This window comes from Phaseolus vulgaris, unplaced genomic scaffold, assembly GCF_000499845.2.
Source record: "Phaseolus vulgaris cultivar G19833 unplaced genomic scaffold, P. vulgaris v2.0 scaffold_59, whole genome shotgun sequence".
Lineage (NCBI taxonomy): Eukaryota > Viridiplantae > Streptophyta > Magnoliopsida > Fabales > Fabaceae > Phaseolus > Phaseolus vulgaris.
The window spans coordinates 31,478-103,566 of NW_027174112.1; the positions used below are offsets into that span (position 1 = coordinate 31,478).

The 72,089-nt window shown below is 31.1% G+C and overlaps 1 protein-coding gene, 2 long non-coding RNA genes and 2 pseudogenes across 3 annotated transcripts; 3 read left to right on the forward strand and 2 right to left on the reverse strand.

Moving 5' to 3' along the window:
- Positions 1–5,055: 5,055 nt before the first annotated feature.
- Positions 5,056–6,212, forward strand: LOC137817428 (uncharacterized). Its single transcript, XR_011081961.1, has 2 exons — positions 5,056–5,473; positions 5,921–6,212. It is a non-coding gene; the product is annotated as an uncharacterized lncRNA (long non-coding RNA).
- A 15,620-nt stretch (positions 6,213–21,832) lies between these two features.
- On the forward strand, positions 21,833–22,676 carry LOC137817427 (uncharacterized). The gene is made up of 2 exons (XR_011081960.1): positions 21,833–21,971; positions 22,331–22,676. It is a non-coding gene; the product is annotated as an uncharacterized lncRNA (long non-coding RNA).
- Positions 22,677–22,916: 240 nt separating this feature from the next.
- LOC137817425 (glyoxylate/succinic semialdehyde reductase 1-like) lies at positions 22,917–30,924 on the reverse strand (annotated as a pseudogene).
- Positions 30,925–47,120: 16,196 nt separating this feature from the next.
- LOC137817426 (glyoxylate/succinic semialdehyde reductase 1-like) lies at positions 47,121–51,594 on the reverse strand (annotated as a pseudogene).
- Positions 51,595–67,358: 15,764 nt separating this feature from the next.
- LOC137817419 (uncharacterized mitochondrial protein AtMg00810-like) lies at positions 67,359–67,910 on the forward strand. Its single transcript, XM_068620712.1, has 2 exons — positions 67,359–67,677; positions 67,786–67,910. Exons 1-2 carry the CDS (start codon positions 67,359–67,361, stop codon positions 67,908–67,910), a joined length of 444 nt encoding a protein of 147 aa, XP_068476813.1.
- The last annotated feature ends 4,179 nt before the right edge of the window (positions 67,911–72,089 follow it).

The window sequence follows — 72,089 nt, forward strand, 5'->3', positions numbered from 1 at the left end:
AGGAAAACTTTAATTTGCATGTTAATAAAAAATATTTTGTAATTTAATATAGAAATTAGTAAGATTATGTTATAAATTGGAAAGTAAATATGATCACATATTTCTAATTAAGAATATGAGCGGAAATTTATGACTATAATTAATAAGATATTTGGTAAAAATTGGGTAAAGAAAACTTTGAAAGTATTTGTGAAATTTTTTGTCAATGTTGTATATAATACATTTCCATGAGTTTACTTGCCTTCGCAACAACCTCGAGCTGCTAAGAACACCTTACATGAAGAAAAACCTATTAAGAAGACCATGCAATGCATGATGAGATCTCCTCAATTTAACTGGGTGAGAAGCCGACCTCGTTCGGTTAAAATAATCAATTACGAAGACCATGCACTGCATGATGAGATCTCCTCAGTTTAACTGGGTGAGAAACCGATCTTGTTTAGTTACAATATCAAAATCATTAAGAAGACCATGCACTGCATGATGAGATCTCCTCAGTTTAACTGAGTGGGAAACCGATCTTGTTCGGTTAAAATATTAATTATTAAGAAGGTCATGCATTGCATGAAGAAACCTCAACCATCTTAACTGGGTGGGGTGTCGACATAGCTCAATCCAGTTTGTAAAGGAAATGTTGATATATCAGGTGAAGAAAATGCCGACCTCGCTTGGTCCAGTTTGTGAAGGAAATGTCGATCTCACTCAACCCAGTTTGTAAGTTTTAAATAATATCTATAACAAGGTTAAACACGTGGATGGAGGCAACAAAAATAATGGGCGACGGGATGTGTTCAAGATAATAATAGGCTGTGAGGTCATGGACCAATCAAGATGAGGTTGAGGAAAACAAAATCCAATCATGTTAAAGGTAAGAAGGACGTTTTGAAGGCCTGTTTAGTCTCATTGGCTCATGCCTGAGGCTGAGGGGCTGTGAGGTCATGGGACGATCACTGAGGGGCTGTGAGGTCATGGGATGTCGGTGTTCAAGGTGAGGGACAATTGTTATTTTAATTCATGACCTCACAGGCCCTCAGTGATCGTCCCATGACCTACCTCACAGGCCCTCAGTGATCGTCCCATGACCACACAGCCCCACAGTGATCGTCCCATGACCTCACAGTAACATTGGTAATAGAGACCCACTAACTAATAAAGTTATCCAACCTAAATCATAAATATTGTACACAACTACAAGTTCGACTAGTTCACTACGATAAATGTACACCGATAACAATGACAATAGAGAAATTCACCTTGGCATCCTTCATTTGGGTCACTTTACACATATCTCATGCACCACACCACCGAACAACAACAGTAAGTTCAAAATGTCGAAATTTGTTCAGTGTGCAAAAAGTTGATAGTAGGTCACCACTTACTGTGACTAACTACATTAATACTGAGATTAGAGAACTTGTCTACGTGCTCTCCATTGAGGTCACTTTACAAACACCTTATGCACCACCCACCCAAGAACAACACAAAGCTCAAAATTTCTAAAATTACTTCATTGTGCATAAACTTAGTAGTAGGTCACCATTTATTCCTACCCAGGTCACTACTTAGTGTGCCTATCACTAAATACATTGACACTAAGATTACAAAACTTGGCCTTGGAGTACTACACTTAGGTCACTTTATACACACTTCATGCACCACCCCATCCAATAATAAACTCAGATTTTCAAAAATTTGATTAATGTGCACAAACTTGATAACAGATCACCATTTATTGTGACTAACTACATTCACATTGAGATTAGAAAACTTGACCTTGTTTTTTTGTTTAGAGTTTATGAAATATTGGGTATATATGAAGGCTGATAGGAGAAGGCAAAGGTTCAATGAGGTATGTACAGTGTCCACTTCCCTTTTGCTTCAACCTTGGTGTTGTAACTGGATTGGCATAATTCTTGAATATCTTTAGAAAAGAAGTCAATTTTCATTTATTTGCTTTTATAACTTTGAATTCAATGTTGTTGAGCTTTTTTCTGAAGGCAACTTTGGGAATCTGATATCTTTAGTTGGTTTTTCTGAAGCTTGGTAGACAACGTACTGTATTTATTGATTGTAATTATAATCATAGATTTATCCAGATGCTAGTGTTTGTACTACACTTAAGAGTGTTCTCTACTCTTCAGCTGGTAACAAGGTTGTCTTAAATCGACAACTAATGGTTTTTTTTTTTTGAATCATTGACAGCTTAAGCCAGCAAATATACTGATGTTTCTTGAACTATTTATGCCTGTTTATGGTTATAAAAGTTCTTGTTCAATGAAGTTTATTTCAAAAGATAAGTCACATATTTTCCCCTGTATTTTCTCTGAATCTTTAAATAGGTATCTATATGATTTAAAATGTGTAATGAGCCCCTATAATTTTGAAATCTCTTTCAATCAGATCCTGAAATTCCTATTTGTTGTTCAGTCCCTGAATTTTTGCTTAAAACTATTGCTACATGTTTGCTTAAAACCATTGCTTTATGATTTCAGGAAATTAAAAGTAAATGCTTGTCACAACCCAACACAATATGCATTTATATCATACAAGTCACAAGCAACAGACACCAAGTAACAAGAACATGTAGCGTGATGTGGTAATTGCCTACTTATCCTTATAATGTGACATAAACATATTTATTATTAGGAGAAACTTTATTGGCAATTGCATAAGCACCTTTTCTCATTAAACAATTGCATTTTCTCGTGAAATAACATTTAAGGAACTATTTCTTATATTGAAGAACAAGGAAGTTGCACTTTCTTGAGTTTCACTTGTTGTTTATACGTTCAAACTTTATTGTCAAGGTAGGAGATGATATTAGGCATGCCAAAAAAATGGGGCAAGAGACAATAACGTTACATAAATTGAGAAAAGTAGTTGCTTAAATTGTATATAATTAAAGCAAAAAGATCTGTCATGATGCAACAGATAAAAAATTACAAATTATTAGATACAGTATCTATCATTGAAGTTTTCATTTATTTTGATATGATTTCACAAAGAGATATGATTTTTTTTTCATGAGAAATGCTTTATTAATTTATTAATGGGGAAGTCCTATGTAAGCAATTAGGTGGAATTCCAGTGGAGCAGAAAAAGATTAGACTTTTGACCACTTGGTGACAAAGGCTATCAAAACAAGTTAGAACCAACTTTTCTCCAAAAACATATCTAATGTTGAGTAGAGTAAGAAATCTATATTTTTACATGTCTCTTGAGTGATTATAAGTTAAACTTTCAATCGGAATTTTTTCATTCTCTAATTATCATTTACAGTTTCAAAAGATATTATGCTTGCCATACAATTTGGTGTATAATTTGCTATTGTTATTGGTTTGATTTGCTTAGAAAATTTCTACACTGTTACTTCTGAGGCTTGCATATCAGAGTCTTGGTGAGATTTGGGCACTTCCCCCTTGTATTTTTCTATAAAATATTTCCTCATGGAATTAACAACCAGGAAGATGTGCTCTTTCTTTGATTATATACTCTCTTACTCTGGTGCTTCTGCTCAGAATATGTTCTTATTGTACTACAAGGGAAGGATAATGGTCAAGGTATTTGTTTGATTTTGGTTGGACTAAGGAAATAAAGCATTATAGTATTTCAGATATGACATATTGAATGTGTATATTTGTTGATACTGTTGAACATCTATGGAGCAGGTGGAACGGTGGAACGTTGGCTGTTTATTCTTGCTATGTCAACATGCAAATACTAGAATCATTCCAACTAGCATCGTACGGAGGAATAGATAATAAGATATAGTGTCAATGCATAAAAAAATATATCTATTTATAAGTTATTGTTATTTAACATCTTACTATCAGTTTTTTATTTTATTTTACAAAACATATGCTATTATTGTTTTATATTAATTTAGAATTTAATTTCTTCTGAGGTTGTATTAAAATATTACCTGTCAAATTAAGAAATCATAAATGGGTATTAATTTTTAAATATTATTCCCAGTGGTCTTATTAGAACATTTCTCTTTTTATAATTTTACTAATAAGATAGTTTAAAAAGTTGTACAAAAGTGTTTCAGAAAAGAAAAATAAGAATGACCACGTTGAGTTGACAACAACACTTGAAATGATAATCATATATATCATTGACATGCCGGAATACTATTATACCATTTCACGTAAAACTATAAACTAACTTCAAAAAGGCTTGAATTTTGAGTGGTATTGATTTGTATTTACAGGGGCCGCACCAAAGTTGCTTTTACAACTCATGAATGTAAAGGGTCTTACCATATCTCATGTCAAAAGCCACCTTCAAGTTACTCTTTTCTCCGCCACAACCACAAATAATGTTATGGGGAAAAAGACATAATCTACTTCATGTTTTCTCTTTCTTTATTTAATTTATCTATTTTTAAAAGTTAAAAAAAAAATTATGATAAAGAATGAACTCCTTCATAATTAATTGTTAGTCTTAAAGTTAGAAAATCCTGGTGTATTGATGACAGATGTGCAAGACCAAGAAGCACGAGATGAGTCAAGGTTTATAATTGTACTGTGTATATCAGTTACTTATATGCAAGTTCTCATATCATGCATCATGTATAAAGAAGAAATAGCTAGGTGTAAACTAGCTTAGACATTTTATTTGGTTCAATAGAGGAAATTAGAATCTGTAAATGCTGAAAAAAATATATACCAACCATCCAGGGGTAGTACAATATGACATGTTAAGCAAATATGAGATTTTTTTTATTTTTTTTTTGAATTTTTTTATTAAAATTTTGTCTCATCTAAATTAAATAGACAAACTTTAATATTTTAAAATTAATAATATTAAAATTTAATTTTTTTAAATTTAAATATAATAAATTTTATTATATTGTTATATTACTAAAAAAATTATTAAAATATTTTTTTATAACGTAAAAGAATAATTTTTTAGCTTACAATTTGTTTCAGCATGTTAATTTAACATTTTCTATCCGGTCACGGATTTAATTTTGTCTTTTTCTTTTGAAAACCATAAAATGGTCCCGCAACGCTAAGCATAATTTTTCTATTAGTAAACAGAGGTGCATAAATAAAGAAACAACAGAGAGGCCTAAATAAAATAAGGCAGCGGGAGAAGAATAGATACGTGAGAATAAAAAACGAGCAGAACAGAACTGAGAAAAAAAAAATTGAGGAGCAGAGAAAATATTAAAACAAAACAACGGAGGTGAACGCGAGCAGGAGAGGCGGCGAGCGGTGGCAAACGCGAGCGAACGTAGGCGCTTGCGAACACGGGTAGTGGCGAGTGCGACGGCGTCGAGAGTGAGCGACGGCGGCGAGACATACGAGTAGGAGCCGCACAGGTGACGGTCCGCCGTCCGAGTCAGCTCACTTTCCCTTCCAAACTCGTAGTTTACTCGCGATCTTAACAATATTGTGTGACAGACATGGCTCTTGCTGATAATGGACGGAAGCATGTTCGCTGCGATGAAACGAAGAATAATGAGGTGACTTTCATTACTTGTAATATTCTTGTGTTAACTGCTGGTGCTAGTTCATGGATCATGCTTTCGAACATCACCGCCTGTTCAAAGTGAAAGTGGGGAGATGAGTTCGGGTATAAAAAAAACAGGAAAACTTATCTTTAACACCGATAAAGAGTAAAATTCACACACTTCACAATTCCTTAAAGGAAAAAAATTTATTAGGCACCACCTAATGAAACGTATGCATGACATCACATTATAATAATATTTATAATTTAAAATTAAATTAAATATAATTGAATTATTATTTTATTGATTTGTGAAGTGTTAATATATTATTATTTTTTCTTATAATAATATTTAAAATTAAAAAATACAATAAAAATATTAATTTATTAGAATTAGAATATTAGTTGTATGTTTTTAGTAATGTATCAGCATCCGTGATGTGTTGATTTTGCTATGTAGATAGCAAAAAGTGGAATGTGCGTGCGCAAGAAATGGGTGGTGAAGAACATACTTGGCTGGGCGAGGAGGACCAAAACTTTGAACCAGATCAAGCGGGGATGTAGTTGCTTCTGCTACTAAGTAATTCCTCAAGATTCAAATCACATGTAATTATAACCAAGATTTAAATAATACGTCATTATGTGTTTTTAATTTAATTTTGTTTTTTAATTTAGATTGTAGAAACACTTTGTTGTTATTTTATGCAGTTATGTTGAAGATATAATATGAAGTATGCTTTTTTTTAGTCAAATTTAATTTATGTATCTTGCAAAAGTAGAGTTTTTTTTTTATTTGCGTCCGTAAAATTCTGAGAATAAAATTAAAATGTATAATTGTTATTGTTTAATAGTTTTTTTTATAAAAATGATTTTCAACTCTAACATTTTATTGTTTTCAAGAGGGAACACATTTGCTTGACACCGATCTTAAAAAAATATGGCAAGATATGGTAAAGTTGAAAAATTGAAATTTGAAATTTTGAGAATTTGAATGGGTGATGGACGAAATTTGGGATTGTGTGTTGAGAGAGACAGAAAGAGGGTTTAAGATGACATCTACGTCATGCAGGAAAGCAACACTGTTGGTGCTCATGTAAATTGCCGTGTAACATTCAAAGATATTAAAAGATATCTCATAATTTTATATTTCTAAATCTTATTCTATAATAATCTAATTAATTATCTAAAATTATTTGTATTTAAAATTTTAATATTTAATTATCTCTTGTCTCTAGTTTCTATTTAATATTTTTTTTGATAGATTTTTTTGATACTGATAATGTGGAAATACTCGAAAGAATTGTAAAGAAGTTGTTTTGATGTTTTTACATAGGTATCTTAACTCAAACTTGCTTATTCTTATTCTTTTGATGTATGTCATGCTTGGCAAAGCATATTTCTGGCTCTATTTTTTTTTTCTTTTCAAAGTTCTCTCATATGAAACATCCAAAAATACAAGTATTGTTTTTCTATTAGCTAATACGAACATACATGTTTTCTGCCATTTTAATGAATGTATAACTAAGCAATATGGAATCTATTGGTTTATATCTAAATGTGTGAATCATTTACTGCATTGCTTTTGTTAAAAATAAATATAGACTCTCACTTAAAAGGAATACAAGGAAAAATAAATTAATTGTTGTAAACTCTTACAAAAGATAAATAAAAATAAGCATTCAATTGAAGGTTAATTTAGTCATGACATTTTAAAAAATAAATTAAAAGTTCAGCTTCACCCATAGAGGGTTGTGGTAGAGATGTAAAGTCATTCTTTTAGATGCTTGGCTGAGAGTTAGTATTGGCCTTGAATTTATACGGAAAGTTTCATTAGACACTTAGGTGAATGGCTTTAGTCTGCATGCATACTGTGTATTATATTTCAAAATAAATGCTTGCATGGTGAAGCTAAGTTGGTGATTATCTCTTGGACTTCATATTATAATATCAATTAGTCATTATAAACTGGAAGAAATATCAGCACTTTTATTTGTATCTATTGCTCTATTTGTCTAAAAATTATTTATCTGGCAACATATGTCATTTGTTTATTAATAATAGGCAAAGTAGTATGTTTCAGTCACCAGTGAAAGCAAAGCTATACCATATTCAGCGTTTGGACCCAATTTCAAGGTTACACAACATTGTAGTTTTGAAAACAATGATTTATTGCCTTCTTTTTTGAGTCAAGTTGATGATTGTTTCAACAATTGCCATAATTATAAGAAATCGTACAACATCTGAAGAACCACTGGAACAACATTCATCTGCACATCACAAGATGTAATTAATGGTATTTTATACATGCAATACAAACTAGTAAAAAGAAATAGACTCTTCCAAAAATCCTTATAAAAGTATAGGTTTAAGGTTTATATATATTTATATATTTTTTAAAAAAAAAATACGTGTGTATGCATTTGTATTCGATAACCTTTTGTTCAATATCATCACAATTTTTTTTTAACTAAATATAAGTTATATATAGTGAATTCTACTATGAAGAAATCATATAAATTATATTAATTTTTTCAATTTGCTTTATCATTTTAATTATAAAATAGTAACTAAAGTATTTAATTAGATAAATTAAGAATAATATTATATTTGAATGATAAATTAGTGTATTTAATTTGCAAATATTTATGATTTAAGTAAAATAATAATAATAATAGAAAATAATGATAACTCAAACAATTCAAATATGCATTAAAAACATCAACAATTAATAGACCATGGGTATCCATGAAGTAGCACGAGAGGTTTACACAAGAACATTATCAGCAAGTGCCATGTGCGTCACAGGGAGGAGATGCAATGCAGTGCAATGCGAGATGAGTTAAGGATATGTAACGAGTGAGCATTAAATATTAATGAATCCAGATCAACACACATCGCGAATTCCGTTCTACAGTGTGGTGAGATGGGTAGACAAAGTATTTTATAGGAAAATGGGGTCCACATGTGGGACGTGAAAAAATAAATGTTTACTGAGCAATCCCACTTGAAAATATTTGGTGAACAAACACATTTGAAAAATGTTTGGTGATCAACAACTCAAAAACTATTTATGTTCCATACTTTGTTTTGAGCCCGTATGTTCCTTCCTGTATACAATCTTGACTTTTTTTAGCCGGTTTGTCCCAATATACCATCTTGACGACGTCGCAGAAATTGATGACGTGGCCGAAAATGATGACATGGCCAAGAATTATAAAATTTAAAGGTTTGAAATTATAAATGAATAGTGATATTCCAACCACAATATTGCTGTGTCAGAGTACAACTGCTGCTGACATGGTATTATTATTATTATTATTATTATTATTATTATTATTATTATTAATCATAATAATAATAGTAATTATAATTATAATAATTATAATAATATTTTTTTAAATTTATTAAGTGTTATTTATCTATTTTTATATTTTACAATCTCAATTTAACGTAATTTAGGGTTTAAAATTTAGTTAAATATGTTGTTAAATAAAATAAATATTTATCGTAAGTATACTTTTGAATTGGACTTTCTTAGCAGTATTACTATAGTTTTATTCAAAATGTTTTTTTTATATGTTTAAATACAAATTGTGATTAGTTTTATTATGAATTATTCATTTATTAAAGTACTGATCAATTGGACTCAAGTATGATTGAGGTTAATGTGTTGGTCATTCATAAAAATGGTTTAGGATATTGTGAATTGGTGTAAGTTTTTGCACAATGGTTAGAGAGGATAATGAATAAGGTGAATTGAATTTGTTTATCACATATGAAATTTATTTATCACATAAAAAATGATATCGATTACTTTAAACATTTTTAATAATGTAACATTGGTAACACAGACCCACTAACTAATAAAATTGTTCAATCTAAAACATAAGTTATAAATATTGTACACAACTACAGGTTCGACTTGTCCATTGTGATGTTAGAGAAATTCATCTTGGTGTCCTCCACTAGGGTCACTTTACACTACCTCATACACCACCCCACCGAACAACAACAGTAAGCTCAAAATGTCAGGAATTTGTTCAGTGTGCAAAAAGTTGATAGCAGATCACCTCTTATTCTTATACAAGTCACCACTTATTTTGAATAACTACATTGATACTGAGATTAGAGAACTTTTCCTCAGTGTCTTCCATTGAGGTCACTTTACACACATCTCATGCACCACCCCACCCAACAACGTAATGCTCAAAATTTTCTAAAATTACTTCACTATGAAGAAATTTGGTAGCAGGTTACCATTTATTCTTACCTAAGTCACCACTTAGTGTATTTGTCACCAACTACATTGACAATGAGATTACAAAACTTGACATTGGTGTCCTGCACTAAGGTCACTTTACACACACATAAACCACCCTACCTAAGAACAACAATAAGCTTAGATTTTCAAAAATTTGATCAGTGTGCAAAAACTTGGTAGCAGGTCACCACTTATTCCTATACAGGTCTCACTTACTGTGGCTAACTACATTCACACCGAGATTAGAGAACTTGACATTTGTGTCCTCTACTAAGGTCACTTTACACACACTTCATGCACCACCACACCCAAAAACAAAACAAAGTTTAAGATTTCCAAAATTACATCTCTGTGCAGAAAAATGGTATCAAGTCACCATTTATTGTTACATGGGTCACCACTTATATTGACTAACTACATTGAAGCTGAGATTAAAGAACTTGACGTTCGTGTCCTCCACTGAGGTTACTTTACACACATGTTATGCACTCCCCAAGAACAAAACAAAATTTTAAAATTTCTAAAATTATTTAACAATACAGAAACTTAGTGGTAGGTCACCACTTATGCCTACACAGGTCACCACTTAATGTGACTGTGACTAACTACATTAACAATGACATTAGAGAACTTGACCATCGTGTCCTCCACTAGGGTGACTTTACACACATCTCATGCACTGCATTGCCACACCCAAAAAATAAAACAAAACTCAAACTTTTTAAAATTACTTTGTTGTGCAAAATGTTGGTAGCTGGTCACCACTTATTCATACATAGGTCACCACTTACTCTGACTAATTGACACTGGATTAGATAATTGTACCTTGGTGTCTTCCATTGAGGTCACTTTAGACACACCTCATGATAGCATTGCCTTCATGACTGAATTGTTTTCTTGGAGTTTGAAGATGAATGTGCAGAAGCTTGATGGAGGTGATGGAACAAGAATAGCTCCAATGGAGCTATGAATTCCTTAAAGGTGCACGAGGAGTGGGGAGAGTGATTGGTTGGGCCATATAACTTGGAGAGGTGAAGAAGAATACCAAAGGTCTCTAACCTAGAGAGGTTTAGGCAAGAGAGTGCAAGAGCTAGCAACATGGCAGCATAACACTCATAAAATTGATCTTATTAAAATGATAGTCAAGCACCCCATTATATAATAGTGAGGTCCGACCAATGCTACAAGAAAAATAGTTGGAAAATTCAAAAGGCATAGGTTTAAAATTGGCGCCTAAAGAGTAGTCACATGGCAAGCATGACTAGGTGTGCTTCATGTGACTAATGATAGACCTAGGTTAAATTAGGAGTCTTAATGAAACCCTAATTTAACCTAGGTTGGTTTTTAGGTGCCTAATTCAACCCTAATTACAATGAAGAAAATTTACAACTATTTTTCCTACTCTACTTTTTGAAAGAAAAATAAATTCTACTATAGAAAACTACACTAGGTTATGACATTTCTGAACATGTATAGAAGGGTGTCTCTGCCATCAATAGTAGAGTCTCAGTCTTCTTGTATCTTCCTTGCAATTGACCTAGTGGTTGGTCCTAAGCTTGGCCTTCTTCCATCACCTCATGCACCACCTCACACAAGAACAACACAGAGCTTAAAATTTCTAAAATTACTTAACTGTGTAGAAACTTTGTAGTAGGTCACCACTTATTCCTACACATGTCACCATTTATTCCTACACATGTCACCATTTAATATGACTTTCTCTAACTACATTAATAACCATATTAGAGATTGACATTTTTGTCCTTCACTAGGGTTACTTTACACATACCTCATGCACTGCACCACCCTACACAAGAACAACACAAACCTCAAAATTTTTTAAATTAATTAATCGTGCAAAAAGTTGGTGGTAGGGGTTACCACTTATTCCTACAGAAGTCACCACTTACTCTGATTAACTATCAACATTGAGATTAGATAATTGTACATTGGTCTCCTCCATTGAGGTTATGTTACACACACCTCATGCACCACTCTGCCTAAGAACAACACAAAACTCACATGTTTACATAAGTAGTAGCCTTTGTATAGGGTTTTACCTTCTTCATAAAATCGTTGAAACAAGAAACACCTATATATGGTTGGTTAAATTTGCTTGGAGTAATTGACTATATATCACTTATATTTAGCTAAGAGAGGTTTGTGGTGGTGCTGAAAATGACAATCGTGCAAAAGGGTTGTTAAATACAAATGAATGCACTCAAACCCTTTTGAATAAATGATTTTGAAATTTGTAATCCATATCATCATTTTGTTCTTCTTTTAATACTTCTTTTATTTTTGTAAATTTTGTGATTCTTTTGATGATAGTATTTTGTTATATTGCATGTATTCAATGTATATTATTATAAGTATGTACTTTATTAATCAGGTTACGAGGTCAAAATTTGTGAATTTCTCGTAATAATTTAGGAAAAACTTCTAAAGAATGCTATCAGCATTCTAACAAGAAAGAAATAAGGATGTAAATGATCAATAAAAAATATTATTAAGTTTTACTATATTAATAATATATAACTATTTTTCAAATTTATAACTTTTATGTTCAAGATTTTAAATTTTCGAATATTTTAAAGAGACATTACGTATGCTAATTTTTTTATGTCATAAATTATAAATTTTATAAATAAATAAATTTGTTGAATTGATAAAATATATTATTGATAATAACATATGACTTTTATTATTCAATTTTTTTATTTTATTTTGAAAAAAAAATAGATTTTCATATGTTCTAATATAAATGACATTTTTGGAATCATAATAAATTTATTTGAAAACGTTAGTTTTTAGAAATGTTACGAGATTTTTTGAATTTGATTTTTTTTTTTAAAAATTATCAAACATTTGTCTTGTCTAAATTGAATAAATATATTTTAATATTTTAAAAAATTAATTACTTAACAATTAATAATATCAAAAAAAAATTATTTTTAATTTTTTAAATTTAAATATAATATATTTTATTATATTTTTTATATTATTAAAAGATAATTATTGAAATGATCTTTTATTTTATTAAAAAAATTTAACTTCACAGTTTTATCTTTGATCACATTAATTTCTTGTTCCATCACTGTTTTCAATTTTTTCTACCTTTATCACGTGATAAAATTGTCGTGACACGTAACTATCTCTCTCCTAGTCATTGATTATTGTAATTTGGAGCAAGCTAAAAGTGATTGATTATTGTCTAACAATCATTATTCATTATAAATAGTGTTTTTGTCAGGTGAAAGCGGAAGGGTAAGGATTTTTGGTCAAAAGAATTATTGATTAATAAAATAATCAACTTTTACTATCAATTCATTTTCAAACTCATATATATATATATTCATATCCTAAAAAAACTTATTTTTTAAAAACTTCTATCTTAGCATTCAGAGACAAAAATTTGTTGGTTTTTTTTTATCAGAAAAAAAAATGTGTTGTAATATAAGAGAATATGTTCTTTTTCTTTTGTCGTTTTTTAATTATTTTCATAATGTTTATTCTAAAATTATTTGTTTATACGGTAGTGATTTTTTTTTTTTATCTTTGGATTCATATCTAACCATTTACGACGGCATAATCCACGTGAAGAATAGATTAAAATAAAAGTGAATTTTGTCTTTTTCTTATTAATGTGAGATTTTTAAATAGTTTTAGGATTTTCTCTATTTTAACATATTTAACTAGTAAATAAAAAAATTTAAAAAATAGCAAAATATCACCAGAAATAAAAGAATTTTTAAACTCTCAATACAATAATTTATACAACGGATTAACAATCCGACTTTATAGTCCACTCAATCATCCTCAATTGAAAAAAAAAACTTTATTTATGTTATATCACATAAATAAGAAGAACAAATAATATAAACTACAAGAAAAAAAAAAGTTTAAAAAAAAGAGACTTTATTTTTTTTTTTTTTCATTATTCTATGTTTCACTTGCATAAAAGAAGGGTGTTTGTTTAAATTGTGAGAGAGTGGTGCAGAAGAAGATATGAAGATATGCCGAGTCGCAAGGAAACCGACCGAGACACACCTACACCACCACTTCCGACCACAACATTGTATTCAGTTACAAATAATTAAATACATAATTTAAAAAAATAAAAGACATAAGAAACATTCAATTAAAAATAACTAATTATATTTTTAAGTCATAAAAACATAACAAAATTGAAAAAAAATAAAAGTCGTAATTGTAAACACGGTCCAATTAAAAAAATTGAAAAGAATTTTCACAAACACGATTCCAGAAGATTGAAATTTTTTTTTGGAAATCATACTTTAGAAGACCACTCCACGCCAATTAGAACAAAACTTAAAGTTTTTTAGAAAAAAAAAATCGTAACATAACTTTATTGTGAAATGTAAGAAAATAAATTATGAAAGCACAACTTTTAATTTGAAAAAGAAAATCTTCACAACAAAAGTTATGCACTTAAACACAACTTCTTTGTATTAAAATCGGCTTTTCATGTCTGACTTATCTATTTTTATAATTTTTTAAAAATTTATCTATTTTAAAAAAAAAATTACATCAATCATATATTTTTTTTAAAGTATTGATTAATTATTGACCTAAATTCTTTTCGATACACTTCAAATTCAAAATTTTTAATTTTTCAAATTTCAAAATTCTTAAATTTCAAAATTTTCAAATTTTTAAATTTTTAAATTTCAAAATTTTCAAATTTAAAACTAAACCCTAAATCCATCAAACCTCCTTTTCATTTTCTATTTTCATATTTCCATTTGATATACCACAATTTTCTTCAGAGGGAATAAGCTAGGGAGTTTCGGGAGTAGTTTTTCATTTGAGGAGCAATTTTTTTATTTGATTTACGAATTAATTTTCCATTCGATACAATAGAAATTTTCTATTTGATTTACTGATCAGTTTTCCATTTGATTTCGTCATTTCCTACCATTTTACTTAGTTCAATCAAAGAACTTACGATCGTATTGGCACATGCTATTTCGGTTGATGTTAGTGTTGTTCATTTTCTCTATCTTTTGAATTTTATCTTCTATTGAGTAAAAATTAGTATTGTCCTTTTTGTTGTTGATTAGTTGTGGATGTTCAGGGTTTTCTGCGGTGGCTTTGAATCATTGATTGGGAAAATCTTTAGAAGTTTTGGTGTTTACGGTATGTTATGAGAACATCTCTCCAAGGTTGCCTTATTTTTTGCAAGGAATAAAAGAAGTTGACAATTTATTGGCTTTGGTTTTGTTTCAGAGTATGCAATATACCGATGTAAGTTATTGGGAAGAAGAATTTGTTGAAGACCTTCTTGAGCATCATAAGAGGTTTGTTTTCTCAAAATTAGTTTAGCATTTCTTCCCTTTAAAAAAAATCTTCTACAATAAAAAAGGAATCAGTGATAATTTCCCATTGTAGAAAACTTCAGGAGAAACCAGAGGCAGTTGTATTTGAAATTATGAATGCTCGAAAAAAAAAAAGCACAGGAAAGTTTTTAGTTTCTCACAAAAAATTCAACTACATTTCGAATTTTCAAAACAGAAAATTATAGATTCAACAAAATAGAGGACAAAAGTTATATATTTTAAAATATGATGTTAATTTTCATATATATTGTAATTTTTACATTATCAATTAATTACAATTTCATCTCAAATAACTTAAAAAAAAACTTAAATATGATTATAATATTGAATACGTAATAGAGGACAAAAATTATATATTTTAAAATATTAAATATATAATAAAAATAAAATACTAGATAAATAATAATAATAATAAAATATATATACATTTAAAACAAAATAAAAAATACAAATATATAGACGACGCATGTGTTCCCGTTAGTTTATAATAAAATCATTCTTATTTATAATAAAACCATTATGATTGAATTTTAAATAAGAATACAAATTTAAAAATGTTGATAATACTCTTCTAAAGATATTTTTTTTAACAGTTTAAATTTATTTAAAACAACAAACTGAAAAAAAAAATTGAGTTTCACAATTTTTATTATAATTCTTAATATTTTATTAATTATGGGTAAAAAGATATATATTTAATGTAGTTATAGTAGTTAAAATTTATTTAAAACTACCAATTCAACAAAAAGTAATTAAATAGGATTTGAGTTGTTTGTTTTAAATTGAGAGAAACAGTTTTGAATTAAAAAAAATACGGTTTTGAATTAAGAGAAATTCCTTAAAACTATTTTATTTTCAAAATCAGTTGAAGGGTGTCATGTTCAAACTCTGAGGGGGAAAAAGTGAGCCAAAATATATATTGGAGAAGATATGAAGGGAGACATAGGCAGAGAATTAGAAATAACTTATACCACCACTTTCCACCACAACAATCATTGGCTTGGCACGCAGGCGTGTCACGCCGATGTCGCCTCCGTCGTGTGATTGGCGGTTCTGGCGTGAAGGAAGAGTCACGGATTCAGGCGCAGGACTTTGAAATGTTTCAGGTGGGAGAGGACGAAGATAATAAAGAAAACCCGCTGGAAGATTCTTCTATGGCTTCTCCGAGGGAGAGTCTGCCGCCAACATTTTCGATTTCATTTCCAGTAACCTCTCTCTCTCCTTTATCAGTGCTCTCGAAATGAATTTTTCATTATCCTTCTTTTTTATTTAATTTTTTTGATTGATACTTTAATTACACAACCGCGACAAATTACCATCAACACGTGACTCCGGTGACAACAACCATCTCCATGAACAACCGCCATACACCCTCCCTACAGAGACCAAGAAAACACCATCCACCACCACAAACACCGTCGTTACACTACCAATGCAACCCGCACCGCATGATGAAAATGCAAGATGATAAATAACTCCTTTGCAGCTTAATTCAAATGGAAAAGGTAGGATTGCTTACTAAAATAAAGAATTCTTATTATGTCATTAATAAAATGATATCTTTGTAATCATTGTATTTTTTTTATTTCTCTTGATTACAGTTTAGTTAGTTTTAATAATATTTTATATTATAAATTTTTATTGAATTTGTTTTGACCATTTTGGTAAGTTTGTTATAACAACAAACAAATATTTGAGAATATGTTTTGATTTTTGAATTTCATTTTTATGGTTTAGTTTTTAATATTGTATATTATAAGTTTTTTTATTGAATTTGTTTTGACCAGTAAGTTTGTTATGCAACAAGAGAATTTGTTTTGATTTCAGAATTTTATTCTTGGGTGGAAAAATCTTATAAATGAGAATTTTCTTTAAATTGAAAGGATTTTTTCTAATGTTGTTTTTGTTATTTATTTTGAATTTTGAAAATTTTATTTTATTTGTGTATTTTTTTAATTTTAGAAAGGGGGCATTAGTGTGCTTTATTTATGAAATCTAAAAAAAAAATTCATTTTTAATTTGAATGCTGTAAGAAAATTTTATTTAATTCTCTCGTGTAAAAACTATTTCAAGGTGAATATATAATTATGATTAAAAACTAAAAAAGAAAGTAAAATATTCAAAACGAAATATTTTAAAATCGTTTTCATAAATATTCATAAATCAATTAAAATTGAATTTTTGATGAATTTAATATTTTATTTGTTTCTTAATTAGTTACTTTAGTTCAAATTTTATATTATTTTTTTTTTAAGCAAACCAAATTAAATTATTTATTACATTAAACTATAATATTATACATTTAGAGTTAGTTAAAAACTAAAAAATATATTTATTAACATTTATTTTTATATTTAATTGTATTATATCTATAAGTTTGAAAACATGGTAACAAAAATGTAAATATGTATATAGTTTCTAATGATAATATTAGTAATTTATCTATCAAATTAAAATTGCAAATATGAAGTAATTATAAAAAAAATATACTATGTTTTTATTTTAGAATTTAAAAAAGTAATAATTTGGTGTTTATTTGTTTCATGATAAGATCAATTCATATTCCATTAAACTTGAATTTCATTACTAGGATATGAGCATCTGGAATTGGCGGCAATTCAGAGACCTCCTCCGTGTTAGTTAGGATATCATATCATGCAATGTATAAAAATTCTTTATGTTGATGAAAACATGAAAAATCTGTTATTTATCTATTATCCTTTTGTAACTGATTTTTCATGTTTTCATCAACGAGAATTTTTTTTACACATTGCTTTATATGCTCACTATCACGAAGGAATCCTATGAAATACAATCAATTCAAGATGTTTATGTCTCAGTTATGAAATTCAAGTTTAATGAAATATCAATTGATCTCATCCATACAATATAAGTATATAAACAAATATACACTAGATAACGACAATATATTTAATAAAATGATGAGTATTATGAGAATAAAGAGGAGAAGGGTAGTGTCACCATAACCTTGTTGTTATAAGTGTATTTGATTCAATGTCTAGTTCCATAGTCATGATTGAGAAAAAATGTGAATACTTTAATATCTAAAACAATATATGTAAAAGAGAGATTTTTATTATTTATATTTGTATATAGTTGTTATATATATATATATATATATATATATATATATATTGTGTGCAATAACTCATTCATTGCTATGTACTTATTATTACTTTTAAACTTTATATTCTTCCCATGGACTTCATCATTTTATCTCAATTTCATTTGTAATGTTTAACTATCATTTTTATTTATTTAGGAATAAAGATTCTTCTAAACTCTTATTTTTATTTTATTCTTACCCAACTATCTAAACTTTTTTTTGAAGACTGGAAACATAAAAGACAAAATATTATACTGGAATCCCTTCTTAATTTAGTGGGAGACCATGACCAATGAATATTGGTAATTGATCCATTGAGTATATTCAATGATGGACATTTCGAAATCTTGGAATTATATCTCTCTCACTTTGAAGCTCAGTCTATAAAGTTGATTATTTTTAAGGTATCTTGAAAATACGACAAACAATAATTATACCATTATCTCTTTATAAAAAAAGTTTTCTTCTCATTCTCTACATAAAAGGAACTTGGGAGGAAGGAACTTGGGAGGAAGAGATAAAAGCAAGGGAGAAGAACAACATAGACAGGTATGAGAGGATAAAAATTCAACACAGTGAGATTAGAAATTCTAGTGAAATGTTAGAGAGAATTTGTATTTTATCATTGTTAGGTGTGTTAGAGTGACCATAATCTTTATTATTCTATTTTGTTATATTTTCTATTATTTACTCATTACTTCTGCAAATGCCCATTTTGTATCTACATTAAAGAGTGAGAATTATTTTTGATTTTTCCAACATATTAAAAATGTTGAATAATGCGATAAAGATGTAAATATAAAAAAAATGAAGATAAAAAGAATTTTAAGCTCTTTCCAATTTTTCCATGTAATATTTGTTAAATGTTTCTTTCAGCATATCAAGAAATAGAAATTGAAAGAGATATGGTTACGCTATGGTGCATGTCTCAACCCAAAATCATTCCCAAATATAATTAATTCTATCATATTTACTAATGGTCTCTCACGCGTGACTTAGTCCTACCAACTCAAATTTTAAATTCTTTATCTATTTTAAATTTTGTGGTCTCTTTATCAAATTATACATTAACAAATAATGAAGAATTAGATTATGGTCACCATTAATTTATTTAATGATAAAATTAAAAAATGTTATACAATTGTTGATATCTAAAAAAATTCATAGACTTGATAAAATTAAAAAAATTAAGGATATACAAAGGTTGTCCTTTTATGATAACAATAAAAAAAAATTGTGACGTCTTTCTATTCGATAATAATTATAATAATAATAAAAATATATTAATAGAAAATTCCTTTTAACTATTTTTTTCGTGTATAAAATGTTTTATGATTTTACTCCTTAGTTAACCATTTTTTAAACCATAAACCCTAATTCAAATAATTACTCTATAAAAAAAATACAATTTTTTACCTACAATCAAATCATAAAAGTTATAACATCCAATAAAATATATCTAAATATTTCAATACAAATTATAGTACCAACATTATCTTTTACACTGTTTATAATAATATAATAATATTTTTAAATTAAAAAATAAAATAAAATATTAATTTATTAAAATGTAAAGAGTATGTTTTTATTCTTGAGAGTCTTAATATTTCAACACTGAGAGTCTTAATATAACAACCCTTGAAAGTTTTTACCATAATTTCTTTAAAAAAAATATCAATGATAACCAATATCAATAACGCTTTTCAGACCACCCAAAGGAAAACTTCAACCTCTTCAACTTTCACGTACGTGCAAAATGAAATCTAAAGTCAACATTAAATATTCAAAAATAAAAATAAAAATACTATTCACTATAAGAAAATAATTTAATATAAAAAATTTAGAAAAAAATAATTACTTATTATGTTAACTATATTAAATATTATTTTGTAAACTATTTTTTTTTAATTTAAGTCATTTTTATTATTAATAAAAATTTAATATAATTAGATATGGTATTTATAATAACTAGTAATTATAAAAATACTTATTTATTAGACACAATATTTTAAGTCTTTCATTACGATATAATTAAAAATTATTTTTTGTTATTTTTTTTAATTTTAGAGACTAATTTTTAGTTAATAAAAATAATAAATATAAAAATTATTTTTTTACATTTTTAATTCTCGTATAGTTAGAGAGTTAATTTTTTAGTCACTATCAAAATTTAGATATTGGTTTTAAGTAACTAAGTTTTTTAAAATTATAAACTATTTTTTTTTCCTCAATGTGATTTTTATGTCTTCAACATAATTGCATAAAATAACAAGTAAGTGTTTTTATATCACAGGATAGATTTACATAATCTGAAAGAAAGACCGTTTATTTACTCAAATAGCAGATCCAATAACCATTCTACAATCTAAATTAAAAAACAAAAACAAATTAAAGAGACACAATGACGTATTATTTAAATCTAGGTTATAATTACACGTGATTTGAATGTGGAGTTACTAAGTAGCAGAAGCAGGTGCATCCCTCTTGATGTGGTTTGAAGTTATGGTCCTCCAGGGCCCAGGCAAGTATGTTCTTCACCACCACCCATTTCTTGCGCATGCACCTTCCACTTTTTGCTATCTGCATAGCAAAATCAACTCATCACTTGATATTACTTTTTCCTCTTTCCCACTACTCATCTCCCCACTTTCACTTTGAACAGACCATGGGTATCCATAAAGTAGAACATCAAGAGGTTTACAGAAGAATATTACAAGTAATGAAACTAATCAACGAAGCCCAGACATTCCTCTTAAATGGTGTGTCGATGGATACTCGTAACGGACACCGACATGACACTTGTCCAATTCAAAAAATATTTATTGGATTTCTGACAATTTTAGTACAGTTCTAAAACAATTTTAAAAAGGTAAAATACATTAATTTTCTACGAATTCAAATTTATTATATAAATTTTTATATAATTATAAAAATAAAAAAACTTGAACCAGTCATAAAAAAATAATATTTTTCTACTCCAAAAAATAATTTTTACACATAAATCTTTATTATCAATTTATATAATTTATAATTATATAATATATATTTGTATTCTCCTATCTTACATATTTTAAAGATTACACGTATCTATTATCCGTGTAAATGTATCTGCTACGTAGAATAGAATGAAACTCAGCTCATTATTCTTGGTCTCGTCGCAGCGAAGATGCTTCCTTCCATTATCACCAACAGCCATATGTGTGGCACAGGGAGGAGTTGCATGAGCTACTTATAAATTCGTGATAACCCATGACTGGTTCAAAAGGACTTATTACTTATTTTTATAATCATACTAAAAATTTATACAATAAATTTGAATTTTTAGAAAATTAATTTATTTTTCTTTTGTTGTGTTAGAATCGTGCTAGAATTGTCAAAAATTCAACAAATATTTTTTGAATTGGACACTTCATTAATACGTGTACTGAGTATCAGTGTTCAATACTTATGTTCGACACATATATATAATTTAATAGGAGTGTGCCATCCTCATAAAGTAAAATATAAAGGTATTTTATCAAAGCAATTACGTGGTTGTCTTAGTCTTTCTTTGTAAATCAGAAAATTGATGCAATCACCATGCAAAGCAACAATGTCACAATCACCTATAAATACATACATATGACAAGTTATGTAAGAATCTAACATACAACCAGCTATAAATACACATGACAAGGTTATGTGGCAATCCACTCGCTTTGCACAGATGGCAGGTGGTGGTAATGGTCGGAGACGTGTTTCCGGCGATGAGAGGAAGAATGAGGTGACTTCTAACTTTTATTTCATTACTTGTAATTAATACTGTCATGTAAACCTCTGCTGCTACTTCATGGATCCTATATGCTTTAGAATATCATCATATATCTGTTCAAAGTGAAAGTGGGGAGATGAGTTTGAACCCTCTTTAAGGAGTGTGTAGGGAGAAGAGGAAGAAGAGGGAGGAGTAACGTGGCGGAGAACTAGATCATCCCCGGAATTTTTTACTTTTGACAATTCAAAGTTTCTTCTGTGTACAAATAAAAAGCTATTTTTTTAAAAAAAATTGCAATATATTTGTTGGATTTATAGAGTTGATATATATATATATATTAAAATAAGTGATGAGTTGATTTTGCAATGAAGATAGGAAAAAGGGAAAGGTGCAGCCGCAACAAGTGGACAGTGAAGAAGATATTGGCATGGGTGTGGAGGTGGAACAACAAGAAGAAGGATCAAAAGTAACTCAAGCTTCAACATAATATAATTATAAGCTGGAGTCAAATAATATGTTTTGATTGGTTTACTGCTTTGAATTTGGATTATTATGTACACTGTAATCTCAGTATTTGGGTTATGAAATTCAGATTTGGAAATTTCAATGATGACCTAATACAAGTCTTTTATGGATTGGAAAATTAGCAAATTTTCTATTAAGGCATTTTGTTCAAGCAAAGAGTAGATAATGTTTGCAATAATTTTGGCATGATTGAAATATGCTTCAGTTTGAGGTAGTCTTACTTAAAATTTGTTAGTTGTGAATAAGTTACGCGTTGAGCGCTGCTTCTTCCTGCACCCCGCGTTAAATGTGAAATACTTTTTTTTGTCTTTCATTAAAAAAATAAATTAACATTTAACATTTTATCTCATCAGGTATTATCTTCACTCTTTTCTTACATTAGTTTGTTATTCTTTTGTTTTTTCATTTTCCCGATTACATAATTCCAGGAAATAACCCAGAAACAATTTAAAAAATAAATATAATTTGAATTATATAATTTACAAACTAATCTATTTGAAAATAACTTATAAATTATATAATTTAGAATATATCTTTTAAAAAATTATATTCTAGATTAAATGATTAAATAATATGAAAGTTTCTTGAATCAAGATCTCCCAACCCCATGCTTCTGGCCTTCTTGAAAGCCTACAAAAGCAGGGTTTTTTAGTACCTTATGAAACTTCCATGATAGTCATTAAATTAAACATTAAAGCATAACATAGAAAATAAAAGGGTTCCATCATTTTTCTGTAAAGAAACAAATGAAGCCAATTCAGTAATTTGAGCACCACTCCTGATATGCAGTGAACTTGCAGTCATGTGAACTAAAGAAGTAGCTACAGATCCGCAAAATGAAAATATTTGAAAAATAGTTTTACCTCATTTGCTGCAGCTGCTATTGGCATTGATACAACATTTTCATCTCCAAGAGCAAGAGCTAACCTCATGTCCTTCTGCTGGTGCTTCAGCGGAAAAGCTGGGGAGTAACTATTTTGGAGCATTGTAGGTCCTTTCAATTTAAACATGCCATTACTTATGGCACCAAGATCCTGCACACAAAAATTCCCCAATTATTGTTTAAAATAGCACTAAAAAAGGTAGCAATAAGAGTCTCAGTGGTTGAAATCAATTACCAGCACATCAAGAAGAGTTGTAGGGTTCAAACCACTTCTTTCACCTAGTGTGAGTCCCTCAGAGAAAGCATTCATCATACTGCAACGGGGAATAACTAATTTACAGAATAAGACAGAAAATATGGACATGCAATCCATTTAGCTTGCAGCCAAAGAAGGAATACTAATAGTACAATGTGCATGATTATTTCTTTCTAGCTGATTCATAAAATACTGCAATCACCCTACCAACTCCCAAATTAAAAATGATAGAGCCAAGGAAAAGGGGGAAGAAAATATTACCTGCCATTATCATGTTAACAACAAGTTTCATTTTTGCACCATTTCCAACCTCACCCAAAAAGAAAGACTTCTTCCCCAGTATGTCAAAGGCTGGAAGTGCTTCATCATACAATGCCTGCATGTCAAAAGAATCAACAACTTTAATGTACAGAAAGATTCGCAATGCATATTTATGCTCTTTTATTTCCCTCAATATGGAGCAGTTCATAACAAGGAATCTGAATGAGACCACTTGCACACATACTTGAATATGAGGAAATGTGAATATTGTTTTTCAGAAAATTCAGAGTATAATTTATACAGTTTTGAACAATGCTAGAATAGACATTACCGTGAATACAAAAAGCTTGACCAATCAATTCTAATCAAAGAATAAATCTAAATAAACCTGAGCAAAAACAAATAACACACAAACTGCATATTTTGTAAAAAAACAGACAATCACTCACACTTGAATTTCTCTAAAGAAACACTCTTCTTTGTAATTCTCTCTATTGTATTTCTTTCTTTGGGTGCATCTTACAATTGAGAGAGCATCCTATTTATAGGCTTTAGGAAGCTCTTCTAGAAAAGTCTTCATTATGGCCTTAAAACCCCACTAACAACACAATTAAAATCCCACTCACAACTTTTGACCTTTTACATATCCAAACTCCCATTCTACTCTTTTCTAGTAACTTCTAACTTTAAAACCCACAAATTACATTAAAGTTTATTCAACAAAACTCCCCCATAAACTTAAATGTTTCTACCATCCATCATGCCAATCATCTTCTTGAATTTGTCGAAAAAGACTTTCGGTAGCGGTTTTGTGAAGATATCAGCAACTTGATATTGACTTGCCACATGCACCAATTCCACACTTCCTTTCTTCACATGATCACGAATAAAGTGAAAACGAACATCAATGTGTTTGCTTCTTTCATGGTTCACTGGGTTCTTTGCCAACTCAATTGCTGATTTGTTGTCAACTTGAACCACGGTTGCACCTAGTTGCTTTAGCTCCATCTTGCTCAACAAGTTTCTAAGCCATATCGCATGACATACACACCAAGATGCTGCCACATATTCAGCTTCACACGTCGATAGCGTCACGATCGGTTGCTTCTTTGAAAGCCAAGAAAATGCTGTGTTGCCCATAAAGAATACATATCCCGATGTACTTTTCCGATCATCTATGTCTCCGCACCAATCGCTGTCAGAGTAACCCACCAACTTGTAATCTTCTGCTTTTGAGTAGAACAATCCGAGTGATACAGTACCTTGGATGTACCGTAGGACTCGCTTCAACGCCTTCCAATGTGAGTAAACTGGTTCCTCCATGAATCGACTTATGATGCCGACACTTAATGAAAGATCCGGCCTCGTGCATGTGAGATAACGAAGGCTTCCTACCAAACTCCGGTATCTACTTGCATCGACACGTTCTCCTCCATCGAACTTTGAGAGTTTTGCACCTGGTTCCATTGGTATTGATACTGGGTTGCAATTTTCCATCTTGTACTTCTTCAAAATCTCCTTTGCATATGTCTCCTGTGATACAAAAATACCTGTCTCTTTTTGTCTAACTTCCAAGCCAAGGAAAAACTTCATCAATCCCAAATCTGTCATCTCAAATTCCCGTCTCATTGTGCCCTTAAACTCTTCTATCATCTCATTATTGTTACCCATAAAAATGAGATCATCAACATAAAGAGCAACAAATATCATGTTACCTCCATTGTTCTTTGCGTAAAGAGCATGCTCGTAAGGACATTGCTTGAACCCGTTCTCCTTGAAGTATGTATCGATACGAGTATTCCATGCCCGCGGTGCTTGCTTCAACCCGTAAAGTGCCTTCTTCAATTTTAGCACCTTCTTCTCCTCTCCGATTTTCATGTACACAGGTGGTTGTTCGATGTAGACTTCTTCTTCAAGCACACCATTCAAGAATGCCGACTTGACATCCATTTGAAATATCGGCCATTTAAATTGAGCCGCTTGGGAAATGAGCAATCGAATTGTCTCCATTCTTACAACGGGAGCAAACACCTCATCGTAGTCAATTCCCTCCTTTTGTTTGTATCCCTTCGCAACGAGTCGCGCCTTGTACCTCTCTATCTAGCCTTGAGCATTCATCTTTTTCTTGAATATCCACTTCACACCAATGGGCTGACTTCCCTCTGGCAATTCTGTTAGCTCCCATGTGTTGTTGCGGTCAATCGCTTTAATCTCCTCATCCATGGCAGTTTGCCACTTCTTGTCTCGCACCGCCTCTTCAAAGCTGATATTTTCTGCATCTGCCAAAAGACATACTAGGTGTACCTCATTTGTCGAATCATACAAATCATGCAAACTTCGAATTTTAGGTTGTCGTGGTTCATCTTCATCATTGTTTGTTTCATAATTTATACTTGTCGGTGCAACAATTGATGATTCTCCAACTTCAATCATAATCTCTGAAGAATTATTCCAATCCCACTCGCTTGTTTCATTCATTCGCACATCACGACTCACCATCACCTTCTTGCTTATCGGGTCAAGGAGCTTGTATCCTTTTGTCTTCTCATCATACCCAATAAAAACATACCTTTTGCTTTTGTCTTCGAGCTTCGTTCTTCGTTGATCTGGTACGTGTGCATAAGCCATACTACCAAACACTTTGAGATGAGAAACTGTTGGCTTTTGTCCGCTCCATGCCTCTTGCGGTGTTTGATCATCTAACTTCACATGTGGACATCGATTTTGCACATAGATGGCGCATTGCACAGCTTCCGCCCAAAATTCCTTTGGCATCTTTTTGCTCTTAAGCATTGATCGAACCATGTCGAGAATGGTCCGATTCTTCCTCTCGGCCACACCATTTTGTTGAGGAGTGTATGGTGCAGTTAGAAATCGCCTTATGCCTTGCTCCTCGCAATACTCCATGAAAGTTGTTGAAGTATACTCACCACCTCTATCAGATCGTACAGCTTTGATCTGTTTATCAGTTGTCCTCTCCACCATCACCTTGAACTTTTTGAACACCTCAAATGCCTCGGATTTTTCCTTCAGAAAATAAACCCAAGTCTTTCGTGAGAAATCATCGATAAAGGTAATGAAATACCTTTTACCGCCGAAGGAATCTGGAGTAATTGGTCCACATATGTCGGTATGAATCAATTCGAGAGGTTGCTTAGCCCAATATTGAGCCTTCTTTGGAAACGAGGTTCTCACATGCTTGCTGAGCACACATTCTTCACAAAATTTTCCCTCGTAGTCCATGTTGGGTAGCCCGTGCACCATATTCTTCTTCGCTAACTCTTTTAGTCCACCATGATGTAGGTGACCAAAACGGAGATGCCACAACGATGCCTTATTTTCTATGTTGACTTGCAAACATTTTTCTCGTATGCTTCTCAAATTCAGCTTGTACATCCGATTTCTTGCCATCTCAATTCGAGCAACCAAACGCCCTTACTTGTTCTTCAAGTGTAGGAGTCGATCTTTCAAAAATATCGAGTAACCTTTCTCCGTGAGTTGCCCCATACTAAAAATGTTGGTCTTGAGGTCTGGTACGTAATAAACATCTTGGAGTGACCTAATTAAGCCATCCTTTTGTAAGTAGCAAACCGTACCTCGCCCTTTGACCTCCACCTTTGATGCATCTCCAAATGAAACATGACCATCTTCAATCTTTTGCATATCTTTGAATAGGTACTCGTGACCGCACATATGGTTGCTTGCTCCTGAGTCGAGGTACCACAGAGTGTCATTGTTAATGTTGACTTCATCTTGAGCCATCAAGAGAACACCTTCATTCGTTTCGACTTCCAAGGCTAGGTTGGTTGTTTCTTCTATCTTTAGATCAGCACGACAATCTTTTGCAAAATGCCCCACTTTACCACAATTGTAACATTTGTCAGAGTTACAATCCTTCGCATAGTGACCATATTTGTGACATTTGTAGCACTCGATGTTGGAATAATTCGATCGGCCGCCTCTTCCTCTACCACGTCCTCTTCCACGCCAATTTGGTTGGCTCGACTGTTCCTTCTCCTTATAGTACCCTTCATGGTTGTTGCCTTTTCCACCACGACCGTTTCCACGACTTCCACGACCACGCCCTCTATATTGAGAATTTTGATGATAGAGTACCTTTTCGTCTTTGATTGACGCCTTGATTTGAAGTGCTTGCTCGAGTGTTTCCTCCTTCTTCTTCTTCTTTCGTTGCTCGTGTGCCTCGAGAGAACCGGCGAGCTCGTCGACTGTGAGCGTCACAAGGTCCTTTGACTCTTCTATCGCGCACACAATACTCTAAAAATTGTCTGTTAATGTTCTCAAAATCTTCTCCACAACTCGTGCATCGGTCAGAGTTTCACCGTTTCGGTTGAGTTGATTCACCACAGCCTGTACACGCGTGATGTAGTCAGATACACTTTCTGACTCCATCATCTTCATGTTCTCCAACTCGCCACGCAGAGTTTCTAGACGCACTTGCTTAACTTGGTCAGCTCCTTTGAACACCTTCTCCAATATGTCCCATGCTTCCTTTGAAGTGGACGCACCAGCAATCTTCTCAAAATTTGCCTCATCAACAGCTCTATACAACATGTACAAAGCTGCCTTATCTTTCGATCGCATCTCTTTCAATGCCTTGGTTTGAGCTGCCGTATAACCCGTGGTATTTGTTGGTTCTTCAAAACCTTCTTCGACCACCTCCCATGAATCCTGAGAACCGAGAAGAGCTTTCATTTGAATGCTCCAGTTGTCATATCTGTTGCCTTCGTTAACCGTGGTAGCGGTATTTGACCCGTCACATTCGCCATTGGCTCTGATACCAAATTGTAAAAAAACAGACAATCACTCACACTTGAATTTCTCTAAAGAAACACTCTTCTTTGTAATTCTCTCTCTATTGTATTTCTTTCTTTGGGTGCATCTTACAATTGAGAGAGCATCCTATTTATAGGCTTTAGGAAGCTCTTCTAGAAAAGTCTTCATTATGGCCTTAAAACCCCACTAACAACACAATTAAAATCCCACTCACAACTTTTGACCTTTTACATATCCAAACTCCCATTCTACTCTTTCCTAGTAACTTCTAACTTTAAAACCCACAAATTACATTAAAGTTTATTCAACATATTTTACATATGTCATAGCTCCAACACACGATATCAACAAAGCCTAACGTCAAAACCACATACCCAACTTCAACAGACATCTGACAACATAGTAAGTAATGTTTTTTCTCCTTCTCTTGTAGTTTTTTGGCTTGGCTCAATGGGAAGTCTGATTTCTAGGTGATTCACATGTTCTACGAAGAGCTCATACGATGAAGAAGGTATCAAACATTAATTTAAAAAATTCTATCAGCACATTCCCGGCTAGCAAATACATGGCCTAACCTTCATAATAAATTTAGAAAAGGTTAAGTATGATGGTTGCTCTTTCACTGAACATACACATTTTCTCCCAATAGATGACTATTTCCAACGGCCAGCAGAACACTTAAAATACCAGTGGGAGAGAGAAATGGCCAAAAGATAAAAAGAGTACCAATGTCCTACTAGCATCAAATGGTGAGCACTGGTTCAAAACCTAGAAACAGTCTCCTTGATGGGGTAAGAGTGCATTGGGAACCCTTTATATCATAAATTAAGGGCACCGGACACATCTCTCTCTCTCAACCTAGCTTACTTCTCCATTTTCTCTCTCTTTATAATAACTTCATTTTAAACTTGCATCCCCTCTTCAATTTAAAAGTTTCTCTGTAGCAAAAAGAGTCTGTAGCAAAATTTTGGAAAAGTAAACAAACTACATTTTACACAAATCACAAGCAAAATATATCTCAAACAGAAAAAAGAAAACGTGATGAATTTCAAAATGAAGGGAAAATAAATCTTAACATCAGCTGGTATACCAACCTCAGATGTCTTGGAGGATGTATCAGCATCAACTGTTGACATGTCAATGTAACCTTTTCCGTTAATATGATCAAGAACACCATCTTTATCAAACACAATCTAGAAATTCATCACAAACAGAATTCAAATAAGAGCTAAAAAAGAAGTTACTAGTCAAAATAATATTCACCACAACTGACCGATAAAGCAGCCGGAGGATCAGATAACATTGCAATTGTGTACTTGCATTTCTTGACAACAGTTGCTGGCCTTTCTCCAACTGAAGCACCATATTGCACAAGTTCTTCACACTACAATTAGAAGTTGCAGCAAACAAGAATTAGAAGAACTATCCGAGTTAGGGGCACTAGGCTAGTGGCAGAGTGTTCAAATTAAAAAGTTGCTAAGTCAACACATCTATATTAAATAAACACTGTAATTTGCTGACTAAAAAGTATATCTAAACTGAAACTCATGTTTGAGGGTAAAGTAAGTAATCCCAGTCATTAGCAAAATAATTAAACATTGATATGATGACACAAGCATTCATAACAAATAATGGACGCGCTGCAATATCAACAATTGATTTTCTCATCAACAAATGAGATTACTTACTTAACCCTTATTTTAGAGAGCCAAATCCTCATCAAGTGTTAAACAGAATACACAATTTTCTCAAGCACTTATCTGACATCATCTATAAGAAAACAAATAAATTTGCTAAGCTGTATTCCAAAATACCAGGAACAATACCTCAGCACACAACTTTCTGTGTAACTTGAAGAATAGTAGTGACACATGAGAAGAACCTATGCTACGGAACCCCAAATTAAAATTGCACAAGAAAATGCACAGAATTATACCAACCATAGTGATCAACCAGTATTATGGAAAGAAATCATGGTAAGGACACACACAAACAAACATAATAACAAAAGAAACTGAAACTTAAAAAATAGTAGAATGTGAATGGAGACCTTGGAGAGGGTTTTGTTCCAGACAGTGACTTTGAAGCCATGGCGTAGCAGGTTGGTTGCCATAGCCTTGCCATTATCCCCAAACCTAAGAATCCAACCTCCATCCCTCTTTTCTGATTTCTCACGCTCACCACTCTCTTCTTTCTTCCAACTTCTCAGGAAGGTGCCTCCTTTAGCGTAACAATTATCGGTTTCATTTATAAACAACACATTTTTGTAGTCACCATTGGTTTTTGGTAAGAAAATGGCAAAAATAATCTCATGCTATTACTATTCGTTTGTAAATATTTAAAATCTTTTTAATTTATAAATCCTGGAAATTTTGAGAATGAGGAACTAGAATAATTTTTTATATATATTATCAACCAGTTTAAAAGGTTGCTTTTTTAAAGTAATAATTATACAATTAATATCTTTTGTCGAAAAACTTGATAATTTATAATTAAATAATAATGTAAAATATGGCAATAGTGTATTTTAATTAAATTCAATAAGTCAATTCACGCGTAGAATAACAATCTTAAAAATAATTAAAAGAGGAGATTTGTACTGAAGAATTCAACTATGGGACAAAAATTCTTAAGTTAAGATATCTGCTAATATTTGATTGTAACATTGTTTTATTTATTTACTTCTATATTATTGTTTAGTTAGGGTTTGTGGTTGAGCCAAATCCGACAACAGGTGAATTGTGATTGGTGGGAATGAAAAGTATGAAAGGAAGGGTTCCACGTCACTTCCACGTTTTGCTTCTGTTCTTCCTCCAATTTGGGGAAACTTGTCTATTACTAAATAAGAATATTCAGTATTCACCCAAAATGGTAACTGTTTAGTTTTAAAAAAAGAAAAACAGTTGGGAAATCTTTGATTGTTTTTTTCAACCAAACTATACTAAAAAAATTAGGTATATTTTGAACAAGTTTATGAAATTCAAATTTGAGCAAATTGAAGAGGGTCTCCCTACTTTGCTTTTTAAGTAGAGGACATTGATTCATCAATTAATTAAAAAAAAACAATCATTTTTACATTCAATTCATAATAGATAAAATTCAATTTCAATGTTTTAATTTTTATAATTGCAAAAATCCATCAATGAACTTTAATATTATTTTTTAACTATTAATAAAATGGTATAAATAAATTTAAATTTCGATCCTGCTATAAATACTATCAGTGAAAAAAGGAAAAGAATAGTCATAATAATGTATAATTAAAGACCAATTTTACATTCATCACTACTTTCCATTAACCTATATTTTTTTAGTGAGTAACAAGGAGGAACATATCCATTTTTATTTTTAATACTTATAAAAGATAATTTTATGAATTTGACTACTATTTAATAGAAGGTAGAGTTTTAAATAATCATTTAAATAAATTTTTGGACTTATAATACATTCATAACCTTGTTTCATATAAGATATATTACAAGAAAAATTAATTTTAAAAACTATTTTATTATTCAATAAAATAATAAATTAATCATTAGTTTAACTAACAATTTAAAATAATAAATAACTAAAATCTTAATAACTATTATTAATAATAAAAATTACTATAAATATTAATAATTTTTTAATTTATAATTTAGTGAATATTTAGTATTTAGATTTTTTAATGGTAAGAACAACAAACTTCTCTTTTCAATGTGGAACTAGACACTCGTCTTCTTTCATTCATTAGCAACAGAATTCACAGTCTCCTTATCTCAATGAGATCCAACAAAATTCACAGATTATGACGTGCAATAAAAAATATATAATTTAGTCAAATCAATTTTTAATTTTTTTTCTTTTCTTTGCTTATCTTCTAAGTAACCTTGGAAGACAAGTACACCAATCTTTGACTCTTACACGTATTTTCCCCCTCCAAATACTTGTCAAGAAATTTTTGTATGCGTTTCAGAAAAAAGAAGGCATCGGAAGAAAAATAGTTTTATTAAGTTATTCTGCATAATTTATGTTACCATTAAGTTCATAGTTAACCAAAAATTATTAAAATAAACCTGTTTATTTAAACATTTAATTAGTGAAAACAGACACCTCTAAGATTCATTGTTTATTTCCATTGAAATCATGATAAAATTACTATTCCTTTTTTATTTTAGTTTTCACTAGTGCAGAAATGTAAAACAAATGCGGTTATTTTAAATTTACAAATGCGGTCATAGAACCGCATTTGATCAGCACGCATTCGTAAATCTGGCATTTACAAATGCGGTCATAGGACCGCATTCATAAATCACATTTACAAATGCGGTTATTTTAAGTAACCGCATTGGTATATTATTCTGAATGAGGGATGTGGGTTTGGGGTTTAGGATTTATGAATGCGGTCTTGGTAAAAACCGCATTCATAAATCACTATTTACAAATGCGGTCTTGGTAAATGACCACATTTGTAAATAGTGTTTTTTTTTAAAGTGCAGTTTGTTTTGTGCAGAAACCATATAATTTAATAACCTGCATAATGATCAAACCCAGCCAGACAAATACAGAAATATAGTAATCAATTGAAATCATCAAAATGTACATTTACAAGTGATCAAATTACATATAATAAAACCACTATTGTTTACCTATGCTAGAGTTATAAAAATTAATGAAATATGTGGACCAAGAATCTCTAACATATGAAATGCCTTCCTCATTCATTGGTGTTTCTTCTGTGAATAACTGCATTGTAAAGTTGACATAAATTAGTTTTTAGATATATATATGTTCAAGAATTATAAAAATGATTTAACATATATAGTACCTCTTTCCAACCAGTTTTAACACCTAGTCTTATAATGGTAATCATCCATTGCATAATGTAATAGCCACACTCATAGCTTCCTGGTTGTTTATTACACTATAATTCAATAAAAAGTAACATGTTAGTATATTGATAAACAATGATAATAGAGAAAGAAAAAAATTACAAACCTTTACTCTTATGTAGTTCAAATTATTTGAACTGGATCGACCTTTTAGGATGTTATATCCACGCCATGAACTGGTTAATACAAAAAACCTCGTTAGTAGATGGTTAATTAGTAACATACAAAGTTAAGTTTATACTATACTTACGTATCAATGATATCCTTAAATTTTGAGGGGAATCTTCTTGTGTAGGGAACAGAACCACACAACAGTCTTATCAACCATTGATAAGACAAGTAACTGCCAATGATGCCTATATGATCAATGAAAAGAGTTAGTAAATATTTAAAACATGAAATAATAATAATTGATGACATATAATTAAACTTACTCATTAATATAAGGGCATAAATAAATTTGTTTTCCCTCTTTTTCCAGGGTGTTAGTGATGTATGCTTGAGTCTCAGTTGAGTTTGGTCCAACGGGATTAGTATATGCAGGATCTAAGAATCCATACATATTTTCCTTCCCCTCAGTGATACAGACTCTATTCAAAAACCTACAAGTTTTTAGTTAAAGCATAATCAATAATAATTTAACATAAAGTAAATTGAATAATAGGTAAAGATACTTACATCATAAAAAATTGAATTATACTTATATTGAGCTCCTGTTTCCCAGATATAAATTCTGATAAACCTGTGTTGTAAATCATCAGTGGCAGTTCAGTGTTTATTTGAAAAAATGTATTATCCCACGGAATTGGAAAAGGATCATTGCCAATCTGACTAGCAATGAGACGTAGGGAAGCTATAGGATCGTCAATTGGAACCTCACGCTTCTTTTCCGGACTTGGTGGCTGAAAAGGTTTCTACAAGATAAACAACATTTGTATTAAATTATATGTAATATATAAATATAAATAAAAAATAATATAATGAAACGAAATTATTACATGAGGTTCGGGCATAGATTGAATGAGCTCTCTGGGCCAGGCAACGAATGTCTGAAATGCATCGGCCACAGTGGTTACCTCATCTGAAGGTAGTGGAACACGAGCATCAGGAAATCGTACTTTTTCAACTGTTACCTTCGCCACATCAGGGGAGAGAGGAACGTTATGTAAGGTGGTGACGTTTTTATAGACTTTTCCAAGTGCCACCACCCGAGGAAGTTTGTCGCCCACTACCAGTAGCTCACAATTCTCTGTCTGCCCATTGATATCATCCCCTGATGTTGGAGGAGCCGCACAACTCCCCTTTGTGCTCTTGGGAGTGGGACTAACAAGGGGTTCAATCGGCTCAGCACAAACTTGTTGCGATAGAAACTCTTGTCGCATTTGATCATTCTCCTTTTTCATCTCCAGCCACATCAAATCAGTCTCCTTTCTCATCTCCTCCATTATTTCTTCACGTAACTTAGTCTTCAGTTGAGTTTCGTTCTTGGAGGAGGAGGATGGCTGTCGTTCTGAAACTCCAAAATAAAGTTTAATTCCGACCCCTTGTCCAGCTGCACGAACACGACCAGAGTGTTCAGGTCGTCCAATTGCTTCAACCAGGATATCGTGACGACCTTCAGCAACAAATTTACCGGCGGATTCCAAGGAATCCTGCAAGGGTACACAAAAATCATATTTTCAATCATTAATATAATTAATGCTTTAAAAAAAATGAAAATAACAAAAATAACTTACAATTTTTTCGATTATAACCCCGGATTGCTCAGAACTTGGTGCACCCGACTTTTTAATTCGAGCCCTCTTCCATTTTACATGGCGAAAAGGTGGTGATGGAGGAGAAGTGACCCCTGTTTCCACATTCTCAGACAACGTCCCCTGTTGAGATTTCTCCTTTTCCACCATCAGTGTTTGCTCAAGTTTTCGATACCCCGAACGAGACATAACGTGCGGGGTAAGATTCTTCAAAGCTATCTCTTGAGCTTTCTTCCGAAGATCCTGTCATAATTGAAAGTCATCATCAAATTTCTTCCATTGAATAGAATCAGCTGGATGTCGGTACATGCCATCGCATTTCCTCTCATCTGCATGCCATCTAAGATTCTTAGCATCGTCTGGGTTTGCAAACAAACGCTTCATCCTTGGAATGATGGGAAGATACCACATAACCTTCATTGGGGGTCCATGCTTTTCCATGTCATCAATAGAATCATCATCTTTTTGTTTCAACTTATAACGTGATAACCCACACCTCGAACAACTTTTCAACAATTCAAAATCTTTCCGGTATAATATACAATCATTAGGACATGCATGTATCTTTTTGTACTCCATACCCATTGGACAAATAATCTTTTTGGCCTCGTAATTACGATTAGGTAGACTATTTCCCTCTGGAAGCATATCCTTCAACAGCTGGAGCAATTCCGTGAAGCTTTTATCAGTCCATCCGTTTATTGCCTTCAAATTCATCAATCTTAACACCGCCGACAACCGTGTGAAGTTAGTTGATCCAGGATACAAAGGAGTCTCTGCATCTTTTGACATACTTTCATATCCATGCGCTTTTGCAAAACACTCAGCTCCCACATCACGAATCATGTCCTCCAATCGATCATCATCTCCATCATCGTGTACTGCTTTATCCATGGTAGAACCCACATATTCTTCAGTTACGGAAACACGTGGTAAATTTAATAATTCACCATGCCATGTCCAAGTTGTATAAGATCGAAGAAACCCATCACATAGCAGGTGTTCCCTCATGATATTCACATCCAGTATCCTTCCATTCAAACAGTTAACGCACGGACACCTGATCTTTGCTCCATCATGACCACTAATAATCACGTTACGCTGCGCAAATTGTATAAATTCCTCTACTCCCCTTTCGTACTCATCACTTATACGAACAGCATTAATCCAACTTTGATCCATTATATATTCTGGAATAGTTAGGATTTTCTAATAATTAGTATTCTATTCTATCTCACACATTTGCCGAGGGTCGAACACCCCCGGACTCAATCCAAACACGATAATTCTATTCTAAAAGTAACAATAACTAACATAACATAAAACTTTTATTAAAATGTAATTAACAACTAACTAAATATATATATAATATAAATTTAAGAAAATACAAATTATATAATACAAATTTATATATAATAATATATAAATTAATTGTTTCCGTAACTAATTTATTAAATTATATATAAATTATAATAAACAAAAATTCAAAATACACAGAAATATATAAATTATTAGTTATTAGTTATAAATTCCAAGTTGTATTAGTTATTAATTAAATATATATTATAATAAAAAAAATAAAAATTCAAAATACTAAATAAAAATTCAAAATATTAAATATAAATTCAAAATATTAAATAAATATTAAATACAAAACCAACCTCTCCGTCGTGAAGAAGATTGATGGTGATCGGAGTGGAAGACAATGGCGAAGGCGGCGGCGGAAGCTGTGGCGGTGGCGGAGCAGGAAAACAGCACCGAACACCAATGGAACAGTAACCTAAGTGCCACAAACGAAGTAAGGAAACGAAAATGACAATGACAACGAAGTGAATAATGAATGATGCGAAAACGAAAACGAAAACGAATGAGTGATGAAACTTACAAAATGCAGAGAGAAGAAACTGAACTGAGCGCAAAACGTTGAAACGAAGAGCGGAGAAGAGGAAAGTGAAAGTGAAAGTGAAACTAGTGGCGCGCTTCAAATTTTTAGGGTAAAATTGTTTTACAAATGCGGTTGTAGGGTAAGACCGCATTTGTAAATCAATTCAAATGATTTACAAATGCGGTCTTACCCTACAACCGTATTTGTAAAACAATTTAATTTAAAAAATGCCACCGCGTTTTTTACAAATGCGTTTAAGCGCAAAGTCGCACTAAATAAAGGGTCGTTGTTTTACATTTCTGCACTAGTGTTTATATTTTTGCATACAATCTCTTGCTTTATTAATTTGAGATTAAAATGTATGAGATTATAGTATATGTCATGTTTTAGGCTATCATGATAGTCTCATAAGTTTCAATGGTAAGTGTTAAAATCATACATTGATTAGATATTAAAGTATTTTTTAGTATATAACCGGATACAAAACTCATCTTATAAGTGAATTTTATAAAGTTGAATTAGACTTAATCTGTCATAAAATATTAATTTTGTCACACTAAAACTATTTTTACTTGTAATAACAAAATCAAGTCATTACTTATATGATAACTCAATGAATTAGTGAGCGTAAGAAGAGATATCCAAATTCCTGTTCCCCTACTCACTCCACACCTACGTAGCACATACATGGAGATAAATATGTTTCAAATTTTGTTTGAAGCAGAAAGATGTTTTTCATGGCTGAATCAAAAGAATTTGTTTCTTATTTTTATAATCACAATAAATATTTATACAACAAATTTGAGTTTTAAGAAAATATAATTTTCCTATTTAAAAATATGTTAGAACCGCGCTAGAATTGTTAGAAATCCAACAATTTCTTTTGAATTTAACACTTCACTGATACATCTACGAGTGTCAGTATCCGATACTTCACTGATACGTATCCTACGAGTGTTGTACGAGTGTCGATATCCGATACGTGTGTTGGAGTGTCTGAACCTCATAACTCTACACCATCCTATCCTTAAAAAATCTTCAAACTCATCCCCCCACTTTCACTTTTAACACAAATGCATGAATTAGCATAAGAGGTTTACACAAGAATATTAAAAATAATAAAACAAACCTTAGAAGTCACCTCGTTATTCTTCCTCTCATTGCCCGAAACATGCTTCTGTCAATTATCACCCATATGTAAGGGTGGTCAAAGATTGAATTGAATCTAAACCTAAATATTTAGATTAAATTTAAAATTTAAATCTATATTTTTTATAAAATTAATTTAAATTTTTATAAATCCAAATCCAAATATTTGAATTGGATTCTAAATCCAAATAGAATAAGCCAGAAAAAAAAAATATTTTAAAGAATCTACATAAACTCCTAACTAGCTTCCAGGTTGGATTGTTACAGATAAAGAGAGGAATGAGTTTTAATTTGAAATTTGTAAAGAAGAGGAAGGGGAGATGGGAAAGAAAGGAAAAAGAATGAGGAACAGTAAGGGAATCTTTATTTTTGTAAGGAAAAAAGTTTTGTTAAGACTGCACACAGTAAATAACACTATTCAACAACCCTTTATAATAAGATTATAATATTTTAAATTAAAAATTAAAATGAAAATAGTTAAAATATTATTTTATTTGTATGTTAAGAGTGTGATTTTACTGTGTGTAGTGTTAAGGTATCAAGTCCTTTTGTAAGGGAAGAAATTTTAGATTGCTAATGATACCTCTTTTCTGTTTGGATTTTTTTTTATCTTTGTGAAAACGAAAAGACCATACAGCGCAAATCACATACAGGAATAACATTGACACCATAACAAAATCAAAATAAATAACCAACATAACTTATACTTTTTATTTAATCTTTATATATTATTTTATTATTTTTCAATCCTTCCCATCAGACAAATATGATTTATTAAAGTTATATATTGTAGTCAGAAACTAAACTAATTTTTGAAGTATACAAAAATGTTTAAAAATATAAAGATTAAGAAGATTATATTTTATATAATTATTGGAACAAGTGATTACATCTTAATTATTATTTTTCATTTTTAGTGCTCAACCTTCTTAATGTTCCTTTCACCTTGGTGTCACCTTGCATGCCCCCGTAGGAAGAGTGATTCATTTCGAGAGTTTACAGAGTTTTTTTTAATAAAATAATAAATGCCTACTCATGCACAGATCTTTAACTAGGTCATAGCTATCAATAGCTCATACATGCAACTCCTCCCTTGGAGTACTATGGGTGATATATGCAACCACTTTGAACATCAATAACAGCATCACTATGGGGAAAAACATGATCTTTGGTTGTTTGTCATTAAAAGTGCTTTTGTTTCTAAAATCAAACGCTAAAAATTGTAGCTTTTGAGTGGGGCTTAAGATTTTATACTAAGGTGTTTGTTTCTTCATCAACCTTCCCCTACCTTCAATGGCTATTCTTGTTCATTTGTGTTGTAGTTGTAGGGTTAGATGGAAAAGGATAAAACCATATTTGAAGTAATGTGACTGTATAACTGTGATGCAAAAGATGGCCTTGCACAGATATTTTAGGTGAAATACAAGTGATACATAGTATGAGCCCATCACAGTTACTCCAAATATAATAAGAATCCCAACACAGTGGTACCCTAATAATATTCTCACAGAAAGTCAATGTTTGTAATTGCATGCCTATGTTCTTATGCAAAGTGTCTTTTTCACAACCTCTTTGATAAATTTGTAATGATATCAATCAACTGATCATCATATTCTGTCTGGGAGGACAGATTGGAACACTGCTATGTTGGTGGGCAATGGTTTGGAATGTTGTTTCTATAAGATGATACACTTTTATCTGTCCAAACAGTCTGTATTTTTTGTTTAATTTTTTGATAAAAGGAAATTATTATAGGGAAAATAGGGGAACTACAAGTTAGAAGGACAGGATAATCTTCAAACAAGAAACTTCCTAGAACTTAGGCCTTGGTCTAAATCAACTCTCAACTCAACTCAACCCCCTCTAACAACTAACTTTTAACTACTTTTATTTTTATTTTTCTTCCTATAATACATTTCCAAACCGTCCCATTACTTCCCTGCCTAATATGGGATTGAATATGTTGTAAAAGGTACTTTTTTTTATGGAACAAGGGTTTTGCCTAAAAAAAATATGGATCTATCAAATATGAATCACTACAATAATATTGATTGATATACCAACACACATGCTTCAAAAGTACAAGCCATTGTGCCTCAAAATTTGGTGCAGAGACACATGACAAAATAGAGAAACTTTGTATGCTGAATGAAACCATTTTTTGATTACTCATATGCAATCGGAACAAACATTTGGACTAAGAAGTGAGGAATGAGCCTTTTGTAGGTAACTCTTTCTTTCCATAAAAATGTTTTCCTCTCAAGTATGTGAAAACTGGTGCCACGTCTTGCCTTTCTGGTAATCTATCTATGTGAAGAATATGGAATAAAAATAAATAAATTTGGTTGACAAAAAGGAATGCATGGTTCCAACTTCCCTTTCCTAATTGCTCCATTAAAATATTAACACTACAGTATTATGAACACATTTTATTATCATTTCAAATTTATTGAAATTCACAAGTTTCACTTCTCATTTAATTAGTTTCATTTATGAGTTAATAGTTTTTAATAAAATTTAACGAATAATATGTTATAGAGTATGTTATAAATGATTTTTTCCTTACTATTTGCATATTATAGTATAGTAACATTTGGAATAATTCAGAGTAATAATTATAACTTGGCTTTTTGACCATCATGAGGTTATTTTTTTTTTTTTTTTTTTATCAAAATGGAATTCGTTTTAAAAAAATTACAAATTTAGGGAAGTCGTGCCAATTCGGCACGACTTCATATGCACAAATCGTCTCAATTAAACACGACTTTGCTATGTCATACTGAAGTCGTGCCAACTTGGCATGACTTTTGCCCTGTCATACTAAAGTTGTGTCAAATTGACACGACTTCTGCCATGTCATACTGAAGTTGTGCCAACTTGGCACTACTCTGCCACGTCATAATTTTTTTTTTAATTTTATTGTTTATATTGGGTAGTAAGTTATGTAATGTTAAAAATTAATTTGATACATAATTTTCTAAGAGTGTTAGTTTTAAGGAACAAAAAATTGGATAATCGTGTATGAATCAAGTTTGACGGTAGTGTAATACAATAACTTGATTATTTGATTAATTAAAAATGAAGAAAATTGTTATTGAATTTGGAAATAAATAGATAAATAAAAATTTATTGTACTTGGAAAATAAATAGAGAATTATTGTTGCGAATTACCAAAATAAATAGTTTGAAAAGTAATGACTATAAGTGGCGACATGGGTCAAGTCAGCTAATAATCATTCCTTCTCAAGCTATTTATTTTGCTAATTCACAACAATAATTCTCTATTTATTTTCCAAATACAATAAATTTTCATTTATCTATTTATTTCCAAATTCAATAATAATTTTCTTCATTTTTTAATTAATCAAATAATTAAGTTATTGTATTACATTACCGTCAAACACGATCCATACATGATTATCCAATTTTTTGTTCCTCAAAACTAACTCTCTTAGAAAATTATGTATCAAATTAATTTTTAACATTACATAACTTACTACCCAATATATAAACAATAAAATAAATAAAAAAAAAAAAATTATGACGTGGCAGAAATCATGCCAAGTTGGCACGACTTCAGTATGACATGGCAGAAGTTGTGCCAAGTTGGCACGACTTCAGTATGACATGACAGAGTCGTGTCAAATTGTGACGATTTGTGCATATGAAGTCGTGCCAAATTGGCACGACTTGCCTAAATTTATAATTTTTTTTAAACAGACCCCATTTTGGTAAAAACAAAAAAAATAACCCTATCATGATAAAAACCCTTATAACTTTTTGTGTCAAGTAAAGGCAAAGCAAAAAGTAGATATAAAACTTTGCGCAATTTACCTTGTTAATTTTTTCATCTTTCAAATAATATATAATGTTAGACCAATTGATAGATTGGGTAAAATGAGAACGAATTGCATGTACATGGTATAGAGTTATCTACCAGCATGGCAATGAATACATGCAAAGATAAATATGTTAATCAAATCTTACCTTCTCAACTATTATTCACATTCCTTGACATCATATTAATTTAATATTTACTTATTATAGTTCTTTTTACAATAAGTTAATGTATCCCTTTATTTTACAATGCCGTGTGAAAATAAATAAGATGTTTAGGATAATACCATTAATACATCAACGAGTAAAGCAAGTTTGGTGAAACATTTCTTTTTGTTTTTGTCTGAAAACTTGAAAAAGTACTTAGTTTACACCAATTATAAGAAGCTAGAGAAAGGGAAGGTGGCCCGTGGACAATATGTTGCAAAATAGAACTTCTATCTTTCTCAAGTTCAAATTGAGAAAAACATAATAAGAGTACATGTGACTAGGAGCCACACCATTGTTAACTTGGAAAAGACAAATCTTAAAGCTTAAGTTCATATGAAAAAAAGAGTTACTTTCATTTTTCTTTCTCCCTTCATCAACATTGTCCACTCTTCATGAATCATGACACGAGGATATATAATATGTTGTTGTGTTGTTAGAACATAATGCAAGTGGTCATAAACTATGCAAGTGCATGCTATTTTTGCACTAAAACATAAGACAAATCACAAAAGTATCCTATCACTTTAAATTTATGAAAAAGTATCCATCATGCTTCACTCCCATGCTTCACTACCATTGAATAATTATTTTAAAAAAACACAAGTCCTTTATATCATTATTGAAACTTATATTTTAGAAAACTTATTAATTAATTAATATATTTATTTTTTATAATTAATATTATTTCTTATTCTATAAATTTTTTTATATAAATAATTATAGTTATTTTTATTATATTGTAATTTTTTTATTATCACATAATATTATTAAATATTATTAAAATTCAGTTTATTTACATTTATTATCATTATTTTAAAAATTTATTCTAATTAATATTATTATTTATTATTTATTTTATAACTTAATTTTAAATATTATTATTATTTTAATATTTATATTATTAATATTTTTTATTATTGCAAATATATTATATAAATATATTTATATTATTATTATATTATATTATTATAATTAATTGTATCATAAAATTTATATATATGTTAACATAATGATTATATATATATATATTAACATAATCGATTATATTATAGAATTTATATACATTGATTACATAATTAATTATTTTTATTAATATATATATAATATTTTTATTTTATTATAAATATATTAAATATTTTGGTAGTGTGTACAGTTTGATATAAAATTAAAAAATATATTTTGTACTTGTGTGGACTAAGGGGACCCAGATAGCACCTGTTGTTGTTGATCGTACAATTGCTGACGTGTTGGTTTGTTTGCTTCTTCTCTCTCCTTTGATCTTCAGGCGATCGGAGGTACCTACAAAAAGTACTCCGATGCTCAAGTAAGTAATAGTTCTCATATATGTTTTTCTCAATTGAATCAAAACATACCTCACTTCTCTTCTGAGAGTGCTATTTGTAGCTGGTTTGTGGGCCTTGGCTCATGTGGGCTGGATATCAGTTGTCAACTGTCGTGTGTAATGACTCCTTATTTCCAGGCACGAGTATGTTTTTAATCAGTTTTATTTGTTGAGTAGGAGATATTTTCCGTATTATTCGGAGTGTGCGCTGACTCATTCAACGCCACTCACACATGTTATTACTTACTACCATTATTATTTTTATTCATTATTTTACTTGAGCGGTCGGTCGCAAAAGGTGGAACCGGGTCGTCCAGTACGGTACATATTTTTAATTTCTTTTTGATAATTTTAATTATTTTTTATTATATATAATTGTTAATTAAATATAATGTAGGACACGCCAGATCTATATATTATATAATTATGAATTATATAAATTGATAATAAAGATTTATGTGCAAAAGTATGTTTTCAGTTGTTTTTTAGAGGAAAAAGATATTTTTCATGACTGATTCAAAAAGACTTGTTCCTTATTTTTATAATCATACTAAAAATTTATACAATAAATTTGAATTTTTAGAAAATTAATTTATTTTTCTATTGCGTTAGAATCATGTTAGAATTGTAAAAAATTCAACAAATATATCAAAAATTCAACAAATATTTTTTGAATTGAATACTTCACTAATATATGTGATGAGTATCGTGAACACAAACCTATGATTTAATTTAATAGGAGTGTGCAATTCTTAACCAAGTAAAGATATAAAGGTCTTTTATCAAAGCAATTACGTGGTTGTCTTAGCCTTTTTTTTTGTAAATAAGAAAATTGATGAAGAGTGTAACCTTACGTATACATTTACCAGCATTTCTCAGTAAATCATTATATCCAAATCGAAGATATTCCTGTATTTCCGTCTTAGTAAATAGTAAATATGAGAGTAAGATAAATATATATTATGATGTTAAAAATTTGACGTCTTCCTATTATGCTTTTCAAAAATAGAGGACATGATTCATCAATTAATAAAAAAAACACAATAATTTTTACATTCAATTCATAACTGATCAAATTCAATTTCAATGGTCTTTTAATTTTTATAATTGCAAAAATCCATCAATAGAATTTAATATTATTTTTTAATTATTAATAAAATGCTATAAATAAATTATAATTTTGATCCTACTATAAATAATATCAGTGAAAAAAAATAGTCATAATAATGTATAATGAACGACCAATTTTACATTCATCACTAACCTATGTTTTTTTCAGTGAGTAACAAGGAGGAACATATCCAATTTTATTTTAATCCTAATAAAAGATAATTTTATGAAATTGATTACTATTTATTAGAAGGTAGAATTTTAAATAATCATGTAAATAAAATTTCGGACCTTTTGATACATTCATGGTTTCATATAAGATACATTAAAAAAAAGAATAAAATTTAGAAATTAATTTATTAATCTCTAAATGAGAATATTAATTAATAATTTAATTAAATATTAATTTAAAATAATAAATAATTAAATTCTTAATAATTAATATTAGTTATAAATTTAAAATTTATTTTTTATTAATAATAAAAATGATTTTAAATATTAATAATTTTTTAATTTATAAAATAATATATAACTTGATTAAATATTAACGGCGAATGGTAATATAGTCAAACCCTGTAATGTTACAATCACAACAATGTCATAAACGTACAAAATGTCACAATCATGCAACGCGACCATCACAATCATGCATTGAGCTACCGCCCCGAAGAATGTCACAATCATGCATTGAGCTACCGACCCGAAGAATGTCACAATCATGCAACGCGACCATCACAATCATGCAACGAGCTATAAATCCACACGACAAGGTTATGTAGCAATCCACTCGCTGGCAGAGATGGCAGGTGGTGGTAATGGTCGGAGACGTGTTTCCGGCGATGAGAGGAAGAATGAGGTGACTTCTAACTTTTATTTCATTACTTGTAATTAATACTGTCATGTAAACCTCTGCTGCTACTTCATGGAACCCTCTTTAAGGAGAGGGTGGGCATAGAGTGTGTAGGGGAAGAGGAAGAAGAGTGAGGAGTAAGGTGGTGGAGAACTAGATCATCCCTGGAGTTTTTCTATGTTTGACAATTCAAAGTTTCTTCTGTGTACAAATAAAAAAAAATACTATTTTTTAAAAACATTTGCAATATGTTTGTTGGCTTAATTTGTAGAGTTGATATATATATTAAAATAAGTGATGAGTTGTTTTTGCAATGAAGATAGGAAAAAGTGAAAGGTGCAGACGCAACAAGTGGACAGTGAAGAAGATATTGGCATGGGTTTGGAGGTGGAAGAACAAGAAGAAGGATCAAGTAACTCAAGCTTCAACATAACTTATAATTATAAGGTGGAGTCAAATAATATGTTGTGATTTGTTACTGCTTTTAATTTGGATTATTATGTACACTGTAATCTCAGTATTTGGGTTATGAAATTGATCAGATCTGGAAAATTACCTCATACAAGTCTTTTATGGATTGGAATAATTTTGGCATGATTGAAATATGTTTCAGTTTGAGGTAGTGTTACTTAAAATTAGTTAGTTGGGAATAATTTACGCGTTGAGGGCTGCTTCTTCCTGCACGCCATGACCCCACATTAAATGTGAAATACCTTTTTGTCTTTCATTAAAAAAAAGTAAATTAACCCTTAACATCATCCGGTATCCCTACTCTTTTCTTAATTGGTTTGTTATTCATTTCAGTCTTTTGTTTTTTCATTTTTCCGATTACATAATCCAAATAATATATGTAATCCAAAAAATATTTTTAGATCTGAGAATGATCTCCACATTTATAAAATCCAGAAACAATTTTAAAAAAAATATATTTAAAAATTATATAATTCAGAAATTAATCTTAAATTAAAAAATAACTTATAAATTATATAATTAAAAATATATCTTTTAAAAAATAATATTCTAATTACATATAATTTTTTTTTTATTTAAGTATAGCTTATGGATTATATAATCCATATATATTATGAATTACATCCTCTAAAAGTTAATTCATATAAAAAAAACTTATGGATTGTATAATTGTTAATCACGAATCTGATAAAAGAGATTACCTAATCCAAAAGTTAGTCAAAGTATGCAAAAGGACTTACGGAATATTAACTAAGAAACTTTTTTTATAAATGGACATTTTCTTAAAACTTAGTGGCCCACGTTGAGTAGTATAGAAAATTCTTCATACAAATAAACGTAGAGAAAGCTCAATCAAAACATACGTTTGATACCAGCAAGTAGTGACTCATACCCCAAAATTGAAGATGAATAGGAAAAAAAGTGTTCATAAGAACATTAATGTCAGTGAGCAGTTGCAATGAGTTGAACTAAACTTGTTTTCACACATTAAGGCTTATTCGTGCAATGGTGTCAAAATTTTAAAAGCTTCATTCATTTCAATTAGATTCTATAATAATGACTAATGCTCAAACAGATATTTGATAGATGGTTCACGTCACACTGTTGACCAGATAGTGGCTTCATCACTTCAGAAAGTTATCCAGTCAAGTTGAATGATCAGGAGCTCTGTAAGTCTAATGAACTGCTGAAAAATCAAGATCTCCCAACCCCAAGCCTCTGGCCTTCTTGAAAGCCTACAAAAACAGGGTTTTTTAGTACCTTATGAAACTTCCATGATAGTCATTAAATTAAACATTAAGCATAATATAGAAAATAAAAGGGTTCCATCATTTTTCTGTAAAGAAACAAATGAAGCCAATTCAGTAATTTGAGCACCACTCCTGATATTCAGTGAACTTGCAGTGATGTGAACTAAAGAAGTAGCTACAGATCCACAAAAAAAAAAAAAACTTGAAAAATAGTTTTACCTCATTTGCTGCAGCTGCTATTGGCATTGACACAGCATTTTCATCTCCAAGAGCAAGAGCTAACCTCATGTCCTTCTGCTGGTGCTTCAAAGGAAAAGCTGGGGAGTAACTATTTTGGAGCATTGTAGGTCCTTTCAATTTAAACATGCCGTTACTTATGACATCAATATCCTGCACTCAAAAATTACCCAATTATTGTTTAAAATGGCACTACAAAAGGTAGCAATAAGAATCTCAGTGGTTGAAATCAATTACCAGCACTTCAAGAAGAGTTGCAGGGTTCAAACCACTTCTTTCAGCTAGTGTGTGTCCCTCAGAGAAAGCATTCATCATACTGTAACGGAGAATAACCGATTCACAGATCAAGACAGAAAATATGGACATGCAATCCATTTGGCTTGCAGCCAAAGAAGGAATACTCATAATAGTACAATGTGGATGATTATTTTCTTTCTAGCTGATTGATAAAATACTGCAATCACCCTACCCACTCCCAAATTAAAAATGATAGAGCCAGGAAAAGGGGGAAGAAAATATTACCTGCCCATTATCATGTTAACAACAAGTTTCATTTTTGCACCATTTTCAACCTCACCCAAAAAGAAAGACTCTTCCCCAGTATGTCAAATGATGGAAGTGCTTCATCATACAATGCCTGCACGTCAAAAGAATCAACAACATTTATGTATGGAAAGATGCGCAATGCATATTTATGCTCTTCTATTTCCGTCAATATGAAGCAGTTCATAACAAAGAATCTGAATGAGACCACTTGCACACATACTTGAATATGAGGAAATGTGAATATTGTTTTCAGAAAATTCAGAGTATACTTTATACAGCTTTGAACAATGCTAGAATTATAGACATCACCACGACTACAAAAAGCTTGACCAATCAATCCTAATCAAAGAATAAATCTAATTAAACCTGAACAAAAACAAATGACGCACAAACTGCATATTTTACACGTTACAGCTCCCAACACACACGATATCAACAAAGCCTAGCGTCAAAACTACATACCCAACTTCAAAAGACATCTGACAACATAGTAAGTAATGCCTTTTCTCTTTCTCTTTTAGTTTTTGGCTTGGCTCAATGGGAAGTTTGATTTCTAGGTGATTCACATGTTCTACGAAGGGCTCATTCAATGAAGAAGGTATGAAACATTTAATATACAAAATTCTATCAGGACTTTCCCAGCTAGCAAATATATGGCCTAACCTTCATAATAAATTTAGAAAAGGTTAAGTACGATGGTTGCTCCTCTACTGAACTTGTATCAATACTATAGAACATACACATTTTCTCCCAATAGATGACAATTTCCAATGGCCAGCAGAACACTTAAAATACCAGTGGGAGAGAGAAAATAACCAAAAGATAAAAAGCATACCAATGTCCTACTAGCATCAAATGGTGAGACAGCTTGTTTTATTTTTTACTCTCCATCTAAATTGCTGCAATAATTGCAAGAGGTTCCAATCCATGAAAACAATATTCTTATTTTAATCGTACATATGTTACATAAGATTAGGAACATAGGGACTACCTTGTGATCTGGAACAGGAAGTCACCGTCACTGGTTCAAAACCTAGAAACAGTCTCTTTGATAGGGTAAGACTGCAATGGTCACCATTTATATCTTACATAAATTGAGGGCATTGGCCGCATCTCTCTCTCAACCTATCTTACTTCTCCATTTTTATCTCTGTTCATAATAACTTCATTTTAAGTTAAGCTACTAACCTTCATGAAAAAGGATGTTAAACCCATCTTAAAGTAAGCATGTATAAATGATAATTCAAGTGTACCAAACACTTTCCTTTGCTTATGCCATTTTATATTGACTGCAAGGACCCTGTCATGATATTTTCAAGCTTTCTGGGAGAAAGTTCTGACTGCTGTCAGTAGTTAGTCTGGATAACAATAACCAATAGATGTGTCCATAATCTGTAGATATTACCTTCAAATTTTTGCCATCTGATGGCATTTTACAACACTAAAGATTGCTTAAATAGCTCAAACGTACATAAATTTTTTTGTTTGGGGAACTCAACAGAATACTCTAGGAGACCACTGATCATTAAAATACATTAATTAAATTTAAAAGTTTTTTAGGGCATTAATGGGTTGCTGATACATCTTATACATGCTATACTCTGAAAACTTCCAGTCATGCAAACATGTCATATGATGGAGAGAAGAGGCATTTGAATATCTCAACTCCTTCGCATAGTTAAAGGCACATCAATAATTTGTTGAATAACATTTAGAAATACCTTGTCCGCAGCCAGCAGCATGTATAACTAGTTGACCATCTTCTGCAGGCTTCTTGCTACCCGAAACAGGAGCTTCAAGGAAGTAACCACCTTTAGCTTTGATTGCCTGTGGAAATCAGGTCTGTAAATGCCAATTTGCCTATGGATTTCTTTCCATTCGAAAGGTTGAGTAGGTAAAATGTGAAGTAGTATGAACTAGCACAGATAGTAAACTACAGTAACCTATAAGCCCTGCATATAGCACAAGGATAAAGAGAACAAGCATAAATCCCCAGTACTGTTGACTTCCCAGCTAATTGAACTTCCTTTATACAGGAAATATTAATGGCCAAATACCAAATAATGACTACAATCACAAACTTATAATTAGATAAAAGAATTGGGATGCAAGATACTAAAAAATATGTGCCAACAAAGTAAACTGCAAACTACATTACATTATTCTTATTTCAAGCCAGGGGAAATGAGAGAAGAGGGAGGATTAGAGCAATGTTTCTCATCTATACAATATTAATAAAATGGGGGGCTCGAGGATTAATTAGAATACAGAACAAAAATCATATGAATTTTCACACAAAATACCCCGAGCAATATGAAAAATGAAGTCATGCAACATTACTAGTTGCAACCTCTCTTCAATTTACAAGTTTCTCTTTAGCAACAAGAGTCTATAGCAAAATTATGGAAAAGTAGACAGACTACATTTTACACAAATCACAAGCAAAATATATCTCAAACAGATAAAAGAAAACGTGATCAATTTCAAAATGAAGGGAAAATAAATCTTAACATCAGCTGGTATACCAACCTCAGATATCTTGGAGGATGTATCAGTATCAACGGTTGACATGTCAATGTAACATTTTCCATTAATAAGATCAAGATCACCATCTTGATCAAACACAATCTAGAAAGTCACCGCAGACAGAATTCAAATAAGAGCTAAAAAAGAAGTTACTAGTCAAAATAATATTCACAACAACTGACCGATAAAGCAGCCGATGGATCAGATAACATTGCAATTGTGTACTTGCATTTCTTGACAACAGTTGCTGACGTTTCTCCAACTGAAGCACCATATTGCACAAGTTCTTCACACTACAATTAGAAGTTGCAGCAAACATGAATTAGAAGAACTATCCGAGTTAAGGGCACTAGGCTAGTGGCAGAGTGTTCAAATTAAAAGTTGCTAAGTCAACACATCCATAGTAAATAAACACTGTAATTTGCTAACTAAAAAGTATATCTAAACTGAAACTCATGTTTGAGGGTAAAGTAAGTAATCCCAGTCATTAGCAAAAGAATTAAACATTGATATGATATGACACAAACATTCATAACAAATAATGGATGCGCTGCAATATCAACAATTGATTTTCTCATCAACAGATGAGATTACTTACTTAACCCTTATTTTAGAGAACCAAATCCATCTCATAAAGTGTTGAACAGAATTCACAATTTTCTCAAGCACTTATCTGACATCATCTATAAGAAAACAAATAAATTTGCTAAGCTGTATTCCAAAATGCCAGGAGCAATACCTCAGCACACAACTTTCTGTGTAACTTGAAGAATGGTAGTGACACCTGAGAAGAACCTATGATACGGAACCCAAATTAAAATTACACAAGAAAATGCACAGAATTATACCAACCATAATGATCAACCAGTATTATGGAAATATATCATCATAAGGACACACACAAACAAACATGATAACAAAAAAACTGAAACTGGAAAAATAGTACAATGTGAATGGAGACCTTGGAGAGGGTTCTGTTCCAAACAGTGACATGGATATCTGTTAATATTTGATTGTGTTATTTTTTATTTATTTACTGTGTATGTTTTTATTTGGTAAGGGTTTGTGGTTGAGCCAAATCCAACAGGTGAATTGTGATTGGTAGGAATGAAAAGTATCAAAGGAAGGGTTCCACGTCACTTCCACAGTTTGCTTTTGTTCTTCCTCCAATTTGGGGAAACTTGTCTATTACTAAATAAGAATATTCAGTATTCACCCAAAATGGTAACTGTTTAATTTTAAAAAAAGAAAAATAGTTGGGTAATCTTGGATTGGATTTTTCAACCAAACTATACTAAAAAATATAGGTATCTTTTTAACAAGTTTATGTACAGTTCATACTTGATAAAATTACAGCTTAGTATATTTTTTTGTCAAAATTTATGAGATAAATTCTATTTATATTTATTAATATATTATTAATTAGCTTAATTAATTTATTAGTTATAATTGTTTTAAAATATGTTAATTTATAAATAATAAAAAAATGAGAATAAAGAAATAATAATGTATTGATCTCTTGGTATTACTTATTGAATGCCAACTTGATTTTTGTCCAATGTTTTTATACGGATGACAATTATATATTAAATTTGGGACATTACACGGATTAATTACTAGTATTCAAGAGGAAGATGGGTCATCGATTTCTCCAAATTTGTACAGTTTGGTATTATTCTTGTTTGAGACATCAAATAATCGTGACATCATAAATATTCTTACAAATTGAAACGTGGAGGTTGCTTGTTTGTACCAATTGTTTGGACCATTATATTAAAAGATTTCATTCCTAAATATTGAGTTCTTTTATGCATATTTGAGTTGTTTAAGTTATTATTATTTTATATTATTATTATTATTATTTAAATCATAAATATTTGCAAAAGTCATGCATATAGGACAAGGATAAAGAGAACAACATAAATCCCTAGTACGGTTGACTAATCACAAGTTTTCTCACTTCAAATCTATGGAAAAGTATTTCTTATTTTGTTTCAACATCTTCCCCTTTTTCTATATGTGAAATAACACTAACAACAAAGGAAAAATAACATTTTCACAAATAGAAGAGTAACTTATCTCTTCAAGTGAGTTTCTCCTAGGGTTAAATCTTGGCACTCAACATGAATCACTGCCTCATAGTATGATGTTACAAATCCCTTTGACAAATAATTGTGAACACGAAACAATGCACGCTTCATTATTTGGTTTACTTTGGTTACGTATGACTCCAAACAAATGTTTATTTCTTCAAATAATTCCAGTACATGCACAGGTTTGAATAATTAATAGAGAATGTGAGCTCAAACTTTAATTTCTAATGAGAAATAATAAAAAACCTTCCAAACTTAAGATCACTTGTAAGGGGTGAGGAAATACAACAATCAATGGAGAATTAATGAGCTTCTTGTGAGTCTTTCAAGGGGACAAAATCATGACAATAAACATGTAAATTGAGTGACCAAGAAAAACATTGATTACCATTATGTGAATTTAAAAATATACGGGTTATGATTGCTACAATCATATCATTAGAATATCCATTGTCTCTAAGTCCTAAAAGTACACCTCAATTATCTATCCTAAAGCCTTCAGAATGCATCTAGAAAAAGCTAAAGAGTAAGAGTGTAAGTATTTCTATGCACCAATGAAAATAAAGATAAATGCTACTTGCCATCATGCACCTTGGAGTTCGTAGAAATTACTATAGAAACTACTAGACATTACCTCAAAATTGATAGAAACTCTCCCAAAATTTGTATACACCCCCCATAGTTGCTAGACAATACCCCATAATTGCTAAATAACACCCCAGAATTGATAAACACTTTCCACAATTAATAGACAATTGTTTCTTCTTGCACCTCCATAACTTCTCTTGACACCCCCATAGGTCAAGCGTAAAGATCATTTTATCCTTAAAAATGCATTTTGGATTGTAGAATCCATAAGGTATTTCCAAATCCCGAAATACCTTCTAGATTCTACAATCCATTAGTATTTTTTTTTTCTATTTATGCATCTTGGATTGTAGAATATTGAAGGTATTTCTAAGTCCAAAAATACCTTATAGATTCTATAATCCAAATTGTTTTTTTTTTCTTAAAAAATACATTTCGTATTATAGAATCTAAAAGGTAGTTCTGCGTCCGAAAATACTTTCCGGATTCTATAATCCATAATGTATTTATTTAAAAAAAACACATTCTAGATTATAGAATCTATAAGGTATTTTCTAAATCGTCTATTCCAAAATAAAAAACATCAATAGAATAAAGGGTATTTTTTGTATTTTAAAAAGTATGGTAATGTCAAAAGAAGCTATGTAGGTGCGTGAAGAAATATCCTTGATAGACTCTTCCCAGAGTTGGTAGACGCTCCCCCACAATGGCTAGACAGTTCGTTGAAGTTTTTGCACGGTACCCCATAATTGCTAGACAATACTCAAGAATTGGTATACAATTTCCAAAATTGATAAACATTTCCAAAAGTTGCTAGACAATACTCCATTATTGATAGATGCTTCCTAGAATTGATATACAGTCTCCAAAACTACAAGGAAAGAACCCACCACGAACAGAACATCATTTAGCAACAAAAACAAATGAAAGAGAATGTTGGGGGGACCTAATATAGCATTATCATTTTGATTATTTTATAACGAGATTTTGCTTGGATAGAGAACAAACTAGTTCACTTGGCGTTATGAGTTAGCTTAATTTGTAGTACCTCGTTTTAATCCAGGTTTGTTTTAGAAAAATAATAGCTTAATGTATGCACTTTCTGAAAGGGACTTCTAAGAAAATCATAGTAACCACTTTCTTTTCATAAATATTATATTTCATTCCCAAATCAAACATGCACACCACAAAATCAAAAAAGGCATTTAATGATTTGCACAGTGTTTTTTTAAAAAAATTAAAATAACTTCTACTGCTTGGATTGTCTTAGTGTGTGTCTGGAACAACATCCAAAAGAGGGAGAAAAAGATATTGAACCACACATTGTAGATTCTGCATTAAAGTGATTTCTAACAATTCCAAACATATATTTAGAAGTTTTTTTTTAATAGGTTAATTAACTATGCACAGATTACAACTGAAAAGAAAAATAACTTTTTACTAAATTGAAGTAATTTTAAAATTGTAAAATGATGTCTTTCAATTAATAATTGTTAAAATTAACATTTTAAAAAAAAATTCTCTCTTTTAGAGCTAACTAGGTCATCATAAATTTTAGTCTATAACATGGATATTTTATTGGATGAATTTGTTGTTGCCATTAACTCGCAAGAGCCCTTTATCCTTCATTAGTCAAATTTGACGGAAAGGTTGTTGCGTGGTTTTAGTTTCATTCACATACTTTAGAAACATACATGAATGCTCATATTGTTAATGCAATGCAGGAAGGATGCAAATTACAGCAAAACTGTCATTGCCTGCACTATATGATAAAATGGTATAAATAAATTATAATTGATCCTACTATAAATAATATCAGTGAAAAAAAGAAAAAAATAGTCATAATAATGTATAATTAAAGACCAATTTTACATTCATTACTATTTTTCATTAACCTATATTTTTCTAGTGAGTAACAAGGAAGAACATATCCAATTTTATTTCAATACTAATAAAAGATAATTTTATTACTATTTATTAGAAGGTAGAATTTTAAATAATCATTTAAATAAAATTTTGGACTTTTAATACATTCATAACCTTGTTTCGTATAAGATATATTACAAGAAAAAATAATTTTAAAAACTATTTTATTATTTTATAAAATAATAAACTAATCATTAATTTAATTAAAGATTTAAAATAATCCAGACCTATTTTAGAAGAATAATAACTTAATGTACCCGATTTCTGAAAAACTTCTAAAAAAATCATAGCACCCACTTCTCGGAAATATAATATTTCATTTCCAAATTACAGAGAAAAAAAAGTCAGCTTAATTCATCGTATATTACTATTTTAAATTTTTATTTTCCATCTATCATCCTTTTATTTTTATTTTTCTATCTAACACTATTTTAAAAGTAAAATAATAAATAAATTATTAAATTAAAAAAATATAATTTTAATTTTGAATGTATTAAAAAAATAAATATTTATAATGTTTAAAATAGTTAAAAATATAATTAATGAATAAAAAAATAAGTTATTACAAAATAATAAAAAACAATAAACTAAAAATGTGTAGTTTAAATTTTTTCTTTTAAAAATAAAGAAAATAAAAAATTAAATCCTACAACAACATAAATTGAATCTATAAACAAAAGTTAGTATTTATTATTATTATTATTGATGATGTAATCATGTTAATTTCAAGTAAAAAATACAGGACATAATTATTAAAAAACCAAAGTCAATTAGAATTAATTAGCAGTGGGTACAAATAATATTGAAGTGTCTACCCTAAATGCAAAATCCTAAAAAAACCTAATATAAATGTTACACTTAATGCTTACAAATGAGAAGAAGAAAAGTGCAAAAATAAATAAATATAGAAAATAAAAACAACAATAATAAAAATAAAAACAAAAAATAGAAATAAATAAAGAATGATAGAAAAAAATTAATAACTAAAAACATAAAAGATATAAATAAAGGCAAAACAAAAAAAAGATAAAAATAAAAGATATAAAAAAATAAAATAATAAAAACAAGATAAAGATAAGAGATATAAGACGATACTAAATAATTATATCATGTATTTTATAGATTCAACTTTTATAATTATGACTTGTATTTTTTACTTAAAACTAACATGATTACATTATCAATAATAATAAAAATAAATATTAATTTATATTTATAAACTTTTATGTTGTTGTAAGGTTTAATTTTTTATTTTTTTCATTCTTTAAAAAAATTTAAACTAAACATTTTTAATTTATTATTATTTTTTATTTTGTAAAAACTCATTTCTTTATTCCTTAATAATTATTTTAAACATTAAAAATATTTATATTTTTAATGCATTTAAAATTAAAATTATCAATTTTAATTAAATTTTTTTTTTAAAGGTGCTAGACAGGGAAATAAAAACAAAAGAATGCTAATAAGAAAAAAAAAAAAAGATAGATAGAAAAATAAAAGTAGAAATAGTAATATAGGAGAAATTTTAATTGAGTCATGAGTCATGTAATTTTTAAAAAAAATTAAAATAACTTCCATTGCTTAGATTGTTTTAGTGGATGTGTGAAGAAGAGGAAAGAAAAAGACATTGAAGTCATCTCTGAGGCAACTCCAAACATATCTTCAAAAGTTATTTTTGTCTCTCTTTTAGAGCTAACAAGGTCATCTTAAATTTGGTCTATAACATATTAAGATCGATCTTTTGTTGTATGAATTTGTTATATCCTTCATTAGTCAAATTTGACGGAAAGGGTGCTGCGTGGTTTTAGTTGTTCCATTTAGAGAAACCTTATAAATAATTTTTTATTTACTTGTCCTGTTTATTTTCTAGATCACAAATTTTGGTTCCATACTTTTTGGATTTTGGTTCCATACTTTTTGGAGTCGAGTTCTCCCTATTGTGCTAAATTTCGATTTCAACCTTCATTTATATTAATTCTATTACTATTATTATTATTATTATTATTATTAATTATTATTATTATTATTATTATTATTAGTGGGCGCTATACATTCACTTTTTTAATTTTTATTATTTATATATAATTATATTTAATATAAAAATTAATTAAAAGACATTATAAAAAAATTAGTATTATTTATGAATTTTTACTTATAGATTTTAATTTTTCTTGTAGTGAGATGTTAATTAAACTAAATAATAAAAAAAATATAAAATTATGATTTTTAAAAGAAACATAAGATATGAAGAAAAAAATTCTTCACCTCACATCTAATATGACATCTCTAAGATTCATTACTTACTTTCACTAAGAGATAAAACTACTATTTTTTTCTTTATTTTAGTTTTATATTTTACATACAATCCTGTTTCATTAATTTGAGATTAAAATGCAATAGTCTCATAAATTTAAATTTAAATGACAACTTTAAATTTTGTTTGATTAAATCATAATGGTATATTGATAAGTGTTGAAGATCTCACATTGACTAAAATTTTTTTTTTTTTTCTAAATATATAAGTAGTGAATTTTATAAGGTTGAGATAATTTTAGATCAATTTCTTAATATAAAATTAGAGTTATTTAAAAGTTTATCTTAAGGAAGTAGCTATTGTATTAGTAAAATTTAAATTTAAATTTTTTTATAAAACTAATTTGGATTATTATAACTTATATTTTTATTTAATCTTTATATATTATTTTTCAATACTTCCTTGACAAATAGAATTTATTAAAGTTATATATTGTAGTCAGAAACTAAACTAATTTTTGAAGTATACAAAAATGTTTAAAAATATAAAGATTAAGAAGATTATATTTTATATAATTATTGGAACAAGTGCTTACATCTTAATTATTATTTTTCATTTTTAGTGCTCAACCTTCTTAATGTTCCTTTCACCTTGGTGTCACCTTGCATGCCCCAGTAGGAAGAATGATTCATTTAGAAACATAAGTCCATCACAGTTACTCCAAATATAATAAGAATCCCAACACAGTGGTATCCTAATATTCTCACAGAAACTCAATGTTTTTAATTGCAAGTGCTTGCCTATGTTCGTATGCAAAGTGTCGTTTTCACAAATAAATTTGTAATGATATCAAACAACATCGTATTCCCTCTGGGAGGACAGATTGGGACACTGCTATGTTGGTGGGCCATGGTTTGGAATGTTGTTTCTATAAGATGATACACTTTTATCTGTCCAAACAGAGTCTGTATTTTTTTGATAAAAAAACGAAAAGGAATTTTTTAGCGGGAAAATAGGGGAACTACGAGTTAGATGAGGACAGGATAACCTTCAAACAAGAAACTTTCTAGAACTTAGGCCTTGGTCTAATTCAACTCTCAACTCAACCCCCTGTGACAACTAACTATTAACTACTTTTATTTTTAAATTTTTCCTTTAAAACATTTCCACACAGTTTCATTACTTCCCTGCCCAACAACTACACATGGAAGAGAGCATGAAAAACAGCTAAATGTACCGTGAACCTGTCCTATAAACTGCATATTCAAGATGGTGACCCTTTAAACAGCTATAAGCAGAATAACAAAGAGAAGCTAAAAGTTATCCCTCAGCATGTAATTTAAGGTATTCAATATTGTTAGACTCAAACTGGTGCAGTTCACAATATGCCATTGTTATGTAATTTCTAAGACCACCTCTATCTAGTTTCTTACTCATGTTAAACAAATTGACATGCCAAAACTGGAAAATGAGGAAAAGGTGTTCTATTTTAAATGGAGTAAAATATTGTAGTGCTTACTTACAGTTTTTGTTTTGTACCTGTGGAATACGTTTGGTGTCTCCCTTGGGATGAATTTTTCACCTAAAAACCATCCCTAAAATTTTCTTCTCATGTTAAAGGGGAAATCGAAGTGACCCTTGATATCTTTATTTTCTTCTCAATTTTAAGAGATCTGTATGATTTTTTTAATAATTTTTAACAGGCTGGAGCTTTAAAATCTGAACCATGGAGATCAAAAGTTGATAGCCTTTTGATAGTCATTGCAATGGATTCTTTTATGGAAGGAACAGTTTCTGAAGAACCTGCTGCCACTGTCACAGATTTGCAGCTTGCTGCATTGCGGGCTTTACTAGTATCCTTTCTTTCATTTGCTCGAGAACGACCTCCATATTTTTTCCAGGGTCTTTGTCTCACCATTTGATGCTAGTAGGACATTGGTTCGCTTTTTATCTTTTGGCCATTTTCTCTCTCCCACTGCTATTCTAAGTCTTCTGCTGGCCATTGGAAATAGTCATCTATTGGGAGAAATGTGTATGTTCTATAGTATTGATACAAGTTCAGTGAAGGAGCAACCATCCTACTTAACCTTTTATAAATTTATTATAAAGGTTAGGCCATGTATTTGCTAGCTGGAAATGTCCCGATAGAATTTTGTAAATTAAATGTTTCATACCTTCTTCATCGTATGAGCCCTTCGTAGAACATGTGAATCACCTAGAAATCAGACTTTCCATTGAGCCAAGCCAAAAACTAAAAGAGAAAGAGAAAAAACATTACTTACTATGTTGTCAGATGTCTGTTGAAGTATGTAGTTTTGACGTTAGGCTTTGTTGATATCGTGTGTTGGGAGCTGTGACATGTGTAAAATATATGCAGTTTGTGCGTTATTTGTTTTTGTTCAAGTTTAATTAGATTTATTCTTTGATTAGGATTGATTGGTCAAGCTTTTTGTATTCGCGGTGATGTCTATAATTCTAGCATTGTTCAAAGCTGTATAAATTATACTCTGAGTTTCCTGAAAACAATATTCACATTTCCTCATATTCAAGTATGTGTGCAAGTGGCCTCATTCAGATTCCTTGTTATGAACTGCTCCATATTGAGGGAAATAAAAGAGCATAAATATGCATTGCGCATCTCTCCATACATTAATGTTGTGGATTCTTTTGACATGCAGGCATTGTATGATGAAGCACTTCCAGCATTTGACATACCGGGGAAGAAGTGTTTCTTTTTGGGTGAGGTTGGAAATGGTGCAAAAATGAAACTTGTTGTTAACATGATAATGGGCAGCTAATATTTTCCTCCCCTTTTCCTGGCTCTATCATTTTTAATTTGGGAGAGGGTAGGGTGATTGCAGTATTTTATGAATCAGCAAGAAAGAAATATTCATCCACATTGTACTATTATCAGTATTCCTTCTTTGGCTGCAAGCCCAATGGATTGCATGTCCATATTTTCTGTCTTGATCTGTGAATCAGTTATTCTCCGTTACAGTATGATGAATTGCTTTCTCTGAGGGACTCACACTAGCTGAAAGAAGTGGTTTGAACCCTGCAACTCTTCTCTGGTAATTGATTTCAACCACTGAGATTCTTATTGCTACCTTTTGTAGTGCCATTTTAAACACTATTTGGGGAATTTTTGTGTGCAGGATCTTGGTGCCATAAGTAACGGCATGTTTAAATTGAAAGGACCTACAATACTGCACAATAGTTACTCCCCAGCTATTCCGCTGAAGCACCAGCAGAAGGACATGAGATTAGCTCTTGCTCTTGGAGATTAAAATGCCGTGTCAATGCCAATAGCAGCTGCAGTAAATGAGGTAAAACTATTTGTCAAGTATTTTCATTTTGTGGATCTGTAGCTACTTCTTTAGTTCACATGACTGAAAGTCCAGTGAATATCAGGAGTTGTGCTCAAATTACTGAATTGACTTCATTTGTTTCTTTACAGAAAAATGATGGAACCCTTTTATTTTTTATATTATGTTTTTATGTTTGATGACTATTATGGAAGTTACTTAAGGTATTACATGAACCAGCACCAGAGATTTGCATGACAGTATTCCTGTAGCAGGTGTAGATCCCACATTTTTTAACAGATATGTGGGTCAAAAAATATGTAACCTATTGGAAAAATGTGGAACCCACGTATCTATTCAAGGGATCCGCTGTAAAAATGTGTAACCCACGTATCTATTAAAAAAATGTGGGATCAGTGTGGAACCCACACGGACTTTGCTACAAGAATTTTCTTCAACTTTTTTATAAATTACACAACGAGGTCATGTAGCAATCCATACAAGTCCTCGTGTCGGACAGATGGCAGGTGGTAGTAATGGTCGGAGACATGTTTCCGGCGATGAGACAAAGAATGAGGTGACTTCTAACGTTTATTTCATTACTTGTAATTGATACTGTCATGTAAATTTAAACCTCTGCTGCTAGTTCATGGATCCTATGTGCTTTGGAACATCATCATATGTGTTCAAAGTGAAAGTGGGGAGATGAGTTTGAACCCTCTTTAAGTAGTGTGTAGGGGGAAGAGGGAGTGGGGTGACACAGAAAGATAAGAAGAAAATGAAGAGGAAGAAGAGTGAGGAGTAAAGTGGTGGAGAACTGGATCATCCCTGGAGTTTTTTATTTTTGACAATTCAAAGTTTCTTCTGTGTACAAATAAAAAGAATACTATTTTTAAAAAACATTTGCAATATGTTTGTTGGCTTAATTTGTAGAGTTGATATATATATATTAAAATAAGTGATGAGTTGTTTTTGCAATGAAGATAGGAAAAGGTGAAAGGTGCAGGCGCAACAAATGGACAGTGAAGAAGATATTGGCATGGGTGTGGAAGTGGAAGAACAAGAAGAAGGATCAAGTAACTCAAATTCAACATAACGTATAATTATAAGCTGGAGTCAAATAATATGTTGTGATTTGTTTGCTTTGAATTTGGATTATTACGTATACTTCAGTATTTGGGTTATGAAATTAAGATCTGGAAAATTACCTCATACAAGTTTTTTATGGATTGGAAAATTAGCAATTTTTCTATTAGAGTATTATATATTAACACTCTCAACAATAAAAACATATCCATCACATTTTAATAAATTAATATTTTATTATTTTTATTTTATTTTTTAATTTAAAATTATTATTATATTATTATAAATAGTATTAAATATATGTTTTTTTACTGTTCATATGTCAACAAAACTTTTCTCTCTCTTTCTAGCATTTTGTTAAAGCAAAGAGTAGATAATGTTTGCAATAATTTTGGCATGATTAAAATATGTTTGAGTTTCGCATTGAGGGCTGTTTCATCCTGCGACTCTATTCTGGTGGCACCTTGTAAATACTTTTTTATTCTTCAATAAGAAAATAAATTAATCTTTAAAATCACACACCATTTTCACCTTCTTCTTCATTCATTTTATCTTACCTCAACACCCCCATTTACCTCGACACCCCCATGGACCTCCACTCTTTCTTGCATTGCTTTGTTATTAATTTCAGTATCTTTCGTTTTTTTTCATTTTCTAAAAACATTTCGGATTATATAAAACATTTCGGATTATATAATTGGGAGATATTTTCAAATCTTGGAAGTGTTTCTTGGGTTTATAAAATTCAGAAGCAATTTAATATATATATATATATATATATATATTCAAATTACATAATTTTTTAAAGTCTTTTTTGAAAGTCTTTTTTGAAGTGCTTGTCTATAAATATACATAAAGAAAGGCCAATCAAAATACGTTTGATGCCAGCTAGTAGAGACTCATACTCCAAAATTAAAGATGAATGTTAATGAACCCATTAGGTAACAGACTACGTAACCACCTGTGCCTAAGTCTATAGCACTCTGGGCTTTCATTATATAAATACATCAATGTACCCATGTATAGATATAGTAAGAAATATACTGATTCTACTTTTATCTCTGCACCTTGTCTCTTCTCTCTCATCTCTCTCTTCACCTTCACATGGTATCAAGAGCTAGTGATTTTTTTTCATCATGCCAATGTCTTCTTCCTCATCTTCCCTTTCCTCCCCATCGCTTCACACCTTCTCCACTCCTCCCACACTAAAGCTTAATGATGAAAATTTTCTTGCTTGGCGCCAACAGATTCTTGCGCAGGTTGAAGGGCTTGATCTTCTTCATTTCTTGACTTCTTGTTCTACACCGCCCAATCATCTCACCCCTGGTTCAGGTTCTGTTAATCCCTCTGGTTTTATTACTCCCTCAGGTTCTGTTAATCCTGCCTATCTTTTGCACAAACAGCAAGTGATGGCAATGTCATGGAGCTCTTCTTGGATTTGTGATCAAAGGTGCGGAAGTTATGGATTGAAATGTGCAAGATCCTCCTAGGAGTTGTGGTGATCTTGAAGGTGCATGATGAGTATGGAGTAAGGGAGGTTCGGCCAGCCCTATGGTAGGTGATGAAGATGAAGATGAAGATTAGGTCCTAGAAACTAGGAAAAAGCAATGTATGACACAATGTTGGCAGCATAACATTACTCTCATTAATCTTCAAAATACAAGAGCTAGGCATCTCCTTTTATAGGCTAAGGAGGCCATGAATGTTAAGCTAATTTCACATGAAATGTAAGCAAAATGAAATGGAAATGTGAAGGCACATGGCACATGGACCACATGGCCGACCATGTGAGACAAAGTTCTAGAATGCGCACAAAATCTAGGGTAAATCACATATAAGACAAGTTTATGCTTTCTAACACTACACTAATTACTAAGCCACCCCTAATGGGCCTCCATGTAGCATGTACAAGGTCTTCTCCCTCCCATCCGTGGCTTGACCCATTTGTGCGTGAATATGCTTGGCCATGGACCTAGTGATAGGTCTTAGACGGTCTAGGCTTCCTCCTAGACGCTCCTTGTGTAGCCGCCCCTCCTCTTGTGCTAGACGCTCCCCTCTTGAGTCTAGACGCTCCTCACATGGTTCTAGACAGTCTAGTCTTGGGTCTTGGCTTCCATGGTGAGGTGAGCTTGGCCCTCCTCCATCAGCAAGACCATCTCCTTGTTGCCTGGCTGCTTGCGTCGATGTCCACCTCCATGTTAACTCCGATGGTTGGTCTCTGCACTCCGCACCTTATCTGGGATAAAATCACTGTTTATTATGCTTCGCATACACGTGCCAAGGTTCGTCAACTGAAACTCCAACTTAAAACTCAGAAACATGAGCGTATTGTTTCCACGTATCTTCTTGCTCTTAAGCGTGTGGTTGATTCTCTTGCTGCTATTGGATCTCCGATCTCTGACGAAGACCATATCGATGCCATTCTTGATGGTCTCCCTAAAGAATATGACAGTTTCGTTACGTCTGTCACCTCACGGCTTGATCCTTACACGGTTCAAGATATTGAATCTTTACTTTTGGCTCAAGAAGATCGCTTTGATAAACACAAATTTCTTGACTCATCTCCTACTCAAGTGCACTTCTCTTCCACCAGTTGGGCACCTTCGTCGTCTTCTACATCTTCATCACGAGGAGGTCGTTCTTCCTCTCGTGCATCTTTTCACCATAAGCGTCAGAATTACTCTCGTCCTCCTCACCCTAATTCTTGGAGATCTGTTGCTCCTTCTTTATCTTCTCAACCACGGGTTCAGTGTCAGTTGTGTTTCAAGTTTGGCCACACAGCTTTAAGATGTTGGACCAGATCTAAAGTTGTTTCTTCTTCACCCATAATTGCTAATACATCTTCTTTTCAGCCACCTCTTCATGATCATGAACCATCTATTCTGGGTACTCCTTCCATAGTGAGTGATCCTCTTTTGTACCCAGATACAGGAGCTACTCATCATATCACCAATGATCCTGTTGTTTTTAACAAGAAACAGATTTATCATGGTTCTGAGAATGTTCAACTTGGTAATGGCTCAAGTATGTTTATTCATAGTATTGGCTCTGCTTCTCTATGTAATTCTTCATCTAATAATCTATTTACTCTTCATAATCTTCTATATGTACCATCTATTAACAAGAACCTTCTGAGTGTTTCTCAATTAGCACATGATAATGGTGTCTTTTTTGAATTTTTTCCTAACCATTGCTGTGTTAAAAATCAAGTTACCAAGCAAATTATTCTTCAAGGAAGGATTCATGAGGGTCTTTACGTGTTTCCCACTTTACACAAACCTTTATGTTCCTCTATTAATGTTACCTCCTGTAATTCTACTGTGCATAGTTATGATATTTGGCATAAACGCCTTGCCCATGCTTCATTTAAAACAGTAAAACTTGTTATGCGTTCCAACAACATTTCATGTAATATAGATGCTTCTTTTTGTGAGTCTTGTGCTCGAGCCAAAGCTTATCAACTTCCTTTTCCTTCGTCCCATACTGCATATACTGCTCCTTTAGAACTTGTGTTTGTTGATATTTGGGGCCCCTCACATGTTACCTCCACTAATGGTTCTCTGTACTATATTACTTTTGTTGATGCTTTTTCTAAATACACATGGTTTTATCTTATTTCACACAAATCTCAGGCTACTTCTGTTTTTCTAAAATTTAAAGCTCTTGCTAAAACCCAAACTGGTTTTTCTCTAAAAACTCTTCACACCGACAATGCTAAGGAATTTTTATCGCTAATCAAACTTTTAAACACATATGGAATCACTCATAGACTCACTTGCCCTCACACCCATCAACAGAACGGTTCTGTTGAACGTAAACACCGTCACATTGTTGATACCGGCTTAGCTCTTTTGGCTGCTGCCTCTCTTCCTCTACGTTTCTGGGGTGAAGCTTTCTCTTTTGCAGTTTTCACTATTAATCTCTTACCCACCCCTGTTTTACGTAATCTTAGCCCGTATGAAATGCTTTTTTCTCGCAAACCTGATTATACCATTCTGAAATTTTTTGGATGTGCCTGTTATCATTTACTTCGCCCATATAATCAACACAAATTTTATTTTCGTTCGTCTTTATGCTTGTTTCTTGGGTATGCTTCTAACCGTAAAGGCTATATATGCTTAACACCATTTGGTAAATTTATTTATTCTCGTAATGTGCTATTTAATGAATTCCTTTTTCCTTATTCTATGCCTAGTATTTTGTTCACAGGTTCTGCCAATGTCAACACTGATTCTCCTAGTTTTTCTCCTGTTCTTACGGTTATTTCTGCTTCTCCTGCAACATCACCTTCCTCTCTCTCTCTCTCTCTCTCTCTCTCTCTCTCTCTCTCTCTCTCTCTCTCTCTCTCTCTCTCTCTCTCTCTCTCTCTCTCTCTCTCTCTCTCTCTCTCTCTCTCTCTCTCTCTCTCTCTCTCTCCTGAGATACCATCTTCGCTGTCCTCTGCATCTTCACCTCCTACCTATACTGCTTCTTTGACGCCAACAAATGCTTCTAGTCTTAATGTTCACCCAATGATTACTCGTGCTAAAGATGGTATTTTCAAACCCAGAGCTCTTCAATCCTCTATCTCTGCTAATTTTCCAGAACCCTCAACGTACAAACAAGCACTAACTCAACCTTATTGGCTTCAAGAGATGAAAGCTGAATATGACGCTCTTATGCAAAACAATACCTGGACCCTGACTACCCTTCCTTCAACTGCTAATGTTGTTGGGTGCAAATGGGTGTTCAAAAAGAAGTATAATGTTGATGGCTCTCTACAATGGTACAAGGCACGCTTGGTAGCAAAAGGATTTCATCAACGTGAAGGCTATGATTTTACAGATACATTTAGTCCTGTTATTAAACCCACTATTATTCGTTTAGTTCTCACCATTGCTTTATCTTCCTCTTGGCCAATTCATCAGATTGATATCAACAACGCTTTTCTTCATGATGACCTTAATTTTCTTGTTTACATGCACCAACCTCCAGGATTTTCCAGCACTGATTCCTCTCTTGTTTGTCGTCTCAATAAAGCTATCTATGGTCTCAAGCAAGCTCCTCAATCTTGGTTTAAAAAACTCTCCACCACACTTGTCCGCATGGGTTTTTCATCTTCCAAAAGTGATATCTCTCTATTTTCCTGTTTCACACCTACTGACACAATTTTTTTATTGGTCTATGTTGATGATATACTCATCACTGGTAGCTCAAAATCTCTGGTGTAGGATTTCATTCATAACCTCAGTGTTATTTTCAGATTAAAGGATCTAGGTCCGCTTCATTACTTTCTCAGGATTGAAGTTACCTGGCTCCCTAATAACTCTCTTCATCTTTCCCAGCAGAAATATATTTGTGACCTTCTTCGACGTGTGCACATGCTCGACTCCAAGCCTCAACCTACACCCATGATCTCCTCCCTTCGTCTTGTAGTTGATGCTTCTGTCGCGGTTGTAGATCCTACTCTCTATCGCTCGGTTGTTGGCACCCTTCAATATATTACTCTCACTTGTCCTGAACTATCATTCTCTGTCAACAGAGTTTGCCAATTCATGCACAACCCACAACTCCCACACTGGACTGCGGTCAAACGTATTCTTCGGTATCTTGCTGGCTCTACAACTCAAGGTCTACGTCTGTATCCTTCTCCAAACTACTCGGTTGTTGCCTTCAGTGACTCAGGTTGGGCCACTGATCTTGATGATCGAAAATCTATCTCAGAGTATTGTATATATGTTGGCTGCAATCTTATTTCCTGGTCCTCGAAGAAATAGAAGGTTGTCTCCCGCAGTAGCATTGAGGCTGAATACAGAAGTGTTGCAGCTGCCCTTGCAGATATTATCTGGCTCACCTCTCTAATGACTGAACTACGTCTTCCCACTTCTACACCGCGCCTTTATTCTGACAATATGGGAGTTGTTCAGCTTGCTGCAAAATCCTGTGATGCATTCTCGGTCTAAACATTTTGAGTTGGATTTGCACTTTGTTAGGGACTATGTCCAAATCAAACGTCTCATCCTGCTTCATCTACCAACCCAGTTTCAAGTCGCGGATATCCTCACCAAACCTGTCTCTGGTGCTTCGTTTCACAACTTCAAACGTAAACTTAAGGTTCTTGATCCACCCACCCTAAGTTTAAGGGGGTTGTTAATGAACTCATTACGTAACAGACTACGTAACTACCAATGCCTAAGTCTATACCATTCTGGACTTTCATTATATAAATACATCAATGTAGCCATGTACAGATATAATAAGAATATATAATAAGAAATATATTATTCTAATTTTTTATCTCTGCACCTTGCGTCTTCTCTCTCATCTCTCTCTTCACCTTCAAAATGAATAGGAAAAAAAGTGTTGATATAAACATTAATGTCAGTGAATCAGTTGCAATGAGTTGAACTAAACTCGTCTTAACATATTAAGGCTTATTTGTGCAATGGTGTCAAAATTTTAAAAGCTTCATTCATTTCAATTAGATTCTATAATAATAACCAATGCTCAAACAGATATTTCAACCCCATGCTTCTGGCCTTCTTGAAAGCCTACAAAAGCATGGTTTTTTAGTACCTTATGAAACTTCCATGATAGTCATTAAACATAAAATCATAATATAGAAAATAAAAGGGTTTCATCATTTTTCTGTAAAGAAACAAATGAAGCCAATTCAGTAAATTGAGCAACACTCGTGATATTCACTGGACTTTCAGTCATGTGAACTAAAGAAGTAGCTACAGATCCACGAAATGAAATTTTTGAAGATTATTGTTTTATGGAGAAATTTTTAATTTGTAATAATATGTGTAGATAGTTATTATTTTTTAGCATTTAATTGTTTATAACAAAAAGATTTATTTAAAATGAAATTTTTTACAGAATGGAAATAGAAATTTGTAATATTTAGTATTACGAAGTGGATTTTAAGCCTAACTCAACCCCATAAAACCGGCTCATGGGGTTAGGTTTGCACCCACTTATATACAATCAAAGACTCTAATCTCTAGTCGATGTGGGATCTCCAACATTTAGATTTTTTATTTTACATTTTACATAAATTATTAATCTTATAATTAAAAAAAATATAAAAAATGTTGTAGTAATTAAAGAAAGCAGAAAAAGTTTACATAAGAAATTTGATGAAAATATTATTAGTAATAAAAATAATATAATAATTTTCATGAAAATTAATTATATACATTAATTTAAAATAGAAATATTAAGATAGTAATGAAATTTATATTATATTATTTAAACTTAAATATTAAATTAAATATCTTTATTATTGAGAATTCATTTGAATGAGTTTGTCTTAATTAAAATCCTATTTAAATATAGACCAAATTAATATAATTATTTTTTTATTGATTAATAGGAGTTTATTTTCATATTAGTTATAAAACATTGAATTTTCTTTTCTGTTTTGAGAAAATTCCTTTACTTTTTAGATTTTTTTGTTTACAAAAGTATATTTTGAACATTTAATTCTTTATTAAATTTTTTTTTATTTTAAATTAATATTTCGACAAGAGGGAAATATAATTCAAGTATTAATTTAGATATCTTTTATTAATTTGAGATATTATATACAGTTGAACATATTAATTTATTTATATATATATATTTATATATGTATACAGTTTACTTTTTAAGTAATTAAAACTGAAAATTGAATGGTACGTTTGGATTATTATTAGTAATATAAATTAAGTTTATCGTATTAATAAAAAATAATTATATGCATTATTTTAAATGAAAAATATTAATATAGGAATGGAATTTAAGAATGTTAATAAATAAATTTAACAATGTGTAGATAGTTATTATTTTTTTAACATTTAAGACACTACAAGAAAAAGTGTTTTTAGAAACTAAATTTTGGTTTCTAAAAGGATAAAATTAGTTACTAACTTAATTAGAGACTAATTTAGAAATTAATAGATTTAAGGGATTAAAATCATGGTTGTTAATTTTAGATACCAATTTAGATTTTAATTTAAAAATCAATTTAGTTATCATTAAATAAAAATCAATTTAGTGATCAAATATATTGAAACTAATTTAGTGACCAATTATATAGAAATCAAATTAACAACCAATTTCATTAAAATCAATTTAGTGACTAAAATATATAGAAACTCATTTAGTAACCAAATATATAAATACCAAAAAAATATCACTATATTGATTTCTAAATAATATAATTTATTATAAAATATTATTTTATTTACCTACTTACTCTTTAATATTTTATATTTATTTATAAATTTAAGCTCACTAATTTTAAAATAAATTTATAAAATTCATAACTCATATCTTTCATACTTTATATTTATTTATAGCCTTATGCTTAATATCATCAACTCTATTTTTGTTTATTAAAAATGAAAAAATATAATAATAAGAAGTGAGATATTGAAAATATTAAATATTTTTCAATGCTTTACTTATTTGTAACACGTAAAGAAAACATTTGTTATTTATTTTAAAAAATACACATATAACTTACATGAAATGATCTAAAAAATATTTCCTTGAAAAATCGTGAAGTATTGTGTGCCTGTGTCTCTCTATTATGGAAGGATAACAATATAGACAATATTTTAAAACTATTTGAACTTTGTTGTGATATTACTGATAAATATTTAAAAAATGGTATAAACATAAATGTTCTTAAATATGTTTGAAAGTAATTATAGAGGATAATACAGTGGCAAGTATTCTTGAATCATAAAAGAAAATTAGAGTAGAAGGGAATCTCATTTTTGTGGGTTCATTAGAAACAGCAGCACTGAAAGCATAGTGTTTAATTATTTAATACTAATATTTAAGGGCAGGGAATAGTAAAGACACACTTTGAAACCAAATACACACCATTACTTTCCTAGGCTACTATACTAGGAATGGTAGGACTGTCAGCATAAACGCTTCAAAAGATAAGGTAGTTGCAGAGTCCACATCGACTAGAGAGATGAGATTAAAGTCTTTCATTATATATAAGTGGGTGTAAATCTCACTTTTTTTCAATTTGTTAAGATGGCCCTGCATTAAGAAATACACTCATCACCTTCATTTCTATTTTTCAACGTAAGCCCTTTCATTAGAGAAGAATTTATGGTTCTCACTAAGAAATAGAACCAGGTCGAACCTGTTTCACGAAAAGCCATCTTAGAGTCAACTATCTGAAACAAAGTATATTCATGTCTCAATTCTTGGCCTCTGATAATACTTATAAAACCTGCATCAGTAAACATGGAAAGAAATCAGTTTATATATTCATGTTATACACACACAACACAATAACCAAAAAGTAAGCACAATGCTCCTGTAAAGAAATTTTTTACTGTAAGTTGCTCCCATTTTAAATCTGGAAACTACGGTGCCTTAACTAACAATATATACAATAATTTTGATCCAGCTTTAACATTATCCTCCATGATTCGTGAAGATGTTCAAGGTTAGAATGTCAGAAATGCTGGTAGTCTAAAAATAAATAATCCGCTATTACATTACGTATGGGTGCATATCTTATGTTCTCGTGAAAGCAACTTCCTACAACTATTAAATGAAGATATTTTCATGTTGTGGTGCATAAAAAATAATATATTGATTAATTGGCCACATTACATCATATTCATTCAACACATGATGAAATGTCGAAACAACAACATGTCTCTGCTGTATGAAATTTTGATAACACGCATCTTACAGGTGTTGTCAATATGTGTTATATATATATATATATATATATTGAAGAGGAAAGCAAATCGTTGCAGTGCCATTCCGCAGAGTCATAGAGTCGTTGCAGATCGACGGACACCGCGAGATCTCCTCCGGTTTTTCCGGCAATCCGTTTCTCCACTCGCTTTCTGTTTCAAGTTTGTGCCTTTGAGTTTGAAAGGGTTTTTGAAACGTTGCAAGACCTGTTCCACGGTCTTCCTTCTGATTGTGGTGGCCTTCCGCCATTTCCGGCACGTCTCCGGCGTCACCTCTGAACCGCCGGAACAGCTTTCTCCATATCCCCTTTTTCCGTGGGTTTTGAGCTTCTCTCCTTGCCTATAAATAAGAGGCACGAGAATGCTCAAACACACAGGCTTCGGCACATCCTTCTCCTCTTCTTCTTCCTCACAGCACTCACG

Bases quoted from the DNA above. Each gene is read 5' to 3' on its own strand.
- LOC137817419 (XM_068620712.1), top strand. From the start codon at position 67,359: ATGATCTCCTCCCTTCGTCTTGTAGTTGATGCTTCTGTCGCGGTTGTA. The intron at 67,678-67,785 runs GTATATATGTTG...CTGCCCTTGCAG, and splicing joins AAAATCTATCTCAGAGTATT to ATATTATCTGGCTCACCTCT.